Here is a 72,089-nt window from a genome sequence, read left to right as displayed (position 1 = left end):
AAAAATGTTGTGGCATTATATTTTTTTGTCTCTATTTTTGTTTTAATACATAAGAGATACTAAAGCCGTACAATTACTCCATTTAAATGAGGAGATCTTGTTGAAGACTAATACCCCACTAAAATAGATTAATGCATATTAATTTAAAATTTCAACAAAATAATCTCCTTTCTTTTAATAGCCCAAACTTACCATTTAAAAATTATTTCATTTGAATTAATAAGTTCATAGTAGATTGCACAAAATAAGTTAATTAATTATATGTATTTCCATTAAATAAATAATGTAGACATAATTGTAATACGACTACACAATCAACTAATTAATTTCAATTAATAAGAATCAATTTTATAATCATAATATATAGACTCAAGTTCCTTAAATTTAATGTTGTAAATTTCAAAATATCTTTATGGCTAAAGTAGTAGTCAATGTTCGTTGTTTTTTTTTTACCAATATGTATATCAATTACGTAACTTTGCATATATTTTCTGCTAAAATAATTCTCATTATTAACTAATTTTTACATCAATTTAATCTAATTAATTTGATGAAAATAAAATTATTATTAATATTATAAATATCTACTTACCATAAATCTGTCCTAATTTTATATCTTGATTATATTTAATTAGTGTACAATTACATAAAGGATTCAAAAATGGAAACAATTGATATTAACTACCTTTATAATTTCGGAAATTCAATCCCATAAATTTCTCATATTTTTATAGTTTGATTATATTAATTTGATATTAGTTACCTTTATAATTTGGGGAAGAATTTTAAAAAAGGTAACAATTAAGTTTTTTCTCAATTTCTAATTTATTTCTCAAAAATTTCTTATAAAATTATAATTTTACTATAGTCAATTGATTATTTAATTATCTTTATAATTTTCTAATCACTCAAATAAGGTAACAATTATTTTCTTTCCTAATTACGAATTTTCTTATATTCATTCATTTATTGTTTTACAAAAATAGGTCAAACTTATTTGCGATTAAAGTTGAAATATTTTTTTTAAAAATGTCAATTAAACTTTTTCATATGAATTGTTTGATTGCTAATTGATTATTAATTCAGAAATTTTTCTTGTAATACTTTCTTGATTTACTCAGTTGGAATAAAATCATAATTTTTTAATATAACATCATTATTTATATTTTGCATATTTTGAGGGATGACATCTATATGACATAATTAACTACTAATCTTAATATGAAATGATTGAACAATCGTAATGATTTTCATCCTACAGAAATGATTAATTTTTTTTTAACCACAATATGAAATAATATTAAATGAAATAGTATGAAATCATAATAGCTTCCACCCAATAGAAATAAATCTTAGTTATTTTTTATCAAAATATGAAATAAGAAATAATATTAAACATTTAAATACTCAATAATATAGCTTTTTGTTATAAAATGATAGTTTTTTGTTGTAAGAATTCAAGAGGATTGTTCTCAAGATTCCACATTGCTTAAATTTAGGCTAAACTATAAAACTTTATTATGTATATAGATGCGTATATAAATATTTCACCAATATATATATACACACACACAGATGCACACATATTCACAACCTCATTTGAAATCAAATAGGGAAATTCACCTTTTCTCAAAATGACACTCAATAATTTGTAATTCTATTAGATTTTTGTATCTTAATTTATTCCAAAAACTATATAGAAAAATAAATTAGTATCAATTAAGTTTAATGAATAATCGTACCAATAATAAAGATTTCAAAAATATAAACAAAATCTAAGTAATGAAAAGTACACGAAAGAGAATACAACTATTAATTGGAAGATAAGAAAAATAGCAAGACTAAATAAGAAAATAAAATCAGTTGGGTTCATAATCTAGAAATCATCAACTACTCAAAAATAAATTAAAAAACAAAAGACATATCCTCAAGCAATTAGTATCAACTTTTTGTTTTTTTTTAACAAATTGCAGAAGAAACTATATTAGAATAATTAAGTCATTATAGAATATGATAGTGAGTATGTGAGTGAATAGTATTCGGATAAAAATAATTGAAAACTTCAAAACTAATTCTCTATTGAACCGTATGTGTACACATCAATGGTCTTTTCTTTCTTATGTGGAAATAAACTAAGAGTTGAATAAAACCTCCTCCTTAGTCGAGCGAGTTCTTGTTTCTATGTTTTTTTCTTCAGATAATCTCATAGATTGATATTGTGGAGTTAGAATTCACACACACACACACACACACACACACACACACACATATATATATATATATAGTATTTTACATAGAAATTTTTATATAGAAATGACTCTTAATTACAATATTATTTTACCATATATGTTGCTTCACCGCTAATCAATTAATAACTTTCATATAATTAATGTGATAATTAAAATATGAAATAACTTTTCATATTAATATTTACTTAAAAATCTAAACAAAGTAAAAATAAATAAATTGATCAAATAATTTGGTCACGCAAAAGGCTGTGATTTAAATGAATAAGTTTGTTACTTGTGGAAAAAAGTCCCTCCATGGAAGAGAATTAATTGAGATTATAATCTGTAAGCAATTTACCATTTTTGAGCAATAAATTCGTAATAAATTATTTAGGTAGAATTAGCAAAAATATTTCTAGCTAAAAAGGGAAATAATCGATATTGATTGAAATTTACTATAAGTTGTTTGCTTTTATATTTTTTTAAAAATTAATTAATATGGAAAAAAAGAGATTTTATGTCATGTAAATTATTTTTTTATGGTAATACTATACACAATATAGTAAATGTTTTATAGAATAACCTAACATGTTGAAAAAAGTCTATCTATAAAGGAAAATTAATACGCATTAATAATTTTATTAGCAATTTACAATTCTTAACCTACAACTCAAGTATAAATCGTTTACAACAACAACAACAACAAATCCAGTGTATTCCCACGAAGTGGGGTCTGAGAAGGGTAGAATGTACGCAGTCCATACCGCTACCTCCAGAGAAGTAGAGAGGCTCTTTCCGATAGACCCCCGGCTCAAGATAGAGCAAGTATAAATCATTTAAATGTAAATATTATGCTTTAATTCTAATTAATATAGAATTGCTGAAAAGTAAATACTTAAAGTTTTCTATTTTTGTGCACTACATCTCCTAATTTTTTTATATTTAATTGATTACATAATTATCTCTCTTTCCGTGATTGTAGTTTCATTCAGTATTAGTCAAACTTAGTTGATTTATATATACCATAACATGAAAATTTTGAATAAATCTATAATATTAATTTTCCTTAACTCTTAATATTTTTCATCCAATATAAATAAAATTTATTTATTTTTTATCACAATATAAAATAAATATGAAATAATTAATTATTTATAAAATAGTTTTTTATTGTCAAAATGTCAAGTGGCTAGTTTTCAAGATGTCAGTTGGCTTAATTATAGGCTAAACTATTCTTCTTTATTGTGTGTGTGTGTGTATATATATATATATGAAATAATTAACTACTATTCTTAATATGAAATAATTGAACAATCATAATAGTTTTCATCTAATAGAAATGAATGTTAATTGATTTTTACCACAATATGAAATAACATTAAACGAAATAATATTAAATCATAATAGTTTTCGTCTAATAGAAATGAATCTTAATTGTTCTTTACCACAATATGAAATAATATTTAATATTTAAATAATCAACAAAATAACTTTTTGTTATGAAATGATAGTTTTTTGTTATACGAATTCAAATAGCTAGTTCTCAATATGATACTTGTCTTAACTAATAATAATTGTTAAATATGCATTTTCTTTTATAATTATATGATTTTTTTACAAAATTAGTTAGAATCAACTATGATCAGAATATATGATGAAAATATATTACTTTTTCATATAAAATTATTGCCTCATGATTAGTTGTATTACAATTTAATAGCACTTAGCATAGCCATATATGGTAATGATTGGTAGTGTAAAGGTTTGATTTAATATATATACGATTCACTTACAATAGCCATCTACTTTTCATCCATGAGTGTAAGAAAATCTACAATTCACTTACCATATCCATCTACCATTTGTATGATCTTCTTAAATCACTTGATTGATTGGAATATATATTTGAAATTGGAATACAAATTGTGGAATTAGGAGTATCGTTTGATTGCAATATATATTTGAAAATTGAAATACAGATTGTGGAATTACTCCTATAGCTTGATTGAAATATATATTTGGAATACAAATTGTGGAATTACTCCTAATGATGGTGGAATTAGGAGTAATTGACGGATGATCTTCTTAAATCACTTGATTGATTGAAATATATATTTGAAAATTGGAATACAGATTGTGGAATTTCTCCTATAGCTTGATTGAAATATATATTTAGAATACAAATTGTGGAATTACTCCTAATGATAGTGGAATTAGGAGTAATTGACGAAATTTTTATGTCGAATTTTTTTAATTTTTACATATCTATGAAATAATCTATATACTAATTAAATAAAAGTCAAACTTAATTATTTTTTACCACAATGTGAAATATATAAATAATTATAATAGTGTTCATTAATAAAAGTTAATTCTAATTATTTTTTATCACAATATGAAATAAGAGAATAAAAATAAACAAAAGTATTCATAAAATATTTTGCTTTATTATATATATATATATATATATATATATATATAGAGAGAGAGAGAGAGAGAGAGAGAGAGAGAGAGTTGAAATATATAAATAATTATAATACTGTTCATTCATAGGAGTCAATTATAATTATTTATCACACTATGAAAATATGAAATAATAGAATAAAAATAAATAATAGTGTTCATTCAATATTTTTACCACAATATGAAAATAGATATGAAAATTTAAAAATCTCTATATAAAATAAATAATTAATCAGTAAAATAAATTTTGTTGTCAAGAAAATATATTTTTGTTGCCAAAATACCAAGTGGCTAGTTCTCAATATGCCACTTGGCATAATTTTATGCAAACTTCTTTGCTTTATTATATATATATAGATAGGCTAATTCAATAGCCTTTTGTTCATTTTTTTATTTTTTGATTTATTTCATCATCGGAACATCAGAGGATACATGTTACACTACGATTTTGAATTTAAAAAGTGATTTCAAGTGGCAATATATTTTGTCTTGGTTGCATCTCCCTTTGCAGCAGCCTAAGAATTTTTGTCATGCCTTTTTTTTTTTTGCTGGAAATTCCGAGCCAACAAAGCTTGGTGCTTAAGGGCTTCTTTGGTTAAACAAACCTGGCAATACATGGAGATGTCGCTTTTGGAGGAATTTTTTTAGAGATGATCAAGGAGAGTTGCGAGAACACTCACATAAGATGAAATCCACGTCCAGCCTCAGTATAGAATTTTGGAGCATAAGGAAAGAGCTAAAGGCAGCTAAGATAATGGGGCTACCAAGTAGTAGGTGTGGAATCCAGTTGTCTCTTTGCTGTCAAGCTTGTTGAGGACGGGGACGTTCGACGAGTCCGGAGCTAAAAAGAATAGTTTTTCAAGCCTAGGAGTCAAAACAGATAGTTCATTTTTTTTTTGTAACAAAACGAACAGTTTGCCCAAAAATGGGCAAACTACCACTGACATCGTCTAACAAACGTTTGTTGAGAGATTTTTTTTTAAATAGGGTTTGTGGGCGAACCACATTTTAATATATCCCTTTTTAATAATTTGCCCTTTTGTGGGCAAACTATTTTTATTTGGACTATGATTCTTCCTCTGAGAGATTCGACAGATAATTGATAAAACATCGCACTGTTAATATTCCTGAATAGATTCTTATTTATATGAACACTTTAACTTCCTTTTTTTAGAAATTGTATAATTTTTTCACTAATAAATATGTGTTGTTGTTCAAAGTTGTTAGCAGTGATGGTAAACAAGTGTATATTTATTCAATCAAAAACAAAAACAAGTGTATGTTTAAGGAAAATTTACATAAATATACATCCTAAATTTCCATTATTACATAAATCCCAACCACCAAAAGTTATTACAAATATTTCATTCTTTACACTTTCTCTCTCCAAACTCCATATACATATGACAACTTTCTTTTCATTACGGCTAATGCTCCATAATTTGTGCCTAAAATAAAGCACTCATAATCAAACGGTTTCAAAGTTTGAATTTACAAACGTTATCTTATCAAATCGCTCAACATCATCTTCTTCTTCAATTTCTTTTAGAGTTTAGTGTAATTTCTCAAATTTTTCAACTTTACTAAATAAAAAATCGATGAGTTACTTTGTTGAGAAAAGTTGCTTGTACAAAAATAGATTGAAAAATAGAAACGACCCTACCAAGATGAAGATGTTGAGGGAAGTTGCTCATACAATCTCTAAAAAACCCGTTGGTAAATCTTCAAGTAAGAAAAAAAGTGAAGATACATCACGACCGTGTCTTCCAACAGTATTGTCACGATCCAAAATTCAAGGGTCATAATGACACTTGTCGCGGCGAACCTTAATAAGTAAGCCTATCATCCAAATTGATACACAAGGGGGAAAAGATAATAATGACCCCAAGGTAAGGCTTCTAGAACGAAGCCGAACCATACAAGTATAACAAATGCGAAATGAAGCATAATCAATAATACCGAATCCCAAAACCTGGTGTCACAGTGTAAGAACATAACTAGTACAACTCAAAGTCAAATGACATCCAAAAGCGGATATAACTTTGTCTCTGAAATACAATGAAGACATAGTCTAACAATAAAAGATAGAAGTAGACTCCGGGTGCCTGAAATCAACCATTGCCTAGAAAAGCTCCAAATGACGCTTGAAATTAATTAATGCGAGGCGCACTCGAACCTGAATCTGCACTGAAAGGGTACAGTAGGAGTGAGTACGGTCCACTTGTACTTAGTAGGTATCATAGATTGACCGAGCAAAGTAGAAAAATAAAATATATAAAATACACACTAAAGGCACGTCACCTGCAATCAGAAAATGTCCCTCAACGGTAGCCCATATCACTTGCACTAATAGTTCTATAATATCCATATATAACATAGCAAAACACCAGAAAAGAGTACAAGTATACATTTATACCACATATGAGCAAAGAAAGGAGAACAACATATACAAGAGCATCAAGTACAAGTAACGAAAGATAGAACACTGGGTAGGTAACAAGTCAAACAAAATATACAATCAAAACACAAGCATAATAAAGTAAATACAATAAGAATGATGATGATGCACGAGGTTGTCGCACAACCTTCGAGGTCATTGCACAGCCTCTGTATACACCTATGGAGCTAAATTTACAAGACGTAGGACCCTGGGATATTCATCAACTATATACAATCCATATATCCATATCTCCTCCCCGACACATTCGTCGGAGAGGGTTTTATAAAATGTCACATTTTCTGTCATAAAAAGGTGTTGCCAGTATTTCTTAGTATTTTCATGGTGGTACTACTGTTTTATGAATAAGTATAAGGATGAAATGATCCCAACCAACCACAATGAGCATTTTCACAATTAACCACAATGAGTATTTCTACAACCAACTAATATACCATCACATGAGCCAAATATCCACTCATTATTTCCAACCATCCATGAAATCCAATATGATTTATGCCAATAGAGTATGAATACACCACAACACACAATTGGTATCATAACACACTTTTCATCAAACAAGATACAATTATCGTTATGTAGACAAGGCTATCAATATCACATAGAACCCCATATGGTCACACATATCACATAATGTTCAAAAACCACCACAACATCACATATAGGCCCCCACACAGACACAACACAATAAGATAGAAATTTTTCATGATTAGTTTTCATACCCTTAACATGCATTTTGTATCAAAATTAACCACCCAGTTCAGTCTGAAAGAAGTTAAGTCATAACCTACCTTGAAAGCCGAAGGTCTGTCTACAACCCTTCAATCCACAATTTTAATCCTCATGAACGAAACTAAAATCAATTAAAATATTAAAATATAAAATTTACGCTTCAAATGAAAGCCAACGATACTCATATTGCCTAGTTTCAAGTCGATGTCAAAACAAATTCCGAAATAAATTTTTGAAAAAAAGGGCAAAATCATAACTTTATTTTAAAAATATGTTCCCCATATTTTTAGGAGAAAGAAAAAATCATAGCTTTATTTCAAAAATATGTTCTCCATACTTTTAGGAGTTTACAGCTGAAAACCCAAGCAAAAACGAGTTTAAAACGAGGTTCAAATCGAAGAAAAACCATTTTTAAATTTTACCAGGTAAAGTCCCCAAAATTTATTTTAAAATCAAGAATCAAAGTTGTTTTAAAGATGAAATTGAGGAAAAATGGATAATTATAGTATTAGAAACTCATCCAAGTGAAAATGATAGAGATTGAGGTTTAAATTCAAGAATTACAATTTTTAGACCTTACGGGCCGAAATCCCTAAATTTCATACTTTGATCCAAGTTTAAAATAAGAAATAGATGATAACGATTGAAGAAATTAATTAAAATAGGTGTTATGGAGCTTACCCAAGCTTAAAAGTAGAGGAAATAGCTCAAAAACGCGAAATCTTAAGCTCCAAATCTCAAAAATAGTGAAAATAGCAAAAATCTGGTATATATATACTTAGGCATCGCGATCGCGGTTCAAGGTCGCGATCGCGGTAACAAGCCTATCAAGGGTATTGCGATTGCGACACTCCAACTGCAGTCCTATTCGTGATCGCGATGGGAGCATCGTGATCGCAGATGCACCAGCTAGGGACTTGGTTCAATCCGAGTATCTGCAGGCCCCTCAAGATTCATCTGGAATCCCGTGAACGCAAACGAACTATGTTACCCTATCAAATTCGATGCTCTAGACTCAATGGCGATATCAAATTTTTGAAAAAAAATATAATTTTCACAAACTTGATCCCCAAAATTCAAAATTATAACTTTTTGAATCGAGGATCAAAATGAGATTTAAAAGCCATAAAATCACACTAACCATGATACTATCCTAAAATCGACGTTTTGAATTTGCTGGCGCAGTTAATTTTGCCATCTATTGCACAAATCAAAATATATCAACTATAAAGCCCTCAAAGCCATCAAAAACCATAATGTTGCATAAATGACATCAAAATGCATAAAAAAATGTGTCAATCATCCCCATATCCCAGAAATACCAAAATACGACTACGAGGAGGGGTAAAATGGTCAAATCACATAGAAACACATATTTCACATATTTCATAAAAAATTTAGGTCATTACATCATGCACCACTAAAAATCTAGTTTGTCCTCAAACTAAAGGCAAGGGAAATACCTAAATTAGCAAAAAGCTAGGGATACGAATTACGCATATTAGACTCGACCTCCCAAGTATACTCATCCATAGGTCGATGTCTCCACTGGACCTTAACCACAGGAATAACTCTAGAGTGAAACTGTCTAACATTCCTCGCCAATATGGATATCGGCTCCTCAACAAAAGACAATCTCTCATCTAACTGAACCGACTCCCAATGAATGACATGAGACTCATCCAAAATGTAACAGCGAAGCATGAAAACATGAAAAACTGAATGAACAACTGATAAAATATGTGGCAAAGCTAGCTCATAAGCCATATCACCAACAGTCCGAAGAATCTCGAATGGGCCAATAAACCTGGGGCTAAGCTTGACCCTCTTCCCAAACCTCATCACACCCTTTATGGGCAAAGCTGGAAGAAAAATATGATCACCAATATCAAATCTCAAGGCATAAAGTCTACAGTCTGCATAACACTTCTGCCTACTCTAGGCCGCTCGAAATCTATCCTAAATTATCTGAACTCTATCCAAAGACTCACGAAGCAAGTCCGTACCTCGAGGTCTAACCTCAAAAACCTCAAACCAACCCACTGGAGAGCGAAAAAGCCTCAAAAGGTTCCATATCAATACTGGAACAGTAGTTGTTACTATACGCAAACTTTACTAAGGCTAAATACTGTTCCCACTAGCCACTAAAAGTCATCACACAAGCGCGAAGCATATCCTCCAAAACTTAGATATCTGCTCTGACTGACTATCAGTCTGGGGGTGAAATGATGTGCTAAGATTAACCCGAGTACCCAACTCATCCTGAAAAGTCTTTCAAAAGTAAGATGTAAACACAACACCTCGATCTGAAATGATAGACACTGACACACCATGTAGTCGCACAATCTCCCAAATATAGATACGCCAACCTTTCAACACTGAAAGAGACCTGAACTGGGAGGAAATGAGCAAACTTGGTCAATCGATCCACAATGACTTTAACACTATCAAATCTATGAGAAGTACAAGGCTAACCGGTCATGAAGTCTATAATGATCCGTTCCGTTTCCACTCAGGAATAGGTAATCTCTGAAACAATCCACAGGGTTTCAAATACTTGATCTTCACTTGTTGGCAACAAAGGCAACGAGCTATAAAATCCACTACATTCTTCCTCATACCACCCCACTAATAATGCTTCCTCAAATCACAATACATTTTAGTCACCCTCAGATGGATGGAATACTGGGAACAATAGGCATTCACCATAATTAATTTAATTCAATCACCCACTCTCAGCACACAAACTCAACCTTCGATCCTTAAAATACTGTCTGAATCAAGTGAAGCCTCCATAGCCTCATTACTTAACACCTTATCTGAATCAACCGCAATCACGCATCACCAAATTGATGATCTCGAATCTTCTTCATCAAAAAATGACCTAGCCTCCACAAATGCCAAAATACGCCTAGGTGTCAAAATAACAAGCCTAACATCTGGTTAGCAAAAGGCTGAACCTCTAAGGCCAAAGGCCTCTCCTGGGTTAAAAAATACGCCAAGCTACCCATGCTAGTCGACTTCCAACTTAAGGCATCTACAACTATATTAGCCTTGCCCTGATGATAGAGAATAGTCAAGTCCTAATCCTTCAGAAACTCAAGCCAACGATAGTTCCTCATATTAAGATCTTGCTGGGTGAATGTAATGCCCCGAGTCTGGTACCCTGGATGCTACACAGTGCTCGTAATCTCAAAGGACCACAAGCTAACCCTTAACTGACACCTGTAACTGAGCACTGCATAATATACTATAAAAATATGAAAAACAGATGAAAACTTGCCATAAGGTTCAAAACAAAAATACAACTGAATAAAGTTTAACAGTATCAAAACTAAAATATCTGTCTGAACAACTAGTCTAAAAATACTATAGTCTAAAAGCCTCTAAACTGTCTGAATAAGGATTTGATGGGACAATCCCCCAACTAACTCCGTCTACCAAAATATTAAATCTGATGTAATAAAGAAATAAAGGACATCCTCGAATGATGAGGACTCACTACTAAGTTTACTGCTGCTAGCCGAATCTGAACTGCTAAGGGTGCTCTGGATCCCGTACTTCTGAACCTATGGTATAAAACACCATAGTGCAAGAGAAAAGTATGCGTCAGTGCATGAGAATGTACTGGTACGCTAGATGAGGTAAGACTGAATACAAGGGTTTACATGCATGAGCAATACTGGCTAAATAATCTGAGTACACTAAATGAGGATACATGCATGAATGCGTAAACTATAACTGAAATCGTAGTGACACTGAATATTGAGTTTCGAATGCTAATTAATGACGTCTGAGTCTACTAATGCTGGGATACTGAATAATTAAATCTGCTGATATTGATAACTGAGTACTGAGGTTGAGATCATTCTTATCTAGCGGGTGATCTCCGAATGTAATGATAATAAAAGTGATTAACTGAGTCTGAGATTAGTCCTATTTAGCGGGTGATCTCTGAATCTAATGATAGTGAGAATGATTAACTGAATCTGAGATCAGTCCTATCTAGCGGTGATCTCTGAATCTGATGATACTGATACTGTTTGACTAAATTTGAGATCAGTCCTATCTAGCAGGAGATTGCTAAAGCCATTGATAATGCTAATGGTTGACTGTATCTAACAGTATTGAAGCTGTACTACTAAGTTGAATTCTTGAGTTTTTTTACTAAGACTGATTCTGAAACTGAGACTGTAGGAGGTAGTCATCTAACTGACATGCCCCTTTCTAGCTAGTTTGGGGTCCAACCTGTACCCTAGTAGGAAGGGTGTCAGTATCGTGCCACGGGTAAAGACAACTTTTGTGGAGTCAATCTTATTTAACGGGTGACCCCTGAGATCAGTCTTATCTAATGGGTGATCCTTAAGTATGTCAGTCCTATCTAACGAGTGACATCTCGTACCTACGCTGGCTACATAGTTTTGGAACTTAAGGATTGCTTCTAGAGATCTCAGTCCTATCTAACGGGTGAAACCCCATCCGTAGGCTCACTCGGTGCTGAATTCTACTCCTAACTGAAAGACTCTGAACTGATTCTTAGACTGTATTAGGCTGAGTTGAATCTATTACTGATCGTACTGATTGACTAAGCTAAACTGAGTTCACTGAGTTTCATTGACTGACGAAATACTACTGAGTTTTGAATTGATTACTGAACTGAAGATGGAATGCTACTGATACTAAGATTACTGAGATTTTTTAAGTTCTATAACTGTCTGAGTTCTACTGAGTTCTGTAACTGACTGAGAGTACTATTGATCATGGCATAACTGAGGTTATCATGAAACTGACACTGGCTCTACACAATCAGCTAAGTGGTTGGGTATTAAATACCTCCAGGACTTGATAACATAAATAATATAAGACAGGACAACTCATACATAACATGGCAATAGTCCATTATTCACAATACAATCAATGAGGCATCTCTTCAAGCACTTGGAAATCATAACCATGCAATCGTATAGGGAGGTATTCTACTGTCTCATAACCCATTCAATAAGGAATACACATGAATAGGAATGCATGTAACTTATCATAATTCATTCACTAAGGCTTTTCAACAAACACTTGGCATGCATGAACTTATACATAATTGGGGTTTCTTGTCAACATGCTATAGTGACCCTATTTCCTTCACACAAGCATTTTATCAAACATATGGAAAACATACTTTGGTCATACAACATTCAATACACCTAATTAACATGGTTACATCAATCAACACGCATCTTGTAGGGTTTATTATGAATATTATGAAATTCACCTCATACTAGGGCCAAGGTTTGGAACTTTGAAACCAAAGCATGAATTAAAACTCAACAACATCATAAACTTCAATCTCAATTCACATAAATCATGAAAACTCATAAATAACAATCTTTATAATTTAAAAAGGGATTCTTGAACTTCTTGGAAGGAAGGAACCCAAGAATCAACATCTAACATACTTGGAAATCTAGATTCTAGAAGTTCTTGAAAACTCTTGGAGGGATTCTGGAGATTGCTTTTGAAACTTGGGGGCTAGGGTTTTCTATCTTTGAGAGAGAATGCTTTTGGTCTTGAGGAATAGTGAAAATAAATGAGCAATTTTGGCTATTAAGGGTTTAAATCCCGTGTATAGACTGATTGGGGCTTTAGGTAAATTACTAAATGGTCCCTGAAATTTAAATAATGAAACCTGAACAAAAATCCTGATTTTTCATGCTGGCACGACGAGGTGAAATCGCGCCAGCTCACTAAAAATTAGACGACTGAGAAATGGAGTCTTCGCGCGACGCACCATAATTGCGGAGGCTCACTGGATTTTGACGATTGCCATTTTGGCTGGCAAAGTACCAGGTGGTACACTGTCTTACTAAAATGGCTCTAACTCTTCGTCCGAGTGTCAGATTTGGGCGAATTTGGTATCGATGGAAAGCTTATTCAATTTCCCACATGATAAAAAGTCAAAATCTTGAAAATACCACAAGGAAAAAAGTATTCATCTATGAAGTAAGATCTTTGATGTTCTAGGAACGAATTGAAGCTAGATAGAAATACGGGGTACTACAGTGAAAAAGTACTGAAGGCTACAATGATCCTAGAAAATCTCGCAACAGACTCCATACAAGTAGTGCCTCCACAATTTCAAAGCAAAAACAACCACACACAACTCCAAATCATGGGTAGGGCATTTTTTCTCATAGGGCTTCAACTGACGAGAAGCATACGCGACCACCTTACCCTCTTGCATCAACACAACACCTAACCTAACACTTAAAATATCACAAAAGACTGTAAAACCCATGCCCTTCTTGGGAAAAGTCAAAATAGGAGATGAAGTCAATAAATCCTTGATCTTTTGGATGCTCACCTCATAAGCATCAGACCACTGAAAGAAAATCTTTTTCTGAGTCACCTTGGTCAACGGAGCTGCGATTGATAAAAAACCCTCAACAAGACGTCGATAATAACCTACCAAGCCAACAAAACTCTAAATCTAGATGGTAAAGTAGGCCTAGAACAATCACGAACCATTGTAATCTTGGTTGGATCGACCATAATACCCTCTTTAGTCACTACATGACCTAAGAAAGAAACAGACTCCAATCAAAACTCACACTTGGAGAATTAGATGTACAATTTTTCATCTATCAATCTCTGAAGTACAATTAGTAAATGCTTCTCATGATCAATCTCACTCTTGGAATAAACTAAGATATTATCTATAAATTCAATAACAAAGGAGTCGAGATACGATTGAAACACCGGTTCATCAACTCCATAAACGTGGATGGGGCATTGGTCAACCCAAAGCACATGACCAAGAACTCATAATGACTATATTGAGTCTGAAAAGCCATCTTTGGGATATCTGAAGCTCTAATCCTCAACTGGTGATAGCCAAACCTTAAATCAATCTTCAAAAACACCACATCTCCCTGAAGCTGATAGAATAAATCATCAATATGAGAAAGAGAATGGGCTTCACTGGACTCCCCAAGAAAGATCAGAAGGTTAAAAGTGGATTCATCCTGTGTGTTTCTTGCGATGCCCCTATGGAAATTCCTTCTAAAGAAGGCACTATTGAATAGTATCATTTTGAATGAGATATCTTAGTTCGTATCTCGGATTCCATTCTCGTGAAAAGGTCTTTTCCTTATTTGAGAGAAATTCATTCTTTAGCAAAAAGCAAAGCACGTTTCCTCCTCTGCAAGACCCAAGGTTCCTTACAAACTACTGCAAAGGACGGGCATCTCGTGCAGGTGTACGCTATCGATCTCCTTAAGTAAGGACTAGACTCTATCCGAGTGTTAGAGATCCCATAGATGGGGAAATGAGGAATATTATCACGCTGCACCAAAAGATATCACTATCTCCATTGCTATATCCGAACGAATCCCAAGAAATGTAAGCAAAAATCCTAGTGGTTGAAAATTCTAAATCATCACCTTGTTCATCTGTCGATAATTAATACACATTTGCATAGACCCATCCTTCTTCTTCACAAATAAGACAGGCATACCCCAAGGCGATACACTAGGTAGGATAAATCCCATACCAACAACTCCTGCAACTGATCTTTTAATTCCTTCAACTTGGCTAGGACCATCCTATAAAGAGGAATAAAAATGGGCTTGGTGCCCGGCTCAACATCAATGGTAAAACCATTATCAAGATCTGGAGGCATACTAGGTAAATCCATAGGAAACACATCCATTAACTCACGTACAACACGAACAGAATCCAAAAAAGAGGTGAAACAACACTAGTATCACGAATATAAGCCAAGTAAGACAAACATCCCCCCTCAATCAATCGACGAACCTGAACATAAGATATTATCCTCTTAGGACCTGAATGAAGCGCACCCTTCCAAGCTATCCTCGACACACCCGACGAAGCTAAAGTCACGGTCTTTGTATAAGAATCTAGAACGACATGTATTGAGCCAACTTATCTATACCCAAGATGACGTCGAAACGACCATATCTTACACAAGAAAATCTAACCAAGACTCACACCCAGAAAAAGTCATAATACAAGACCGATACACCCAATCCACCACTAAAAAATCTTCTATTAGGGTAGATACACGAATAGGTATAGCAAGAGGCAAACTAATAGAATCAAAATCCAAAGCAAAATATGTAGACACAGAGGATAAAGTCCATCCCAGATCAAATAACACAGATGCAGATCTAAAATAAATGGGGATAATACCTATAATCACAGCATCTAACACTCTCTAAGACCACCAACTGGCTGAGTAGACCCGCGACTTTCATCACAAGCTCTACTACCTCTACCTCTCGCACTTCTAGTAGAACCCTTACTTCTTACAGTTGAAATAGGAGTAGCTCTAATAATACGACAGTCAGTCCTTGGCCAAATGGCCAATATCATCACATAAAAAACATCTATGGCCTGACTCAACAGGAGAAGGTATGACTGGGCCCGGATGACCACCCTAAACTGTTGGATCAGAAGGCCCACTACTCAAACTCTGCAAGACTTCTTGCACTGGCCTACGATGATACCCACGAGAACCTCTAAAATCTCTACCTCGAGAAGCCTGACCTCTGAAATTACCGAAATAGTATACCTTCTTGGAGCCTCCCTGAGATGCTCATAGAATATCCTCAATCATCTTAGCATGATCCACTATACTCTGAAAGAACGCTCTAAATACAACCATTTGAGATGTAGCCAATTGAAGAGAGACATCCAAACCCTTTACGAACTTTTGAATCTTCTCAGACTTGATAGAAATATTGGCATAAGAATATCTGGACAAGGCATGAAAGTGTGCCCCATACTCTGTGACAGTCATAGAGCCCTGCTTTAGGCAGTCAAACTTATCTTTCATTCGATTTCTTAGACTGTAAGGCATAAATTTCTCCAAAAAGGCATCGACAAACTGATCCTAAGTCATCTTGGGAGAATCAAGAGATCTGCAACTGACCAGCGATCTCCATCAATCTCTAGTGATATCTCTCAACTGATAAATAGTGTAAGCAACCCCATGTGACTCAAGCAACCCCAAATTATGCAATTTCTCTCAATAATCAATCAAGAACTCGTAGGCATCCTCTCCCACAACACTACTAAATCTAAGAGGACCCAAATGAGTAAATCTCTTGAGTCTCTTCCGATCCTCAGAAGACATAATTGTACCGTAGCAAGAGAAGACATGGTGAATCTGGAAAGCTGAGATTCCATCTAGGGATGTAAATGTAACGCTCTAATTTTTCTGAACCGGAATGCTACACGGTGCTTATGACCCCGAAGGACCATAAGCTAACCCATAATTGATATCTGTACCTGTACACTGCATAATATACTTGTAAAATGCGGAAAACATAAATAATAGGCCATAAGGTTCAATTGAATAAAGAAACTGTCAAAATATAACATCCATATGGGTAGCAAATACCCAAAACAACTGAATCTGAAAACCTCTAAGTACTGTCTGAATAAGGATTTGAAGGAACATATTTCCAACTAACTCTGTAAACTAAAAACTAACTGAATTAATAAATGAATAAATTAAGTAATATCATCCTCGAATGAAGAGGACTCACTGCAACTCCGTGTGCTGAATGCAACTGCTACTGCTGGTCTAAAACTCGTGTCTCTGAATCTATGGTGTAACATGAAAAGAAAGCACCATAGCGCAAATGCATCAGTACAACTGGAGTACTGAGTATACTAGTGAGGTAGGCTAATGCGAAGGGTTTACATGTATGAATAATGTTAACTGACTGACTGATGTGAACGTAAGAGTGCAAACATACATACATAGTAACTGAGATCGTGAGTACGTGATAGCTAAATCTGTACGCTAATACATGGCTAAAAAAATATAGTTCTGATAGCATGAGGGACTATATCTGACAGTCCTGAATCTGATGGAACTGTTTGAGTTCCGTACTATAACTGAGATTTGACTGTTGATTTGATTGTATCTAACAGTCCTGGTATACGGATATCTGAAGAACTGTCTGAGTTATTTTACTGAGACTGAGTCTAAAACTATATGAGGTAGTTGTTTAACCGACATGCCCTATGTATGCTAAAGTAGCTCAACTGGGGCCTAATCGCTTCCCTGATTGGAAGGGTGTCAATACCGTGCCACGGGTAAAGACATATTGTGAGTGACCTTCAAATCTGGCAGTGTCCCCAAAAGAGAACGGTGGATGTCCTCCCCATCAACCCTCAAGATGGCAGTGTTGATGTCTCAACCTATGCTGGTTACATAGTTCTGGAACGCAAGGATTGCTTCTAAGAATCACACCTTTATCTGAAGTAGGTGAGTTCCCATCCTTGGGTTAGCTCGGTGCTAACTCCTACACCCATCTGAAGAGACTGAACATGACTTAACTGACTATACATGAACTAGGTTTACTGAATTTTCGTTGACTAATGGAATAATACTGATAACTGACTGAGATCATGAGGTTTCTGAGGTTTCCTGAGTCACATGACTGACTGAATTCTATGGAACGTGGCTTGACTGAAGATATCATGACAACATGACATGGCTCTAGGCACACAACTATAGTTTCGGGTACGAATACCCCCAGTACTCGATAGAAGGAAACTGACACACATGACATGACTTGATCATAAGATTTGAGTCCACAATTCATAATATCATAAGTAAGGGATAGTGTACTTCATGAGTCTATTCAACATCTCAAACATGGTAGGGAAAGCATGGACATGTTTCGTGTACATGTTCTATAATTCTATTATCACACATGCTTCACTCCACAACAATAGCAACACATAAATAGCATGGAATTCATATTGAGTGTATAGCTAATATGGACTTGTCATTTAGGTATCATAAAATCATGTAAATATGGATTTCTAGCATCCTAGCATTTTAACAAACACCTTGCATGCACACCTTGGGCATAGGTTTTCTCAACAAATGTTAATCATCTTGAACCACCCAATTTCATGGGTTTTAACCACAAACATGCATACTTCATGGAAATCATCTTAAAATAATATTCTGAAGTTTAAACAATGGTCATTGACATGAACAACATCACATAGCAACAAGGAAATCAAAGTTTCTCATTTAAAATCATGGTCCTTGAACTCTATGAACGAAAGGGGTCCATAGATGAACACTACGCATACCTGACTCACGGTTCTTGATGTTTTTGAACTGGAAGGATTTGAAATCCTTTGATTCTTGAAGAAGATTGAGTCTTGGTCTTGAAGATTTAATTTAGGGAAAAACCCTAGTTATTTGTAGTGAAAGAATGATGAAAAATGGCTGAAATCAGGTGTAATTAGGTTTATATAGATGAGTGGTAAGTTACCAAAATACCCCTGTTAAAACGACCTGGAAATAAACTGAACGTGGCGTGTGACGGTCCGGCTGACGGTCCGTCAGACTCTTGGTGGACCGTCATTTAGTTCGTCAGACGTGGACCAGAAATGGGCTCCACTGGATAAGGGTTGACGGTATGAGTGATGGTCCGTCAAATATCTGGTGGTCCGTCAACTCGTCCGTCACACCTTATCCAGAATGTGGCTCAACTGGCATAGCTTTGACGGTCCAAGTGGTAGTCCGTCACTAAGTTGACGGTCCGTCAACTTTGCCGTCAAGCCTTAACCAGAATGGGGCCCTTCTGCCTTGGAAGTGATGGTCCAAGTAGTGGTTCCGTCACTATTTTGATGGTCCGCCAACTGGGCCATCGCACCTGGGCGATTCTGACAGTTTCGAGTAAAACGTCCATAACTCCTTCGTCTGATGTCGGATTTGGACAAGATTGGTATCGTTGGAAAGCCAACTCAATTTTCCACGTAATAGAAAGTGAAAATCTCAAAAATACTACATGTACAAAAATAGATTTGCATTTCAAAGTAAGTCCTAGCATTCTTGAGATGATTTCTAGCTAGGAAAAGGCATGGGTATTACAGTAACATAGATTAAGGTTGAACTCCCGACCTCGAAATGCTATACTCAGATGTCGGCGCTGCAATAAGAATAGTACTCGGAGTTTGAGGAGTACCAAGAGTAGAAGCAGGTGCAACTGGAGGATCCACACTCAAGATTGAAGGAACACCAAGCGCACTCAAAGGAGCACCCTCCAAACAGGTCAAAAAGTGAACCAACAACCCCTCCAACATTGGGGTAGAAGAACTCAATGGGACTAAAGTAGGACCCACATCTCCAACGTGCTCAACACAAGACTCAAGGGAAAATCCCCTAGAACTACTCCTAGATGGGGCAGATCCACGTGCCATGTCCACTACTCGAGTCGTCTTTGACTCGTAGATCACCCTCTAGACTGGACTTTTTCCCCGGATGAAGGATCCACATCTCTAACCTTATGAGGTCTAGTCATCACCATCTATGCAAAAAAGAGTAAAATATGATTTAAAACATAAGATATGAGAGAAATTCGCATGATAATGGAAAAATGAGGAAAATTTCCTAAAGAGATCCTATACCTCTTAAAGATAGATATGGATGTCTACGCACCAATATGCGAGACTCTATTAGACATCCTATTCTTACACTATTGAGACCAATAAACTTGGCTGCTTTGATACAAATTCGTTACGATAAAAAATTCAATGGTCATGATGACACTTATCGTGGCAAACCTTGACAAGTAAGTCGATCATCCAAACTGATACACAAAGGAAAAAATACAATAATGACCCCAAGGTAAGGCTTCTAGAACGAAGCCAAACCATATAAGTATAACAAATGCAGAACAAAACATAATCAATAATACCAAATCCCAAAATCTAGTGTCAATGTAGGAACATAAATAGTACAACTTGAAGTCAAATACAAATGACATCCAAAAGCGGATATAACTCTGTCTCTGAAACACAATAAAGGCATAGTCTAACAAGGAAAGATAAAAGTAGACTCCGGATGCATGAAATCAGCCACTACCTTGAAAATCTCTAAATGATGTCCGAAATCAATCAACGTGAGGCACACCCAGACCTAAATTTGCATCGAAAGGTACAGTAGGAGTGAGTACAATCCACGTGTACTTAGTAGGTATCATAGGTCGATCGAGCAAAGTAGAAAATAAAATATACAAAATAACACTAAGGGCACATCATATACAATCAGAAAATATCCCACAACGATAGCCCACACCACTTGTACTAACAGTTCTATAATATCCACATATAACACAGCAAAACATCAGAAAGGAATACAAGTATACGTTTATGCCATATATGAGAAAAGAAAAGAGAACAACATATAGGGGAGAATCAAGTACAAGTAATGAAAGATAGAACAATGGGTAGGTAATAAGTCAAACAGAATATTCAATCACACCACAAGCATAATGAATAAATACAATAAGAATGATGATGATGTATGAGGCTGTCGTACAATCTTCGAGACCATCGCACAGCTTCCGAGACTGTTGCACAGTATCTGTATACACCTACAAAGCTAAACCTATAAGATGTAGAGGCCATGAGAGATTCGTTAACCCATATATAATCCATATATTCATATCTCCTCCCTAGCACATCCCTCGGGGAGGATTTTATAAGATGTCATATTTTCTATCATAAAAAGATATTGCCAGTGTTTCCCAGTATTTCCACAGTGGTACCATTGTTTCATGAATGGGAATGAGGATGCAATGCTCACAACCAACCACAATAAGTATTTTCACAACTAACTATAATAAGCATTTCCACAACCAACCAATATACCATCACGTGAGCCAAATATCCACTAATTATTTCCAACTATCTATGAAATCCAACATGATTCATATGACAATAGAGAATCCATACATCACAACACACAATTAGTACCACAATATGCTTTTTCACCAAACAAGATACAATTATCATCATGTATACAAGGCTATCAAATCGCATAGGACCCCACATGATCACACATAGCACATAATGTTTTTAAACCACCACATAACATCACATATAGGCCCCTACACAGGCACACCATAATAAAATAGTCATTTTTATGATTAGTTCCCACACTCTTAACAAGCATTTGTATCAAAATTAACTATCCAACCCAGTCTGAAAGAAGTTAAGTCATAATCTACCTCGAAAGTTGAAAGTCAGTTCACAACCCTTCAATCCACAACCTTACTTCTCACGAATGGACCCGGAATCAATTAAACATCAAAATATAAAATTTACGCATCAAAAAAGCCAATGATACCCATATTGTGGAGTTTCAAGTCGGGGTCAAAATAGATCTTCAAAATAAGTTTTCAAAAAAGAAAGGCAAAATCATAACTTTATTTGCAAAAACACGTTCTTCATATTTTTAGGAGTCTACAACTGAAAACCCAAGCGAAAATGAGTTTAAAATAAGGTTCAAATCGAAGAAAAATTATTTTTAAACTTTATTGGATAAAATCCTCGAAACCCATTTTTAAATCAATAATCGAATTGTTTTAAAGATAAAATTGAGGGAAAATGGGTAATTATAGGATTGGAAATGCATCCAAGTGAAAAAGGTAGAGATTGGGGTTTAAATTTGAGAATTATAATTTTTAGGCCTTACGGACCAAAATTCTCAAATTTTATACTTTAATCCAAGTTTAAAACAAGAAATAATTGGTAAAGATTAAAGAAATTAATTGAAATAGGTGTTATGGATCTTACCCAAGCTTAGAAGTGGAGGAAATAGCTCAAAATCACAAAATCCTAAGCTCTAAGTCTCAAAAGTGGAGAAAAATGGCGAAAACCAGGTATATATATACCTAGGCATCACGATCATGGCTCAAGATCACGATCGCGGTACCTAGCCTATCAAGGGTATTGTGATAGCTGCACTCTAACTGTGGGACCAATCGCGATCGCGACAGGAGCATCGCGATCACGGTGCTTCGGCTGGGGACTTGTTCAATTCGAGTCTCTACGGACCTCAAGATTCATCTGAAATCCCGTGAATGCAAACAAACTATGCTACCCTATCAAATTTGATGCTTCAGACTCAATTGAGATATCAGATTTATGAGAAAAATATTATTTTCATAAATTCGATCCCCGAAATCCAAAATCACAACTTTTCAAATCAAGGGTCGAAATGAAATTTAAAAGCCATAAAATCACACCAACCATGATACCATCTTAAAATCAACATTCTGGATCTACTGGCGCGGTCCATTTTGCCATCCTTCGCACGGATCAAAAGATATTAACTGAAATCAACTATAAGGCTCTCAAAGCCGCCAAAAATCACAACATCGCATAAATGGCACCAAAATACATCGATAAATGTGTCAATCATTCCAACACTTCAAAAATACCATAATGCAATCGTCGGGGGGGGGGGGGGGGGATAAAGTAGTCAAATCACACAGAAACATATATTTCACATATTTCATCAAAAATTCAAATCGTTACAGGTACAGTGCTTTTATTGCTGAATTTGTATTTTTTTTGGTCAATTTACGTATTCTTATACATTGTTCTATAAATGTGAGTTGTTGTTATTTCAACCTTTTACATAGCTTAGTTATTTATATGGTTGGAGACACCTTTTTGAGAACTGTTGTTATTTCATATCATTATATATTACTATGTAATGTATAATAATGTATATAGATAAGATACAATCTTGGTTAATTATTAGACTTGATTTATTTCCTTAAATATCGTTAAGAAAGTTAGTTATGGTAAATAAAATACTTATGTATATTAACATTTTGTTATGTATCTGAACAATTAAATCTGAGAGAGAGAAAATTTATCAAAAAAATCGAAAAAGGGTATAATTAAGAAGCAAACTAGTGAGATTTAAAAATTTCTCTAAATTTAATTCCAAAATATAATAATTTAATCAATTTTTCGAAATTGAGAGGTAAATTTAATCTTTTTTCCAATTTTCTATTGATTAAGAAAGGAAAAGATCTACATCAAAATTCTGCGAAAGAACTTCTTTTGTCAAACTATATCGATGCAATAGTAAAAAAAAAAATTCTACCATCCTCCTCAGTTTTTTGGTCCAATTGATTATATTTGTTTTAGCTTGGGATTAGACATTTACATAAATAGTATAAATATATAACATTATTTACCAATTATAATATATTTTTATTTTTACAGTTGATAGCCTAACTTTTTTTTACCACAAATAGTTAAATTCATATATAATACATTTTCAAACATTGTTTTAACAACATTAGTAATAAAAATATAAACAATAATCTTAATACATTTCGAATTTAATATAAGTATTATATGCGAATTTCAAATATTTCATCAATTTAAATTTGCTCACGATGTTAGAAATATATTATTTTTGTTATGAAATAACAACTTTCGAATTCATAAAAATGTATAAATTGAATTTGAACTATATTACAATAATTGTTTATATGCAATACAATTTTTAAAAAATTCACCATCTTGACTGAAAATACTATCCAATAACAATGTCGTCACCTTCCCCGAAAAATTCAACTCCGGCGAAGCACATCATCGGAACACCAAACAACCATCCAAAATAACCTTTAGTACTAACCTTCAATCCTCCATTAATGGCTTTCCCTTACCACTAACTTCCCTCTCCTATTCACCATTTTACTACACTCAACAAAAAAACTATTACGAGCTCTACCACCAACGGATCTAGCCAAAATTAGAAGCAACAATGTTCACATCACATCGCCGGAGATGAATGCTAAGAGCTGGTCGGAATCGAAATAGGGAGGAGAGTTGGATTGAGGGAAGACTATGGTGGTTTTTTGGCCGGAGAAATAAAGAAATGGAGATGAAATAGTTGTTGGTCGGAGCGAAAGGACACTACCAGAGTCTCTTCGGCCAAATGGAGCTCCACCGGAGCTCGAAGCATCATCGACGATCCAAGCTTCGCCAAAGATTCAACAGCGAAGAGAGGAAGATAAGACAATGAATAAGACAATTAGTTATAAATAATAAAAGTAGGGTATAATTGTAATAAAATTAACGGAAAAGGCTCAAAAATATTCCTGAACTATTCGAATTAGCTCAAAAATGTCCTTCGTTAGATTTTTGGCTCAAAAATATTCCTCCGTTAAATATTTGGCTCAAAAATACGCCTTCCTCTAATGAAATTCGGAAAAAGATAAAAAATACCCCTGAACTATCTGAAATGGGTAAAAAATACCCCTCTGTTAATTATTTGGGTCAAGAAAATCCCTCCCTTAACGAAATTAAATTATTTCGGTTATTTCGTTAATTTATATAAAGTTCATCATTTAATTTATATTTCGTTAATTTCTTTAATTGAAAATTTATATTTCGTTAATTTCTTTAAAGATTAAAAAGATGTAAAGTGAAATTACCTTTTTAGAATAAGGGTGTGTTTGGTATGAAGGAAAACATTTTCTGAAAAATGTTTTCCAGTTTTCTCCTGTTTGGTTGGCTTACAGGTTTTGGAAAATATTTTCCAAATCAACTCATTTTCCTTAAAACTAACGAAAACGACTTCCCTTCAAAAAATAAGGAAAACATTTTCCAAAACTTTCTTTCAACATCACTATTAAATTGAAATATTCATACAACTCTCAAAATCACCCATCCCTACTCCGACCCTCAATCTCCCACCCCACCCCACCCCCACCCCTACCCCCATCCCCTACCATTCAAAACGTTTTTCTTATCCCACCCCTTTTATCATATTCATTCTCAGTCTTTTTGTTAAATATATACAAATACTTTTAGAAAACATATACTTATCCAATTTGCATAACGAACACACAAATATAAGTAGGGTTGGGCATATTTTGGTTTAAATAAAAAAAATTAAAAAATCGAATCGAAATTTAATTTTGGTTTGGTTTTTCAATTTCCGAATTGGTTTTGATTTCAAATTTTAGAAATTTGGTTAAACGGTTTGGTTTTCGAAATTTCAAAAAAAAAAATCAGATAAACCGAAAAATCAAAATTATGTAAATAATATATTATAATTTATATATATATATATATATATATATATATATATTTCATATTACATGTAAATATATAAATTATAATCATTTAGTAAACCTAAATCCTAATATGTTGTTTTGCTTTTGACCGTAATAGTAACATGAAGGCTGCAACAACGCTCATCCATCCTTAGTTCATTTGAAATTTCAACATCGCCAACGACAGTTGCAGTCGTTTGCTTAGTTCGTCACTGCCGTCGACAGTCGCTGCCGCGTGCGGCCATTGTCATCACGCCAACGGTGATGACTCGGCGAAGTCGATATTTATGATTATTTCATTCGTGTTGAATTAATTATATTTGAGAATGAAAATAAGTTTGAAAAAAGATTATTTTTCTAGAAAAATCACCAATTTTAAATGGTCACTACTTTAATCTTCAAAATCGAAATAAAAATACGAATAACCGAACCGGATCTGTAAAAAACGAACCAAACCGAAATAATTTTGCTTTGGTTATGATTGTTATTTTCGTCAATCCAAAAACCAAAAAATCGTACCGATATTCAACAATCAAATCGAACAAACTAAATGCTCACCCCTAAATATAAGTAAGAAACAACTTATTTTTTTAGAAAATATTTCTCCTCCTTCATATCGAACACACCCCAAAAAATATTTTTTGAGATCAAAAAATATTTTTCTAAAATGTATTTTTATGCTTTAGCTAAAGATTAAAATGTATTTTTTGAAAATTATTTTTTCATTTTCCAACCAAACATTACAAAATATTTTCCGGAAAATATTTTCTATCCACCAACCAAACATAGGAAAACAAGTAAGAAAATCAACTTGTTTTCCAAGAAAACATTTTCTAGGAAAACATTTTCCTTCATACCAAACACACCCTAAATGTATGTTTATTTTCCAAATTAAATTCAACCAATTTATGTTATAATTCAAATACTTTTTTTCATTATATTATTTTTAAAATTTAAAAAATACTTTTATGTAAAAAAAATTAAAGTATTAAGATTAAAAAGTTAAAGTTAGGGCTTAATTCAATCGAAATAATTTAATTTCGTTATGGGAAGGGGTATTTTTGAGCCAAATATTTAATAGAGGGGTATTTAACGAAATTAAATTATTTTGTTTATTTCGTTAATTTATATAAAGTTCATCATTTAATTTATATTTCGGTAATTTCTTTAAGTGAAAATTTATATTTTGTTAATTTCTTTAAAGATTAAAAAGATGTAAAGTGAAAATACCTTTTTAGAATAAATGTATGTTTATTTTCCAAATCAAATTCAACCAATTTATGTTATAATTCAAATACTTTTTTTCATTATCTTATTTTTAAAATTAAAAAATACTTTTATGTAAAAAAATTAAAGTATTAAGGTTAAAAGGTTAAAGTTAGGGTTTAATTCAATCGAAATAATTTAATTTCGTTAAGGGAAGGGGTATTTTTGAGCCAAATATTTAACAGAGGAGTATTTAATGGAATTAAATTATTTCGATTATTTCATTAATTTATATAAAGTTCATCATTTAATTTATATTTCGGTAATTTCTTTAAGTGAAAATTTATATTTCGTTAATTTTTTTAAAGATTAAAAAGATGTAAAATGAAAATACCTTTTTAGAATAAATGTATGTTTATTTTCCAAATCAAATTCAACCAATTTATGTTATAATTCAAATTTTTTTTTAATTATCTTAGTTTTAAAATTAAAAAAATACTTTTATGTAAAAAAATTAAAGTATTAGGATTAAAAAGTTAAAGTTAGGGTTTAATTCAATTGAAATAATTTAATTTCATTAAGGGAAGGGGTATTTTTGAGCCAAATATTTAACAGAGGGGTATTTAACGAAATTAAATTATTTCGATTATTTCGTTAGTTTATATTAAGTTCATCATTTAATTTATATTTTGGGAATTTCTTTAAGTGAAAATTTATATTTTGTTAATTTCTTTAAAGATTAAAAAGATGTAAAGTGAAAATACCTTTTTAGAATAAATGTATGTTTATTTTCCAAATCAAATTCAACCAAGTTATGTTATAATTCAAATACTTTTTTTCATTATCTTATTTTTAAAATTAAAAAAATACTTTTATCTAAAAACATTAAAGTATTAGGGTTAAAAAGTTAAAGTTAGGGTTTAATTCAATCGAAATAATTTAATTTCGTTAAGGGAAAGACTATTTTTGAGCCAAATATTTAACAGAGGGGTATTTAACAAAATTAAATTATTTTGATTATTTCGTTAATTTATATAAAGTTCATCATTTTTATATTACAGTAATTTCTTTAAGTGAAAATTTATATTTCGTTAATTTCTTTAAAGATTAAAAAGATGTAAAGTGAAAATAACTTTTTAGAACAAATGTATGTTTATTTTCCAAATCAATTTCAACCAATTTATATTATAATTCAAATACTTTTTTTTCTTTATGTTATTTTAAAATTTAAAAAATACTTTTATGTAAAAAAATTAAAGTATTAGGATTAAAAAGTTAAAGTTAGGGTTTAATTCAATCCAAATAATTTAATTTCATTAAGGGGAGGGGTATTTTTGAGTCAAATATTTAACAGAGGGGCATTTAACGAAATTAAATTATTTTGATTATTTCGTTAATTTATATAAAGTTCATCATTTAATTTTTATTTCTTTAAGTGAAAATTTATATTTTATTAATTTTGTTAATTTATATTTCGTTAATTTCTTTAAAGATTAAAAAGATGTAAAGTGAAAATACCTTTTTAGAATAAATGTATGTTTATTTTCCAAATCAAATTCAACCAAGTTATGTTATAATTCTAATACTTTTTTTCATTATTTTATTTTTAAAATTAAAAAAAAAATACTTTTATGTAAAAAAATTAAAGTATTAGGGTTAAAAAGTTAAAGTTAGGGTTTAATTCAATCAAAATAATTTAATTTCGTTAAGGGAAGGGGTATTTTTGAGCCAAATATTTAATAGAGGGGTATTTAATGAAATTAAATTATTTTGGTTATTTAGTTAATTTATATAAAGTTCATCATTTAATTTATATTTCGGTAATTTCTTTAAGTGAAAATTTATATTTCGTTAATTTCTTTGAAGATTAAAAAGATGTAAAGTGGAAATACCTTTTTAGAATAAATGTATGTTTATTTTCTAAATCAAATTCAACCAATTTATATTATAATTCAAATACTTTTTTTTTCATTATCTTTTTTTAAAATTAAAAAAATATTTTTATTTTAAAAAATTAAAGTATTAGGATTAAAAAGTTAAAGTTAGGGTTTAATTCAATCGAAATAATTTAATTTCGTCAAGGGGAGGGATATTTTTTAGCCAAATATTTAACAGAGGGGTATTTTTGATCCATTTCCGATAGTTCAGGGGTATTTTTGATCCTTTTCCGAAATCCGTTAGAGGGAGGGCTATTTTTGAGCCAAATATTTAACGGAGGGGTATTTTTGAGCCAAAAATCTAACGAGGGACATTTTTGAGCTATTTCATATAGTTCAGGGGTATTTTTGAGTCTTTTTCGTAAAATAAAAGTTATACTCCCTCCGTTTAAAAAAGAATGACCTACTTTGACTTGACACAAAGTTTAAGAAAATAAAGAAGACTTTTGAATTTTATGGCCTTAAATCAAAGTTATGTCAAATGTACCAAAATGTCCATTAATCTTTAGGTCCTAAACATGTGTTGAAATTAAAGTATTACCAAAAAAGGAAAAGAGTCATTATTTTTTAAACGAACTAAAAAGGAAAGTAACCCATTCTGTTTTAAACTAAGAAAGTACTGTTTAGGATAATAATTGATTTTGAAATTCTTTATGTAATTGTCCCTTAAATTATTGGTCTAATGGATTGATAAACTTTTAAAACTAATTAAATCACTTTTTCTGTATAAATACTTTTTTTTTTTAAGAGGCACCATTTTTGAATAGTCACAACATCTTTTCGAATATGTAATTTTGTTGACATTTGAGGTACATCTACGTGCTCCAACAACATGCATATTTGTTCTATCCTGAAAGGATATTAAACATTTAAAAAATAGAGTGAACAACAATACATATTTACTAGTGAAAAAATTATACTATTTCATAAAAATTGAAAGGACAAAATGTTCATATGACTAAGAATCCTTTCAAAAGTATTAACAGTGTGATGTTTAATCAATTATCAATCTAACCTCTTAGTGGAAAAATAATAGTTTGCCCATAGATTTATAAAAATGTAGTTTGCCTATTTTTGGGGCAAATCCTATTAATATTTGTTTTTCCTCAACAAACATTTGTCAGACGGTGTTAGTAGTAGTTTGTCTATTTTTGGGCGAACTCTTCATTTTGTTACATAAAAAAAAACTGTTCATTTTGACTCCTAAATTTAAAAAATTATCCTTTTAGCTCCGGACTCGACATTCAACATCATACTCTTAAGGCTATTATTGAGGCTGTAGTTACTTTTTGAATGTCAACAAGACTACAATCAAACACATCTAGAGAGACAAAGATTCTGACAAATGAAGGATGCAAGCAGAATTAAGATTTGATAAACTTGGGCAAATCCACGGAAGAATATGGAGTTTCTTCTCTTTAGACCTCAACTGTTCAACAACTTTACTTCAGAAACTCTGTGAACCATTTTAGTTTTTTCTTTGCATCGAAAAAAAAAATATACATGATTAAATAGCAAAAGACAAAATGACCCTTTATTTTTCCTAGAATCCACCATAAAAAAATCCTTTCAAATTTATTAAGTTTAAAAATAAACACATATTAAAATGTAACCTATATATCCGTTTTTGGTATAAAACATTGAACTTAATTGAAAAATATATCCACATTAAAGTGTCTTTATTACTTTTCATTTCGATTTATTCATCTTATTTCCCTTTTAGTATATGTTAGAAAAAGTCATTTTCTTTATTTGATAACTCTTTCCATCCTAAATTAAGAGCCACAAGATTTAAAAGATATTTTAGTACATTAATACACATCTTTAAGAGAAAAATACAGGCAATATTTTGGGTCATCTAGTCTACAAAATAGATAGTTAGCGTATATAGTAAGTGTATACTTTATACTAATATACATGTCTATTCATACGTGTACACATTGTATACCATATACAACCGAGTATATACACCGACCATATTTGGTAAACTAGGGAATAATATATATATTAGTAACTAGACGGCCAAATTATATATATATTATTGGTAACTATCTTTAGGATCAATACTTTTTTTGGTAAACTAAACAGCCAAATGGTATATATTGTTGGTAGTTATCTGTAGGATCACACTGTTGTTTTTTAAACTCTTGTGGTGAGTCAAACTAAGACAAACAAATTGAACGCAGGGAGTACAATCTATTTCTTATCCAAACGACCCCTTAAAATCTAAAAAAGTTTTTCGTTTACCGCTAGCTGAAGTGCCAATGCTAATCCATTTGCATGCGGCCGAGAAAATTGACAGGAAACACTAAGCACATCCAAATGTAGTAGTACTCTTTGGTGTTCACCCTCTCACCCAAAACTTGCCCTTTTTTCATAGAAAAAAGAAGACCTTTATTGAGTGGGAAAAGAAGAGCAAGAAATAATTTTATCCAAAAAAATGTGCAAGCTATGGCAATCAATAGTCTGGAAAGCGTGTATATGACAGAAAACACACTGTATAAAATATGATATCCCAAATGTGATGTTAGAAATAAGACGAGGATCTGTACAGGCGCAAGAGAAAAATACAATAAATCTGCGAGAAAGTGACCAAGAACTGTCTATGTTACATGACGTTAGAGATCCTTTAATTTCAAAAGGACTTTATTAGTGTCTCCAAGCTTGACGCTATGAACCAAGACGCAATGAGATCATGCAGGTAATGGTTCCTCCATAACTGCGAAAAATTGGACAGAACAAAATTATCAGTAGACTTCATAGCCCGTGCTTGTATTAGAAGATACAAGCAAGAGAAAAGAAAAACCTTTCTTTCGTTCAGTAATCCCAGCTGAAGTTTCTTGAGCATCCTCATTAACAGCATCTGCAATGACTGGAGGTTTTGTAGGTACATCAGGAAGATCCAATTCCTCTTCCACATTTTCAACAGATGGCGCTGCAGAAGGAACTTCTGGCAGATCTTGCAACTACAAAAGATTTTAGCCACAAGGCAATGTCAATAATCCAGGTAGAGATGGAATGATGTTCCAGCTGGAAAGTGGAAATAGAAAATGATCAACCGAGAATTATTGGAAGAAAATTGGGAACAAAAGAAAAAAAAAGGAATTTTCAACTTACAACAACATACTCAGTGTAGTCCCACAAGTGGGGTCAGGAGGGTAGTGTGTACGGCTGTATGCAGACCCACCCCTACCTTGTGAAGGTAGAGAGGTTGTTTCAACATAAATACCTTATTCCTAGTAGCGCTTCAGTATAATGAAAAAAGGGCAGCCCGGTACACTAAAGCTCCCGCTATGTGTAGGGTCCGGAGAAGGGCCCGACCACAAGGGTCTACTGTGTGCAGCCTACCTTGCATTTCTACAAGAGGCTGTATGTTCTACTTGTATACTGAAGCGGTTAACAATTCTACAGAGTACAAACCTAGAATTTCTACTTGTATGTTTTCTCACTTGGGACCTTTTCTTTACTAGGCCTTTTTGGGAGGAAAACAATCCACAACCTACAATGATTCACACCAAATGTGCATAAAGGCTTTGCAAGCAACTTCTAACGCTCGACTCTTGAAACAAGAAAAAGAAAAACCTTAGATCATGTTATCATATGAAACTTGTTATGCAAAATTACTTCTTGTGAAATCCTTTGGGCGTTATGAGGGTGTATTTCAATACTATAAGCTTTCCATACGAAAGGATGAGATGGAGGATGGTGACTTGGGCAATAGAGGATTTCTCGGAGTCCAAGCATATTTATCTTCTTGTTGATCCTCCCATTAACACGGGAAAGATTCAAATCGATCAAGGCTGAGGAACCAAGCTCAAGACTTGACAGATTCTTCGAGTCCCGTGAGCATATTAAATGTGCTACAAATTCTGACTAGCTGACCTCGAATCACTTACTATCCTTCTAGGCGGAACCAGAGATACAAGCATGAGAGTCTTCCAAATTCGAAAGAATGTAACTAAAGCTGGAAAATATAAGAAACAATATTAAGGATGATGAAATACTCACGAGGTAATAGAAAAACTGACATTTCGACTCATTAAGAAGATGAAGATACTAAAAGGGGACACAAGGGTGAAGAGCATGGATGTTTTCAGGAGTAGAGGTGTAAGAGGCGATTATGAATATTTTAGGAGGGAGGGGGACACAGAGAACCCAGTTGGAGTCCAATTTTTAGGGTAAGGTGGCTGGAGAAAAAGGGCACTATAGTACAAAATTCTTTCCAGAGGATAGCTTCGCGAAAGACGAGAAATTTCATAAACACGGGGGTACTGTACAGGGTGAATTTTTTAGGAAGAGGAGGTACAGAGATACAACGTTGGAGTGCTACAACTGATTATTTCAAGAGAAAGTAGCTTGGAGGCTTATGTTAAGAAGTCTAAAGTTCAACCAAATAGGGAAAGAAAAGAGAGTGACTGGGGAGGACAATAGGGAAACAAGAGGTACGGAAGGCGGTTCAAAATCTTGTAAATGATAAGGCCTCTAGGACTAGATTGCTTTGTCTATGCCTTATTTCAACAGTGATGGAGAATGATCAAAGGAGAGGTGAAGGAGACCATTGTTATGTTTCAGGAGATCAAAGAACTTTTTTAAAAAAAGGCTTAATGCACCATTCATAATCATCACGCAAAAAGAGAGGGAGCTACAAGCATTAAGGACTACAGATCTATTAGTCCAGTGAGAAGCATCTATAAGATGAACTCCAAGGTGCTTTCGAATAGTCTAAACTCTAAAGGAGGTGCTGGACGAAATAACATCTACTTCACAGTAAGCATTCTGAAAGGAAGACAAATCTAAGATGAGACATTGGTGGCTAATGTTAAGGTCTACTCCAGACAAGCAAGGGAGAGTTGGAACTTTGTGCAAGCTTAATCCACATAAGGCTCACAGTTGCGTTGACCGGGAGTTCCTGGACTTCATAATGTGGAAGGTAAGTTTTGGGGACAGCGGGAGAAAGTGGATCAGATTCTTTGTAGTACAGTTAGATACTCAGTCCTAGTGAATTGCATCCCATGTGATACTCAGATGACCTCCTTTTGCATAAACAGCTAGCCAGTGCCACAAATACATACAACGGGATTCAAAAAAAGAAAGGAAACTAGAATACTACACCTCGGATTAGAACCTATGACCTAGGAAATTTACGAGTCCCTTTTTGACACCATATTAGAATCTTCCCTTATGTCAAAAGAGATTCACACTTAATATACCACACAAAAATTGTTTTTTCCCCTATATCTGTAGCATCATTTATTGACGAAGGGGATTCAACTGAACTCCCTTGCTTGAACCTAACTTCGCCCATGCAGCTAGCTATGCACTTGTGGTGAGAGGTTTTGAGATGGTTTGGGACACAAAGGACAATGCCAGACAGGCAGACACTATGAACTAGGAACTATTCATTCTGCTTTTACAGAACACCTGCTTGCACAAGTAGGTTAGATGAAAAGAAAGAGATATATTTGGATAGAGAATAACTTTGTACATTTGAAGATTTGAGGAAGAACCTCCAATTTTTAATGTCTTTTTGGTGCATCCATGAGGTTCCTATTGGTATTGAAGATTGAAGTCTTTTGTAGATAGTCATATCTTTTTGTAGGTTCTCTACTGTGTGATATACTACTAGTTTACAGGAGTTGGGAAACAAATATTTTATAATATTAAAGAAGTGCTGGGGAAAAAAAATAAACAAGAGCTTTTTAACAGAAATTGCTTGCACTAAAAGCCAACAGACCTGAGATTCCAGATTCTCAAATTCTGCTAAAACTTCCTCTTCATCTTCTGCAGGTAGCTTCTCTCCAAGAATTGCATTGATTTCCTGCAAAATGGAAATAGCAGTAAAGCAGCCAAAAGAAGAAAGTTTGGAAAAGGAGTTCTTTGCAGTAAGCTGATATCTTTGAAGATAGCACTGGTTATTGACTATAAGGAAATAAGCATCACTAGCAACATATGAAATAGAATTTTTCTGTCACTCATACTGAGTATTGTAAATTTAGAAAAGAAAGAAGAACACACAATATTCAGGTGGAAAAAGCAAAATGAAACTTAAGTGTAGGAACGAAAATGTCCACCTTCAATAACCAACCCATTAACAATAAAAGCGCCATATGATTTTCTTTTTCTTTTTATCAGTAAAAAGCGTCACAGAAAATTATGAACTTCATCCATTGCACCTAGTGAGACCAAAGTGCATGAATCGTGAGCCTTCACCTATCAAAATTATGAATTTTATGCAGATACAGCATCAAACTAGTTATGTATCAAAGAAAGAAAAAGAAAAAGGTCATCCACATGGTTAGGTTGTAAGTGTGTGAATGACTCTGATTGAGAACTCGGTACCTTACCAGTAACAATGAGATCATGCAAAAGTTATGCACAAGGTTAGGTAGTAAATGCAAATGACTCAGATTGAGAACAACTCCTTGGACCTAACCAGAATTAAGAGAACATGCAATAAAAAGTTCGTTTCAGATTCTAGAAAATATGTAAATAAAAGGTCTGCTCCTTAATCAAGTTCCCAATGTAGACAACGAGGGCATTAGTGTATTGCTGATTCTCAATGATGCCATGGGAATCGCTAGATACGTTTGAAGTGTATGATTAACCCGCTAAGAGAAGTATCGTAAGGGGACTGGAGTATGCTAACATGAGATAAAAGATATTCTTCCTAAAGAATTCTGATTCAGACAATCGCATATGTCCAAGGTTCAAGATTGAAACAATTCCAGAGGTTTTACCACAGATGTTCATGTCAACAAACAATTTGAAGTACCTAGACCTTTTGTGGAACAGGTGCATTGGTATGAGCATAATGAAGGCAACAATACAGTTTGGAAAAGAAAGTTCAATGGGAATAGGGAAGATACGATAGAGGAATGGGATTTACATCAGAAAATGGAAATTTGCTTCACATATATTGCACCGAAGGAGCAAATTATCCAAGTTATCTTCCCAGTGTCCTTTCCCTTATGTAACATTCACAAAAAATAAATCTATTATGAACATAAAACGCAAAGAACAGGGCAATAGTTGATTGGCTACTATATATGGCAAGTAACATCTTTTAAAAAGTTATAGAGCAAGTAAGATCATTTCCTCATACTACCATTATGCCATTTCAATCAAGACAAGACATTTCTGATGTTCGAAATGAAACAGAATTTCATGATATGCAGATATGACATCAGATGGACAATTTCCTTGACATTTCAAGTTTCGTACTTAAAGTGTACTGAACTTTCCTGGAGTGCAACATTTCCCCAAAGTAGAGCCTGAATATTTCAAGCAGAAGTTTCTTATTTCTTGTTTTATCTTTTACCATGAGCATGAGCATATACTATAACCTACGCGTATGAATGAATTTCCTAGATCCCACAAGACTAAAAAGAACCATATATTGTGAAAGAGCTTATGTCTTGATAAGCTTTTGCCTCTGCTGTATCATCCATTAACTTTTGAACATCCTCTAGGTTGATCTCACTTTGTATTGCTTTAATTGCATTATTTCCAGACTTCAAACTCTCGAACACAGCCTTTTGCTTGCTTGTTAGATCTATATTTGCCAACTAAACAAATTTGTAAGATGAATCAGAAAGCAAATGAATTTTTTAAAAGAAAGAGTACCAAGTTGTGACAGAGTAAGGAACAGTATTTAACAGGAATTGCTTACTTGCTGCTCAACATTTATGAGCCAGACATCAACTTGCTTTAATAATTCTTCTTGCACTTTTTTCCTTTTTAATCCTAAAAGGGCTCTATCTTTCTTCTTTTCACGTAGCAAGTCCTTTGCAGCTTGCTTTTCAGCTTAAACAACAGCCTCCAACTGTAAGCAATAGCAGAAAGTCGTAGATGGTTATGAAACCAGAAAGCAATTTTCAGTAAATATTGTTTTATTTAAGCCTAAGATTCTAGAAATGCACTTCAAAAAATGATTCTTGAAAAAAAATGGAGTCATTTAAGCTCTCATGGATAACCACCTTATCTCTATTTTATGGAACTTCCAAATGTAGTTCTACCTCAATTGAAATCAACATTTCTTTTTTTTTTTTAATGGATACATACATCCTGACCCACTGCTTCACCACCAAGCTTAGGGGGAGATAGTAAAGTATTGTTAGCATGTCTAAGATATTGATATTAAAATAAGTGTTCTCATCCTCCTTATGTAACAACATGTTATAAGGGACGTTAAGGTTTGTTCCAAAGTAAAAGTTTTAACATGTTCCCTGATGATGGAGATAATATCCCGCTGAGCTGTTGCAGTTGTTGAGGCCAAAATCAATGATTAATTGTACTACAGGTGCAACGAAAACAGTAAACCTTCGTCAACTTATTCTATCATTATGCCTTTTCAAGGATCTAGGTTATCTTTTACCATGGGTAAACCAGGAACCAAAATATAAGGTTGAGCAACTCTTTGTTTTTAATCACCAGACATAAAATTTTGGATTTGAAAGGAAAGGGTAACAAACTATCCCGTTTTCTTAATAATAAGAGAGAACAGAAAATCACAGATCAACTTCAAGGTACCTGCCTACTAAGTTAAACTTGAAATGATAAACGGTGAAGTAAAGTGAGAGGAGCATTCTTAACAATGCAAGCAGTAAATTGATAAGAAATAGCTCAGCATGTAAACGAAAGGGTAACTTACAACTTTTGATCATCACTTTACAACTTGCACAAACATATATACATCCATATGTGTGTGTAGATATCTATACAAACATACATGTATATATATGTCTGAATATCTCTGTTTGTCGGTGCTCGTATGAAGAAAACTGAGAAGTAAACTCCATCTCCCCAATCGAAAAAAAAAAAGAATCAGAAAGAACAATGATTTAATACAACTTGAGCTGAAGATCATCTACGTAGTGTCAACAGCATAACAGAGTTTTAATTATCAAGAACTTCATAATTCCAATGACCCGATGTTTCTGAGTTCATAAAATTAGGCAGCTTAAATAAATAGCACAATAAAGCATTGCATTTAAATACAAATAATAACAACAACAATAACTTACCCAGTGAAATCACACAAGTGGGGTTTGGGGAAGGTAGAGTGTACGCAGACCTTACCCCTACCCCATGCAGGTACAGAGACTGTTCCCGAAAGACCCTCGGGTAAAGTGTAAATAGTAAGAAAAGCAATGTAGAGCCTTACAATAAAGGACTAGTAACAACATCGAAATAATGTGATAATCGACACACATTTATGCTCTCATGCTAAGTTGCTAGGACTCTCCAAAAATGTTGCCGCACCCGTGTCGGATCCTTCACAGATACACTATTTTTGGAGGATCCGACACGCACCCGTAGACATTTTTGAAGAGTCCGAGCAACTTAGCTCTCATGGATATCCTCCTTATCTCTATTTTTCGGAAGGACTAGTAACTACATCGAAATAATGTGATAATCGACACATTTACGCTCTCATGGATATCCTTCTTATCTCTATTTTCCGGAACTTCAAATGTTCTACCTCACTTAAAATCAACATTTCTGTACTTTTTGTGGATATGTATCCTAACCCACTGCCTTACCACCAAACTTAGGGCGAGATATTTAAGTATTGCTATAACGTCTAAGATAGTTGATATTAAAGTAAGGGGTCGTTTGGTGTGAGGTATAAGGAATATATACTCTCGGGATAAAATAAAGGATTATTTTATCCCATGTTTGGTGTGAGGTATTAGTTAGTACCGGGACTCTTTATCTCACCATTTATACCATAGTGATGGGATAAGTTATCCCATATACATGGTGGGATAACTAGTCCCGGAATAACTAACCCGGGATTAATTATCCTGGGATAACCCTTTCCCAACCAAACGACCCCTAAGTGTTCTCATCCTCCTTGTGGGTAGCAACACTGTTATAAGGGAAGTTAAGATTCGTTCCAGAGTAAAAGTTTTAACATGTTCCCTGATGGTGGACACAATATACTGCTGAGCTGTTGCAGTTGTTGAGGCCCAAAACAATGATTAATTGTACTACAGGTGCAACGAAAACAGTAAACCTTCTTCAATTTATTCCGTCATTATGCCTTTTCAAGGATCTATGTGGAGGTTGTCTTTTACCATGGGTAAACCAGGAACCAAAATAGAAGGTTGAGCAACTCTTTGCTTTTAATCACCAGACATAAAATTTCAGATTTGAATAGAAAGAGTGACAAACTACCGTTTCTTAATAATAAGAGAGAACAGAAAATCACAGATCAACTGCAAGGTACTCTAGTGAAACTTGAAAATATAAACTTTGAAGAGATCAAGGTGAGAGGAGCACGCTTAGCAATGCAAGCAGTAACATTGATAAGAAATCGCTCAGCATCAGTGTTTTGGACGGCGAGAGGCGGCAAAAGGCGACAAGGCTCTGCCTTGCCACACGGTGAGGCAAGTGGCGAAGCGTTCCTTTTTGAGGTAAGCGACAATTAATACCAAAAAATTAAAATATTTAATTGCATAAATAAATAATCAAAAATCTCAATAGCAATAATATATTAGCAAATATTTCAATTCAAAAACTTAAAATATATTGTAGCTACTAAAAGTCTAGAACTTGAATGACTCAACGATCCATAAAACAAGCAATACTAAAACTATAAAAGTTTATTCTTCTTCAATATTTTCATAATCTTCAAGTCAAACATGCATTTCATTATATAGCCTCTCATCTTTGAAACCCCAATGTACCTTTTATCCTTTAAACCCCTAATTTTTTTTTTTTATAAAGGCATCGCCTTTCTTGCCATAGTCGCCTGGTCACCTTTCGAAGGTGGCATCGCCACAAAGGCAGATGGTGACATAGGCTCACCTCGCCTCGCCTCTCGCCATTGGCGACGTGGAAACCGACATTCACAACACTGCTCAGCATGTAAAACCAAAGAGTAACAACTTTTGATCATCACTTAACAACTTACAAAAACATATATACATAAATGTGTGTATGCATATCTATATATAAACATAATACATTCATACCACAAAGTGGGGTTTGGGGAATGTAGAGCGCGTATGGAAACCTTACTCGTACCTTGGAGGAAGAGAGGTTGTTTCTGATAGACCTTTAGCTCAATGAAAAATGTTCAAAGCAGTGTAGAAAAAGAATTAACCAAGTAAAGAAGCCATGGAAAAAAGAAAAAAAAAAAGATACTGCAGACAACATGACAAATCATCAAAGTACAAGATTCCATGAACGATTGTCGGATGCTCCGTTCACTTTTACTTGTCACGTCTCGCTTTACAAAATCGAATTTGACTAATCTTCAGAGCTAAATTGAATAAAATTCATTCATTATTTTGAATTTTAAATTAAAAACTCTACTATCTTAAAATATTGTTGATAGTCCATGCAAATTGACTCTCGAGAAACGAAACATAACAAGTAAAAGGGAGTACAAAAAACATACAACAAAAGGGTATATACCTGTTGCTGATACTGTGCAAGTTTACGCCTTTGTGTCTTCAAAGACAGAATTGCTTTATCTACTTCTGTGATCTTCGGTTTCTTCACAAATATATTTCCCATCTTCCACGAGTAAAAAGAATGGATTTTTTAAATTTCAGATTGAAGAATCGGCAATAATTGGGAGGTTTTGCATCTCTAGAGCAAAACCCTTTGCTCAAATGTAACGCCACCCCTACTTTGTAACGCCACCTCTACTTTGAAAATTTGTAACTGATCTCTCTTGGAGAAGGTTGGGGGTACCAATTTTGACAAACTAAGAAATTTAAACTATTTTTATATTCCTAACCATGATTTGCCCATTAAGAGTAAAATAGGCTTAAAGTTACCACCAGAGCCGGACCGACGTGGTTAGCCGAGGGTGCACGTGCACTCCGTAACTTTTTAAAAAAAATCATATGTATATATGTATGGATATCCTACTAAAGAGTTAATATATATAATTGTGCACCCACAATAACAAAAAGTATTTGGGTACATTGGTTTTGAATTCATATGCTAGCATCCTTTGAACCTCAACATTGCGGGTTTGATTCTTGATGAATACCTCTTTTTTTCATTTATCTAACATAGTTACAGGTATATATGTCTTCCATTTGGTGGAAACTAGAATTACAATTTCAATACAGGTATATATGTCTTCCATTTGTTTTTTTATTTTTTTATTTAACTTTGGATAATGTTAAATCATAAATGCTTTTAATATTTATTTGTTGCTTGAAAGTTAGTGTGTAAAATTTATTTGTATTTTTCTTTGCTTCTATTTAAGTTTATGGACTTTGATTAAAAATAAATAATTAATTGTATTTATATTCTCTATGAATTTTTTCTTTTGTAGGAATTTGTTATTAATTCTTGTGAATTGAAAATTTGAAATTGATAGATATTATTATCCTCAATCAAGTTCAAGTTTTAAAGACAATTCTCATTGCCTTAGCAAAAGCAAAAAAAGGGCAAAAAAAAGCTTCAAGGTCCATTATATTCAAGAACAAATTACAAATAAAGCGTGAGATTTAACAAAAATAAGCATAAAGGAGAAAAAATATAAATATATGTCTAGTTCAAGACTAATAATATAAGCATGAATGATAAATATATGAACGCAGAATTTTTTTTTTATTAAGTGAAATATCAATTGTTTAGTGTTCGTATCTCCAGAAAAGTCTCATTGAAAGTATATCTTATAAATTAGAACCTAAACTGCACATTAAACGAGGCGAGCGATCAATATAAATTTAAGTCTTTATTCCGAACTTATGCGTGCCTTTGACAATACTGGTGCACCCCCAGACTTCAAATCCTGAGTTCGCCTCTGACTTATTTAAGTTGTCTCAAAAATTCACTTAAACTCCTCAATTAAGATCTGTACCTATGGAACACCTATACCCCCTCCGAATTTGTACCACTTAAGAATTTTTTTGACAATAAGCTAAAAATATAAAATGAATGTGTTACACTCGCGATGATGTGATAACTTGACAAATTAAATTATGACACATGTTAAGTGAGTCAAAAAAGATTATTTTAAATTATAATACATAACAAAAAAATTTTAAAAATGATTTTTAATATTTTTCTTTTAGAAAAAAAGAGAAAAACTGATAAGCCATGGCTTCTTCACTCTCCCTCTCTGTCCTTCTTTATTTTCTTCTCCTTTCTATTCTTTTTGAATTTATTTCATTTTCTATAGGTGTTTTTTATATCTATTGAAAGCGCAAAGGCTTTCTTTTTATATTGTTGATAAGATTAAATTTGATTTGAATTTACCTCATGATAATTTGTTAAGTTTTTTACCTGAATTTCCTATGTGATTTGTTGATAAGTTTTGTGTTTTTATTATTTGATGCCTCATGATTTGGGCGTGGCATAATTCGATTTGTTGCTAAGTTTATTTGTTGATAACTATGTTGCAAAGGCATACTTCGATTTGTTGCGATTTGTTTATATTATTTGTTGCCTCGTGATTTGTTTTTGTGTTGTTGATAAGTTTCTGTTGAGCTTTCTTTTCTACAATGGAGAAAAGAATGAAAAGTGAGGATTTTGGGAGTGAAAAAAGAGTGCATGTAAGGTGTTCGATGAAATTTCCAAGGTGGTTTGATTTGCAGAAAAAGGTCAAAAAATGAGTTGAGGAGCGGTAGAATTTACCTTACATTTCACCTTATGAATATGAATTTCATTTGGCTCTCGAATAGTGAATAGTGATCAAGCGGAGAATTGGACAGTAAGAGTGACTATCGAAGAAGACGGAGAGGAAAAATATTTATTGAGTTATAAAAATTGTTCTCTTTATAGGTTTTAAAATGCTTTAAAATCAAGAAATGGGTGTAAAGAAGATGACATTAACAATAGGGTGAAGAAGACGACAACAATGGGGTGAAGAAGATGACAGAATGGGGATGGTTGGGGTGGGGTTGATTTTTTTATTTTTTAATTAATAAATTATTATTTATTAAGTAAAGTTTTCAGAAAAAATAAATTAAAATGTCATTTGGATCCATTCACGCACCCACAAAGAGTGTATATCACGCGATCTGCCATGTAGGTAAAAAAAGCCTAGGTGTATCAAAATTCGGGTGGATTAGGAGCCTGATAGATACAGGCCTAAGTTGAGGGGTTTAAGTAAAATTTTGGGACAACTTTAAGAGGCTGTCGGTGACTTAAGCCGAGTAAAATAATACGGAGGAAATGAAATAGTTCCTAATTCTTCCTAATATATAGAAGTGTCGTGGGAAACTGGTGAAGGTTGTCTTGCCAGCTTCCTCACAGGGATAATTTTTGTTACTTTTTTAATTGCACGTGCCTCACACGTATAATGTTTGATTATTTAAATTTAATTAATTTTATCTATTGCAGAGATTTTAAATGAAGTGTAAAAGTTTAACTCATTTTTCAAATATTATTCATACTTTAATATAATAATGTAAACATAAATATATATTTTAGTGCAAACACATATATATTTTATCATTAGAAGTTTCAAGTGATTGATGGATCTTTTTTTGCGTTTGTCATGTAATATCTCTTTCCCTTGTTGTCAGAGACTAAGAGAGACACATCAATTTGAAGCATATTTGTGGTATAATTTTTTTTTTATATATTTAAAATATTTTCTAGCTTTTAAAATCAGATCTTTACAAAATCATCTATTACATTCTTATTTCGTACTTAAAAGATTTAAAATTTTGATACTTCTTAATTTTTTCTTATTCTAATACTTTTATATTTATTTCTAGATTTTAAAATCAAATTTAGTTGATTTAAAAATTTTAAACTAATGAAAAAAATATTAGTTGTCATTAATTCTGGTGATTTCTAATAAGTAAAAGTTTTACCATAAATATATTTTATTAATTTTCAACTCTTAAATATTAAAAAAAATAATGAAAAGATTATTTTATCTAAAATAAAGACTTTAGTGAAGGGAAAAATATTTAAACAACATTTTTAAATCTTTCACACTTTTAATATATTATGAATATAGATTATAGATTATAGATTTGGTAAGGGTAATATAGTTTTTTCATTGTTTGTCTGACTAATCAGGTGCGTGTCTATCAAATTTTTGGTCCAAGTTACACGTGTCAATTGCTTAGGAGAGTGTTTCTGTATTTTAACATGCCTACTCTATCTCAAAACTTTTGGTAAAAAAATTCCCTACACTGAAGCTTGCGATTCCATAGTGTCCGTGAGTTCTCCTCGGAGATCACTTTTGTTATTTCGTTGATCTGGATATTTTTGTTTTTGGTTTCTTACTTCTGCAATTTGCTTACTTTATTATCCGTTATTTCAAGTCTTTTGTTGATCTGCTACCTATGTGTTCTATCTGATGGTATGTGGTTTCATATCTGATAATTTCAGCAAAAAGTTGGAAAGGTTGGGACGTTTGGGTTAAACATTTTCACCAACAAATTGAATCTTCGAGCTTGTATTCCGTTGCTTCTCTCTGTAATGGTGTAGCTTCGAAGTTAAACTTTATTTTTTTATAATAAGCTTATCGCTATGCAATGTTCGGGTTTGTTTTAGAATTTTTTTTTTCAAGCATATGCATGTCAAAAGTCAGTAAAATGGATCATATTAGTCAAATAAATAGTTATGAGGATGGAAATATATAGAGATAAGGGAAAAAAGGTGACGGAGATTGGAGAACTGAAAGGAAATATTTAGAAAAATGTTGAAGCAGCTAAAAAACATTGAAAGATTCTACTTGAATAATAAAACACTAGAACCACATCAATTAATGTTACATCTTTTAAATTTTGAAATTTAAATAAATTTATTTTTCAGGGTAATTTTTGCGTATATTCTTAAAATATTTTAAATTATTAATTATTGTGATTTATTATTCAAATATATAATTTCATTTAAGAAATTTAATTCATGATCAAAATTAAACTCTACAAATATATAAATTAATAAAGAGTGTAAAAAGCAAAATTTGATGGGCCTACATTACTGTTTTTCAGATAACACCTTTATATGATCACACCAATGTTAGCTTAAGTGGTAAGGTCTACGTTTGTTTGTTGTTGAGTATTTAGAGCTCCATTAGAAAGTTCTTCTGTTGTGTTTGAAATGGTTAATCGTATAGAAATGTTAGCAGCTTACTTTTGGGACAACATTGGGTTAAACAATCACACTTATCGTTCCATCCTTGTATAAGTTTTGAACCTTTCTCCAAATGAGAGATCAGTAGAGAACACGCTTAAGTAGCTAAGCTGGGAAAATATTGGGTTGAACAATCACATTTATTCTTTCATGCTTGTATAAGTTTTCGACAGAATTTAATTTCTAAAGATTACAAGAATATTAACAGTAATTAACACTTACCGGAGCTTAACCACCAAACAAATTCATAAATGACCAGAAAATCAAAGGAGAATAGAATTTATTTAACAATATATTATTTATGTTCTCATAACTTGAAGATGATCATAATGAAACAGGGACCAACATAATGGATCAGAGGTTTCTTGTGAACGTCATCACAAAAGAAACTATAGACTGAAACTGTAAGGTTCAGGTAGTAGACAAGTTTCTACCTCGCCAGAGCAAAGACTCATTTTCAAACAATACTTGTGCAAGATGAAAGCGTAACGCTTTCCTCCCATGGGTTATTTCTGTTATTTTATGCTCAGTCAGGGGACATTATATTGTTTCCGCTTGCTTATTCTTGGTGGCGTTTTGGAAGCAACTCACGTTCCTTTGTTATATACACCGCTTGCTATACCTTCATCTTCTCACATCTTCTCTTCCCTTACCAAGTATATTTGCATTTTCTCAAGTATTTTTTTTCATTTTTAGGTTCATTTCTTCTCTTTTTGTGTTTAATTATGATTGCTTTAACTTGAATTTCAGCTTATTCAGTGAAACGTTTGTTTCTTCGTGGAAATTGAATGTGAAAATTATGGCTCATTCTTTATTTTCGTTTTTTTCGTTTCAAATCATGGGGTTTATTTTTATTAATAAATAAGGGGTCAGATGATCTTGTTCGTTCAGTAAGATGCTGTATGATTGATAGTAGTACAACAAGGCCTTTCTTCTCATCATCCTTTGTGATATTTTGTCTTTAATATGTTCCTACTTCCTACACATTGATAATTTTTGTTTGTTGCTTTGAAGAATGCTACTGTGGTTCTGACTTCTGTGTGAGTATTGTTGATAAATGCCTAATGAAGAGCAGCTTAGAAAATATTCGTAAACATCATGATAATCTCCTGATAAATACCCAATAGCTTCACAGTGCTTGAAAAGGTTGATTCATTGTCAAAAATCAGGGTAACCTAAATTACAAAAAGATGGTACTCCCTTCATTCCATTTTATGTGTTGGGAGTTTGACTCTAAATGAAGTACAAGAAAGAAAGAAAGAGTTTTGAGTTTTGAAACTTATGGTTTTAAGCTTATCATGACATTTCTGGGAGCTATAGAACCATGGAAATGGAAAACTAAAATTACAATTATTTTTCAATAAAGAAAGGTCTCTTTTTTTTTAACAAGTTAATAAGGAAGTAGTGCCACTTAAAATAAAACAAAATACATTTGTTTTGGGATTAGTACACTACTATTTCAATCATGTATATTCACTTGTATCTATGATGGTTAAATATAGTGGGGTTGCATTGGTATAATTTTATCTCTCTTGTAGGTACATTATAGTGTTGAACTCAAAAATATTTTTGCTGAGGTAGGTATGTCTTTCCATTTTTTACTGACTTTACAGCGTATATGCAGGCTTAGATAGGTGAAAAAATATCTGAGATCGAAGTAATGAGATGTCATGTGAAAATTAATACTTTAAACAATGATCGACGAGAAATTTTACATTACGCTGTTTGATGAGGTGATGCAACTGAAGAGTTGAAAACTTGGATATGTGGATGTAATTTGAATCAGCATGGTTTGAAATTTGTGTTGTTAAACATGACTAGATCCAACACTACAATTAAGATATCATACAGCTAGAAATATTTGGCTTTTGAAGCCTATGTTGCCTTAGTGACACTTACATTTAGGTGCTTCCCTTCTTCATGCTGTTGTGTTTTGTTAAAATGTTAATCGTGTGGGATGAAGATTGTCGAGGAATTCGTACACAGGCAAATGTAAGAAAATAAAAACTCAGCTTTATTTCAACGTGAAAGATTATACATATAGTAGAATGTACAAGAAATATCTAATCATCTAACTACTGACTTTAGGTACTTAGATGTAAGGGCCCTGACATCTAACTAACTAATCTTAACTGACTTACTAACCGACTACACTAATAGTTTATTACAGATGATTAATTGAGTTAGCTAATCTTAACAACCCCTCTTAAAATGGAGGTGTTGAAAACCCAACCGACTTGCCAAGAGAGGCAAAGTGCTTCACCCAATTAAGACATTTGTCGCCTGCAAAAGAAATAACTGCGAGGGCTTATTGAATTAAGAACAACTGAATTCACAGCTAAAAAAACAACAACTGAAAATTCTAACAACTTTCTCTATAAATTATTCTCGCATATCTAAAACTTTTCTTTCTTTACTCGATTACAGGAACTACAGGTTTCCATAGTACTATACGGTGATGACATTCCTAAATACGAAAAGTTATTTGTCCTTTTCAAGACATATTTGCTTTCTTCTACGAAAGTTAGAGATCTCCGTGGTTACTCAATATGTGCCGGTACGTATGAATGAGTGGTTGACAGATACACAATTGTTGAGCCCATTACCAACAACGATGGATTGGAAGCACCTCTTCCTGCTCCAAGAAAGTTGGATGCACTTTCTTTCTCAAATATTAAACTCCAACATCCAGGTGTTGACTTTGGTAAGCTCTCACTTTACATCTTCACCTTTTTCCCCATCAAGTAAGTAGGCCTTATTAACCGACCTACCACCTAACATTTTACTTTCCATTTACTAGACTTACTTGCAATGGTGGCTAACTGCAGCGTTATACAGTATACGGCTGACCAAAGTAAGCATTTTTGGTAAGCGATTGTGATTGACCAGAGGTAAGTTACTCGCCCCCTTACATAAAGTTCACCAAACCTCCTGGTTACTTGCCGAAAAATGCTTGCATTGCAATAATTTATGTGTCTGTTATATCGAACAACAAGAAACCTTTCCTATTTACTATATGGGATGACACAATGAAGGAGCTACGTTATTACATCACCTGCATAAATATCCTGTTATTCTTACCAAACGTATAGGCGTTACTGAATTTTGCGGTGGTATGTTGTTTACAATATTCTCCGCAACTCTTCTTTCTTATTTATTTCTTTTGTCTATTCAATTAAAGTGTTCTCCATCTTTTACATACACAACTCTTAAGATTAGCAACAGGATATCAAACAACAATCTTAACAAATTCTCAGAACGTGCAAGTTACTGCACAATTACTACACTGATGAACCTATATTCATTAGCTTACTCCTCCTTAATAGCGCTATATAAAAATATCTTCACTTATTTAACTTAACATTTTTCAGGATGAATCACAACAAACAAATATTGCTATATTACATTTTAAGAATCTCATCGTCATCACTTTTCTCACTGAATCTTGCACTTGTTGAAGATCAAGTACTACCTATATCAACTATTTCAGAGTTATTATCTACGATTAGTTTATTCCACAATGTACATGTAAGTATTAATTATTGCCATGGTCGGAAAAAAATGACTAACCTTAGTTACATAACACAATCAGAAGCAAAAGTCTACCTTTGTAGTAGTGTACATATAAATCTAATAGCAAAAGCATCAGGCAGCCAACTGAATTTACGTGTTGTTATTGCTTCCCAAAAAAATCATAAACCAAACATAGAAAGATAAGCATTTCAAAATTGTAGTCCATTGTCTAATCACATATACCTAACTTGGTAATGCTAGTGTACACTAATACTGCAGGTGCAAACCTTCCCCGTGGAAGGCAGAATATCACTTTCAGACCATCCTCAGTCATTTTACTTGCTCGCGTTCTCAAACTGCAATCATTATGTACATCACAAAACAAAAAAATATGGTTCAGTGCTTCAACTATAAGCTATATCGAGTATTGGTCCCCAGGTAACTGCTACTTTTACCGCATCATGTAAGCTCTCTATCACGCACTTTTTTGTTCCTCCCTTCTGTACGAAAAAATATAAAATTGTTACTTAAATTGGGAGTGACATGTGCATACTTTCATACTTCATACCCCTTTTAAGATTATTCCCTCATCATGTTTAAACAATTGATTGAGAAAATTTTTTCGCAGGAATAGAAAAAAAAGAATCACAAGATAAGCGTTTCTCTAGGGTTTACTAATATTGACTACTAGTTAACTAATTGCGGAAAAATCGATATTTCTTAAATAGTAACATAAAATCAAATACGTGATAGAAACTTCTATATTGGTGAGGATAGAGTAATGTTTACAATGCTGGGGGTGAATGGCATTGATTATACCACGAGAATCTTCAATTCAGACGAAAGTAAGCCAGAGGTAACAATGCATGTACTTGAATCTACAATTGATTGCATTTCTGTCTCGGAAAAGATTTGAGCTCTAAAAATTGTGTCTTTGTATATGAATGAGAACAAGACAGAACATGCTGAAACGTATCTTGCCTTTCCTTTGTTTAATGCTGATTCCTTACTTTCTTTTCTTTTTTTGTGATTTTCTTTTAGTGATGCCCTTGCTTTCCTTTGTTTAATGGCAAGAAAAAATAAATTAGTAATTATTAATTCAAAAGAATAGAATTTTGTGTTGACAACAAAATATGATAATGACATGGTGCAGACTATGCAACATCTGCTATGAGAAAGTGGCCATGGGAGTTAATAATAGATCTAACAATATCACGAAAAAAATAAATCAGTGCAGGAGAAAGCATCGCAAGAGATTTAAAAAATAAATGATGAAATGTACAACAAAAGTAAGATGAAGAGTGGGTAGAGAATGGATTTTGGGACAGTTGCAGTAGAAATAAAAAGGGCAAACTGGCACACTTAAGCATGTTTACGTGTTATCATTGTGTTCTCTAGATGTTGAGGTGCTTCTAATTTGGTCTGTCGGTGTGCCCCCGTGGCTGAAAGTTGTGTACTGCTACTTCTTACCTTTCTAAAAATAAACTTTGTTGTGTATTTTAGCATGATTTTATTTTAATCACAGGTGCCACTTCGAGCTTAACATCACGTATGCTAGTGGTACAATTACGGCAACCATCTCCGAAGCGTTGGGAGAAAGATTGTTGTCCTTAACTCCCAAACAAATATATGAGTGTGTTGCGGTCCAGGTACAGAAATACATACCACTACGAAAGGGGAAAACTCCTCCTCTTAGAATTTTCTTCTATCGATAGATAAAAATACCATATTACACCTATTCCTATTTAATGTGGTATGTTTTGCTTTTTGCATTTAGCAACAACCGTTGTCTGTTGTCCATACAAATCACCAGCTCGCTCATAAACTGTTTAAGCTTCAGTTACAAAAGCCAGAAATTTACAGATCAAAAATCTGATATACTGGCTCTTGCGTCCTTCACTGAAGCAGAAAGCCCAGTTCGCGCAATAGCACAGTTACCCACGACTTTAAGAGAGGCAGGTAAGAAACAGAAAATTGAACCACCCACACCAGCGAAAAAAAGAATTAAAGGTAAATATACTTTCAACATTTTGGTTGCTACCACACACTACTTCCCCTTTACCTGAACTCGAACCATTATTCAAACATTTACATAGGTAACCAATATTGTGCTTGCAACTTACCTGCACTGATTTTCAAAACTCATTCATTGAACAACTCTGATCCAATTAAAGAATTATAGTTCTTTAATATGTTAATCTTCATACACTCAGGAAAAAGTTAGTACCTACTTTGAAATGTAATTGGTTGTCCAGATTGTAGGTCTGAATAAATGAGATTATGTGCATATGTCTGAGCAACATCATATTTGGTCCTTTTAAATAAGGTCAATTTTAGCCAAACAAGGATTACCTATGGTTTATGTTTTTCTTATATTTAAGTAAAATGAAATGAAAGGAAAGGAAAGTTTAAGATAGTGTACGTTTGTGACATCGACCATGGTATGTTTAATGATAATCATCAACTTATTTAATAGTTTATACAAAAAAGTTTTCTCCTTTTTATGTGTTTATAAATATATTTTTACTAGAAATAGACGTATGTTTATTCATCACCCTGAATTCATTTAATCATTTAGACCATAACTCATAAGGTTTAATTTATTTTATTGAATTTATTGTTTAAAGAGTAACTTAGAATTTCAATTACTTTCGCAGTTTTCACAATTGAAATCTTTAGTATTACTGGTATCAAATAAGCATGTCTAAACCTCTTAGATCTCTGCCACAGGTGGTTAAGCCCAAAATTAAATGTGGCCGACTTCAGTCAGATGGTGTGCCATATACAACTAAATTTTGGTTGCCTCCACTAGCTTCATCGCATGTTATAGCATGTATGGGTGAATTTTTCTTGCCTATACCAACATCATATCACCGGCTGCATGAATACATTTTTTGCGTTTTGATGTAACTGACATTAGACATCTCAATGTACAACCACAGTCTACCATGCCAGACCCACATGTTGATAGTTGATGTATGAAAATAGATCATAAAAACAATGAAGTTTTGTGTAAATAGTTTTTGTACAAAATATTTACATATAAATACTTATGATCTTTCTTCCAACGACAAAAACAATGCAATCCAGTTTAACATTGAGCATGTGCTTGCACGGGCTTCTACGTCTAGTTTTTATATAATTGTGCTATTCGGTACGTACACTTTAATTAATGGTATTTATATTTCTCTGTGTTATGAACTAACATGTCAGCTTGTAAGTAGGCTATCGTAGAATATATCATTATTGATGTTACTAAATTTATACTAATTTCAATGATCATATAAATTTTTTCCAGAACTGATTTATATTATTAATCAAATATGATATACACTTAGTACAAACTTAGTGATGGGACATATCATCTTATCCCATCCAATGTAAAACTATTTTATACCAACTCTCATATGGTATAAATTAATTTAGGAAGTATAATCTCGTGATAATGTATTCTATGTATCAAATTTCTAATAACGAAAAGACCAGAATAATGAAGGAAAGAAAGAGAGTAATTTTCAACTCTCTTGAGGGTTGAATTACAAAGAAGATGACCCTCTATTTATAGGGGGAGGTTGACTTGGTCCTTTTCTGCCAACGAAAAGACATCACTCTAAATCAAATTACGTTATTCTTTTCTCCTAATAAAAATATATGTAATCCATTGTAATATGAAATATATTTATAACACAACTTCTTAAATATCTATTTGATATATAATGTGCCTCATTAAAATCGTACTAGAAAAAAAAATTGGCAAAAAAATCTAGTGAAGTAAAAGAGTACACATCACTAATGATACACAATTGACTGCCTCATTAAAAATCTTATAAAAAAATTTAGTGTGACAAAACCTTAAAAGAAAAAAAAAGTACTACGCATATTGACTCTCCTTGATGAGAACATCACTTCAAAAATCTTGAATCTTTGCATTTCAATCTTGTGCATCATCTTCTCAAAAGTTGTAGTTTGTAGAGATTTGTGAATAAATTTTTTACATGTTATATCATCATTCTTTTGGAAATCACGTGTGTAGAAAAGTTTTGGCGAAATGTACTTCATTCTATCTCCTTTTATAAATCCTCCCATTAGTTATATTTTATATGCGATATCTTTATATAAGTAGGTATTTTAAATCATATTTTTGTCGAATGAGATATATCATTGACCTCAGCCACATACATTTTCGGCTTGCTTTATAAACAACTATCATCTTAGCATAACACGAATGCCATGTAAATATAGTATAACAGTAACTCTTCATGACAATAGATAATATATCTGTATCGAATACTTATTTATATCAATCATATTAATATTTTGTATATTCAAAAACTCAACAATATTTTTTAGGATAAATACATTTATACAAGAGCTTTCATTTGCATTATGCAAGTGATCTTATTTTACTATCTCCATGTAGGAGTAAAATTGTATTATGCTCTGAGTTATAGCAAAATGTATAAATATAGCAATTGCACAAAATATAATACTTTAGGATATAATCAAATTTTGCATGTTTCTCATTTCAGCAAATAATATATTATTTTTGAAAATATTTCGAGTGGTTGCAATAATATTCACTCATGTGTTTCTAGTACTTCAACCTTGATTGATTTAGTCCATATGAGGATAATAAATAAGTTTTTAAAAAATTTGTATATACTTCAGGCATTTTAAATTCTTCGGGGATTTCATATAAATCCTATCAAGTGGCGATTTTTCGTATTAAATTCGTGCATTTTCTAGTGTCTGGGCTGTAGGTCCGATAAGCTTTACGTGTATCAAGATATATCATTTTACTTGATAAATATTTATACGTTAGCATCCATAAATTGATAAAGAATTCATATCCTCATAGTTTCTTATAATATTGCACCATATTGTATCAAAGATACCGTCAACGATATATCATTTTGTATCAATTCACAATGTGCCATAACATTTTAAGATGCATCTCTCATATGATTTCATGAAGTGTTATGTTGTAGTCTCTCCCAAGAGCACATTGTCTCCTTATTATGATCATTTGCTTTTTTTTTTTTCAAGGATTATTTTATTTGAAATCGACTGGTTTACCTTGCTTCATGCATTCGTAGACTTGTCCTTTAGGAACATACAATAGGAGCATCCACAATTAAATATGAAGTTAACGTTTGGGCTAACAAATGCTCTTAGCATTTGACTTGAATTATCTTCTCAATGAGAGTCGTACTAATGATAATTCACAACATATTTTTAGTTGTTTATTGTCTTCCCCTTATGTTAGAAAAATTAACACATATATTCTCTATTTTTCTGAGTCAATCTTTGTGCATCATGGTATATATCCATTAATCATATACCTCAAATCAAAAGTTCATTAGATGAAAGATATTTTGTTCCCAACCTTGAACCAATTAAGGAAGGAGAAATCAATGATGGTTTATTGGTTTAATGCATACAACTATACAAGTGTTATTGTATGAAGTATTCATATTTTAGACCAACACATGAAGCTTTGTCCTTATAAGTAATAGTTTAGCTATTTATCATAGACATTCAACATCAAACCAGCATTATCCAGATAAATTATCGTGACTACACCATCTGAAAATTATGCTCTTAACTCAATTTGTCACGATTCAAAAATTAGGGTCATGATGGCACTTGTCGCGGCGTACCTTGACAAGTAAGCCTATCACCCAAACTGATATGAAATGAGAAAAAGACAGAGATATCCCAAGGTAAGGCTTTTAGAACAAATCCGAACCATATAAATAATCATAACACTACGAAAAAAACTTATTCAAAATATCAGTCATGCCCAAAACCTAATGTCAATAATGTAAGAACTACTAATATAATCCAAGAGTCAAATACATCAGAAAAATAACCACAAATGAATAATATAAGTCTCCGAATACTAATAAAGACATAACTACTGTAGAAAGATAGAGGTGAATTTCGGACGCATGAATGTCCAACCACTACCTTGAAAGCTCCAATAATCGCCCGAGTCAAGCAAGCCGAGGCGCACTCGAGCTAGGACCTATACCGAAAGGGCGCAGTAGGCATAAGTACGGTCCAATTGTACTCAATAGGTATCATAGGCCGATCAAGCAAAGTGGTAAATAAAGCATACAAAATATACACTAAGGGAACGTCACCTGCAATCAGAAAATATCCCACAATGGTAGCCCACACCGCTTGCACTAACAGTTTTAATATATATCACATATATTGCAATATCACATCACGATAGAACAAAAGTATGTATTATATCATATATAAAAAGAACAAGGGGATCATGCATATATAAGATCATCAAATACAAGTAAAAAAAGATACGATAAATACATAGATAACAAGTCAATATGTCAATACAACACAGCATAACACAATAAAGTAAGTGCAATGTATATGATGATGATAATAATGCACGAGGTCGTCGCACAACCTCCGAGATCGTCTTACAATCCCCGTATACACCTACAGAGGCAAGCCTTCCAATGCAGGACCCATGTGGGGTTCGTCAACCAGTATACAATCCACAAATCTCATATCTCTTTTCCAGCATATTTTTTGGAAAGAGTTTTATAAGGTGTTACAATATCTTTTAAAAAGGTGTTGCCAGTGTTTCTCAAATGTTGCTACGGTGATACCAATATTTCATGAATGAGTATGATATGAAGATGTAATACTCACAACCAATCACAATGAGTATTTCCACAAACAACCATATGATATATTTTCATAACTAACCACAATGATACATTTCCGCAACCACATGCGTCAATATTCGCTCGTTATTTTTGTATCATCCATGAATTTACACGTCTCATTTGCTAATAAAGTATGAATATAATCACAATACATCAATGGTACCACATTAGAATTTTAACAATATAATATAATTATTCATATGTATTCAAGGCTATCAATATCACATAGGATCCCACACGGTCACACATATCACATAATATCTCAATTTCGACAAATACATCACGCATAAGCCCTCACATGGACACAACACATAAATAGTCATTTTTCATAATTAGTTCCCACCCTTAACATGCATTTTGTACCATCATTTACTATCCAACCCAATCTGAAAGAGTTAAGCCATAACCTACCTCAAAAGTCGAAACCAGTCCGCTACACTTGAACCCGCGATCTTACTTTTGACAAACAATCCTGAACTCTACTAAAAACATCAAATATGAAATATACGCGTCAAGACAAAACCAACGACATCCATATTGACTACTTTTGGTTCGAGGTCAAAATGGATCCCCAAAATGGGTTTCCAAAAAAGAAGCGCAAAATCGTAACTTTACTTCAAAAATATGTTTCTCATATTTTTAGAAACCTACAGCTGAAAACTCAAGTTAAATCGAATAAAAACGGGGTTCAAATCGAAGAAAAATCATTTTTGAGCTTTATCGGGTAAAATTTTTAAAATCCGGGTTGAAATCAAGAATCGGAGTTGTTTTGAAGGTTAAATTGATGAAAAATTAGTAATTATAAGATAAAAATATTTTTCAAGTGAAAGGACTGAAATTTGAGTTTAAAATCATGCTCTAAGATTTTTGGAGTTTTGAGAAATTAATCAAGAAATTACTAAGAAAAGGTGAATTCTTACCTTTAATCCGTAATAAAACCAAGAAAAATGTGTTAATCTAGCTTCCCAAGTTCTCACAAATTTTACTTTTAATCTCCCACACTATTTTAGGGTTTAACTCCCAAGAACCAAGATGAAAATGATCAAAATGGGCCAAAAAGAGTGAAAAATCTGCTATTTATTGCAAATTTTCTGCAATAGCTGTGCAGATTTTTTTCCCAAGTCGAAATGGATTTCGACAGGGTGCCCGGGATTCGTTCGGAGTTCGATTTATACAAACAAACTATGCAACCATACTAAATTCAACATTTCGGACGCGATGGCGATATCAAAATTTTAAAAATACGTCGTTTTCACAAAGTTGACCCTTGAAACCCGAAATTACAATTTTCCAAACCGAGGGTCTAAATGAGATTTAAAAGCCGTAAAATCATACCAAACATACTAAAACCCTAAAATCGACATTTCGGATCTACTGACAAAGTTAGATTTTCCATCCGAGGTCTTTTCGATCAAATGTGGGTCTCACACCCATATTTTCAAATTTTCAACTTTTCGATCAATAGGTCGAAATGAGCTCGGGTGCACCGGGACCCGAATCAAAGGTCTATCTAGCCTAAAATTGATATTCGGAGCTGTTGGCACAGTTCGTTCGGCCATCCGTCGCACGGATCAAACGATATCCATATAAGTCCAAAACAAGGCTCTCGAAGCCATAAAAAACCACAATATTGCATAAATGATATCAAAATGCATCGAAAATTATGCCAATCATTCTCACACCCCAGAAATATCATAATGAAACTACGGGGAGGGGTAAAACAGTTAAATCACATAAAATCATAAATTTTACATATTTCATCAAATTTTTAGGTCGTTACACAATTATATTGAGCAAGTAACTTTATGAATGCTAAACTGAAGGTTAAATAAAAGCACATGTAATCATCTTATATCGATCCATCTTAATAAATCACATGGTCGGTGAACAGAACTATATTTACCTTCATACTTTCCAAAACTTAGGGATTCAATCCCAACATTAGCTGGTTCAACCAACTTATTATAAAAACGAGCACCATAAAACAATTACGGAAGAATCTTCTAGTTCTTCATTGCATATCCAATACTCAATATGCATATCTTTGAGATGTCATAATCGTTCATGCTAACTTATGAACTTGTTTGTACTAGTAAACTCCAAATTTATCATAACTTATGATTTTTGCTTTAGTAAATTTCACATTTTGAAATTTACTATTGCATGAATAAATTTTCAAATTTACTACTTCAAAAGTAAACTTCAAAATATTTTTTTCCAATTATTCTACCTCTTTTGGAGGTGTTACTCATATCACACTCACCCTAAGGAATGAATCTACACTTATATTCGAAATTCTTATTCCTCAGGAATGGAATATAATCATGCCTTAAGCGTATATCTTACGATGCAATTTATGAGTCATGATGACACCTACTTTATCCCGCTAGTAGATAAGTCAAATTATAGATCGGAGTTGTTAGCAATGGGCTAATTTGACAAAAAATGACATAAATATCGAAATGTTGCAAGTGAAAGGCTCGCAAGCAATAAATCAATAATAATAGTAATAAGACGGAAGATAAAATAAGAGAAATAACAATCTCATGACCTAGTAATATTGGTACAGAGCCTCTATATACATCAGTCTCGAAATAAGAAAAAACTAAACATAAATAAAAGAAGGAGAAAAGGACAACTCCGGCTCTAAGAACTAACTCTATCTCTAAACTCAAATCAACACAATCGTAGCGTCAACAGTGGCCACTAGTACTCGAATCAACACCAAAAAGATACAAAAGTGTAGTATGAGTACCAACACAATGGGTACTCAGTAAGCATTATCGACTGACTGAGCTAAATCATAATATAATTATAATAAAAATGCAAGATAAATTAGCTAAGTGAAGGTGGAAGGGCAAACCTGGAATAACGCTCCAAATGATGTAACTAAATAACTAGAACAACAGTAATATGAAAGAAAGTATAACTAACACTACAAAACTGGCTCTCATAAGTCAGTGAGTGTGGAAAAGTAAATAATCAAATGCGGACTCTCATAAGCCCGGAGGGTGTAATCAAGAAAAGAATTAATCGAAAATTATACCAAATAATCATATCTTGGAAACATAACCGAGAATCCTCCCATACTGTAAACATTTAATAAATAACCTCTCAACGTCGACAAAAATCAGAACTCATAACATCATCATTTGCCGGACTTGAACCGAAATTCATATCAGCAATTGCCGAACTTGATTCAAAGCTCAATATCATAAATCACAGGACTAGAATCGGAACTCAATATTAACTCTTAAGCATCAATCTAGCATAAATTTCATGTAACCAACCTCTTCAAGCTCCGCACGCCTATAAAGTCTACAAGAAGTTAATGAAAGTCTTGGCTTAAGGTGGGTCGGAGGGCCCACTTTTAGTCCCCAAAATTTGTTCTAAGGCAAATTTTATTCCTGGACTAGGCTAAGGTATCTAATTTTACTACTAGATATTAAATGAGCCACATTTTAGTCCTAAGATAGCATTTCTACCTAAAGCATGAGTACTAAGTCAATTACGCCTAATTTATGGTTCCTTAATAGGTTAAATAATCCAAATTACACTAAATATGTCTCCAAGGCCTAATTTTCAATCCATATCTAGCACATCTATAATATATTAAAAGTGTGAAAACCCTTGAAAAAGTGATTTGAACTTTTTGTGCCTCATTAAAGGACTCCCCTTTAGACAAAATTATTTTTTCACTATTTTCTTCAATTTATTATTTAATTATTTTTATTATATTAACTAGACTCCTAAAATATATGGGACTCCTAAAATATATGAAAGAAAAATTAATTAATATTTTTCTTTGTACTGATCAATTAGAAAAATATTCCTAAATTTAAAATAGAATAGAAAAATACTCTTAAAATAGGACTTTATTAAGAAAATACTTCTATAAATATTGAGATGCACGTTAAACTAGAGAAGAAATTGGTTTACTTATTGAAAAAATATGATTGATGTTCATCTAACTTGCTTCAATTGCATGACGCTTAATTTTCTAACCCTTAACTTCTTCACTATTTTTGTCAAAATAATAGAATTCAACGTGTGTGTGTGTGTGTATATATATATATATATATATCTTTATTTTCATTCAAGTCATTATTTCGTGTCAAAATTTTTGCTCAGACAAGAATTATTTTCATCAAAACTGAAGCTTTGTGATCACTATTGTATTATTTTGTTGTAGTTTACAGGTCGTAGATAAATTTACAAGTGATATATGAATGTCGGTCGACTTTGAGAATTTTTTTAGGTAAATATTAGGTTTAATTGTATTATTTTTATATCTCTGTTTTGAGAATTTCTTTTGTGTTAAGGTAAAGTTTAGTTGTATTATTTTAATATATCTATTGTCGTATTATTTTTTTATAGTTTACAAGTGGTAGATGAGTGTCAGGCGACTTTGAAAATTTTTTTGTGTAAAAGTTAGATTTAACTATATTGTTTTGATGTCTCTATCATCGTATTATTTTGTTATAATTTATAGGTGACAGATGAATGTCGATCGGCTTTAAGAATTCTTTTTGGTAAAGGTTATGTTTAATTAAATAAATTCTCCAAAAGATGTTGAATTTAATTATTGTATTCATCTTTATTATTTAAACAAATGTCTTATTTAGTGTAACCTTTGCACTCAATAAAGTGAGGTACATGTGCGAGACGCGTACACCTAAACTATTTATCATAAACATACTGTAAATTAACTCAATCTATGAGAAAGATAAACCTAGCCTACCTGAAAGCCGAGAAAATCGGTGAAATCCGCTAAATTGTTGATTTTTTATTTTGAGAAGACTCCGCATGGTGTCACGCTATCAAAATGATAATCACTCATCAATACGAGAACAACGATACCCATATTGCATTTTTATGTTTCAGGTCCAAAATTATGCAAAAATTCTATGTGGGTCCGCTTGCGAAATTGCACTTTTGAAACCATCAATGCGTCCTTCTATGCTCAAGGAACATTTACTCTCAATAATAGATAAATTCTAAGCTCAAGTGGTGCTAAAATCAACCCACCAATAATCTAGAGATTTTGGAAAATAATAGAGAAATTAACTATGTAATTAATAAAAATTTACAAAGAATTCGGAGAAGAAATGAGAAACCTAAACTCACAAACACCCCAAAATCACCTATTAATGTTTCTCCCAAGTTTTCATACTTTCTAGGCTTTTTCTCTCTTGAACTTGTATGAAAAATGAGAGAAAATCAAGCTAATTGGGGCATTTAATGGCTCCCAGGTGCCGCTAAAGTGAGCACCGAGCCGGTTTGATGGTCACTGCTAAAGTGCTCAGGTGTCGCTAAAGAGGTACCCTCCTATGTCTGGCATGTCGCTTAAGCGGACAAGCTGGAGCTAAAACGGTATGCGCTTTAGCTGTCAGCTTGCCACTAAAGCGGCTCGTTAGGCTGGCTATGCTGCTAAAGCTCTTGGAATGCTACTTAAGCTGCCTCCTCTAAAGCGTCCAAAGGGCCACTTTAGCAGACGCACTAGCTGAGTGCACCAACAGAAGACTTTGAATTTTTTCAAGTCTCCGCTGATCCCTCGAGACTCATTCGGAATCTCGTATACGAAAACAAACTATGCTACCCTATCAAATTCAATCTCAATAGCACGATTAAAATTTTCATCCGAGGTCGTTTTTATGAAAAGTGGATCCCACACCCAAGTGTCATTTTTCTTAATTTCTGATCAATAACCCAAAATAGGTCTGAAAGTCTTGAGATCGAACCAAAGGTCCACCTAGCCTAAAATCGGTGTTTGAAGATGTTGGAACAATCGAAATTGGTATATGAGGTTGTTTAATTGAAGCTTTTGCCCGGTAACTAATTCTTACCGATGAAGACTTCAAAACAGGAAATTAACTCTAAAAATCAAACGAACTGATGCTCAGTTATCAAACTGTCAGCTCTATCAAGTCATGACTTGTGGCAGTTATAGAAAAACTCTAAATGGCGGAAAGGAGTGAAAATGCAGAAAATAACCTGGAGGGTCATTCTAGTATCAAATTATGATAATTTAAAATATCTTTCAAGATATTACTACTTCAGGAGCAAATCGAGACATACATAAGATTGTAAAGAATTTTTCTCCAACATATCTTTTAAACTATACCACGTGTCAAAGCAATTATTGCTTTAGGCATTATTATTATTGTTATTGTTTTTTCATGCTCAATATTCATTCAACCACTCATCTTCTTTCAGACATATTATACACTGCTATAACATTCACTTCAGAAAATGGAGCAGTGAAATGGATGACTTCATGATTTTTCATTAAAAGATATTATTTTGCCTTAGTGCATGGAGATTTGAACCCATCTTACCTTTATAATGATATCTTAGGTCATAATCAATGGAACTTGAATCCAATACCTTATCATTCTGACGCATCATGAGATTTAACCACTTTTGATGATTACAAATATAAAAGATTTAATCTCCATGAAATTTATGAATAGAAGGAATGTGAATCCATACATGAATTTTGCTAAAGTTACGCAACGTGCAATCTTTAGATTACCAATCACAGAATGTATGAAACTTATATTTGAACAAAAATAATATGGTATAGTTGTAGGGCAAAAGCTTCTACCTTATAATAATATAATATATAATATATAAAATTGTGTAAATTATAAACACAAATAGAGAAGCAAATTTTCTCTCAACCTCCCGTTTCATCACATGTTGTAGAAGCAATTAATGCTTTCTTCGTAAAAAAGAGGGCAGTCCGGTGCACTAAAGCTGTCGCTATGCATGGTGTTCGAGTAAGGGCCCCACCACAAGGGTGTATCGTACGCAGCCTTATCTTGCATTTCTGCTAGAATCTATTTTCAAGGCTTGAACCCATAACCTCCTGGTCACATGAAAACAAATTTACCAGTTACTCCAAGGCTTCCATTTGAATTAATGCATTCTCCATAAGTTTATAATATTTTGATTTATTCAGAGTGCTCAAAGGAACCACTTAACACACTAAGTTGGTATTATTTACTTGATAGAAAATCCTCAAAAATCTATCTGTGGCCAATAGAGCCTTCCAGTAATAAAAATATTTCACCAAATTATTTTTAGTGGTTCCACAAATTTGTGTTAACTATACTTTATGGAACTTCCTTCGGTTAAAGTGAGAATTCTTCTTGCACTCGTGTAACTCCAAGAATTGAACATGAAACAAAAAATCAAATTTATAATAGAGTCTCCGCTGATAACGTGTTATAACCTAATAAAGAAAAGACAAAACCTAATAAAGAAAAAATAATAATAATAACAGAGACAAGAGACAATAATTCTTATTTCTCTTGAATGATTGTATTAAGGATTGAATTATAAAGAAGAGGATCCCCAGTGCACTAAAGCGCAGGGTTTGAGTATGGGCCCCACCACAAGATATATTGTACGCAGTCTTACCTTGCATTTCTATTAGTGACTGTTTCCAAGGCTTAAATGTGTGATCTCTTGGTCATATGACAACAACTTTACCAATTACTCCAAGACTCCCCTCGAGACTTCACTCCAAATCAAATTAGATTTTCCTTTTATCACAATAAATACAAACACAAGACTCAAGGTCGCAATCACAAAAAAAAGAAATGTAATAAACTAAGAACCATTATAAAATTTAAATAACATTTTAAAAAGAAATTGAATTTTTTCTTTGGAACAAGAGGCTTTCAATTTCGGATCACAAAGAGGTAGAGTTTCACCTCCATATTTGAGGTACTGATTCTTTGCAGTGGACTTATGATTATACGTAATTTTCATGGAATTTGAACCATATAAAAATGTGATTAAAGAAATTAAATTGAGAATTTTAGACCTAAACTTAAAATTAGAAAATTAATGATTTGACCTAAAAAAACGATATCAATGGAATTTTGATTATTGCAATATCAAAGTCCCAAGCTTATGGGTAACGTGTTCAAGTAATTAATTTTGAATTATTGATCTGAGGGGTAGGTTTGAGTTGATCGACATTTGATTTTGACTCCGAGGAGTTCCAAAGTTTTGGATAAATAGTTATGATAGCAAAATTTGGAATTGTCGTTCATGGTTTGATTAAATTAAATGCAATTGAGATTGTCTGAGGAGACTTTAGGCATTCTAAGTAAATGAAAGTAAGGGCCTGTTTGGACTGAGTTTTAATAAGTAGCTTATAAGTTAAAAGTCAAAAATCATAAATTGGTATTATCCTAATTTTGATTTTTGGCTTTTAAACACTTATTTTGATTTAAAAATAAGTGCTTAAAGTCACTTTTTTACTTTGTCAAACACCGTCAAACACCACTAAAACTGAAAAAATGGTTAAAAGCTAAAAACAACTAAAAATAAGCTAATTCAAACACCCACTTGTTATTTTCAAGGAAAGTGAGACTTAAACTCTTGATTTGCTTGTTTTTTCTTAAAAATATGTTATCTGTGGTGTGGTGGTTCAGCACCTCACCCTTTAAGCAAGAGGTTGGGGGCTCGATCTCCACTCTGGTGAATAGAGAATACTCTGTGGCCAGTTCCTTACCGCTTAGTGTGCTGACAGTGGAACAGAGGATTAATCTCACGGTTGCCGGCAGTGAAAATACCTTGAGAAACCAAAAAAAAAAAAACCATCTGGTTCATACGTGTGGGTGTGCATGAGCTAGGCTAGCTAGTTTTGAAATATCCAGAGTTGACCATGATCAGGTCCTAGCATGTATTTTCACATGAATAATATTTCAAGCAAATTTCTTGATATGATCAGAAATTGTGTAACTGTTTAGCATGCTCTACCATTCATTTAGCTTTTAGAAGTTATTTGTACCTTCTTGTGATTCTTGTTTAGTTGTTTCACTTTATCACTATGTTCACTTGTAAAGTCAACATGTTGAACTTGAGAGAGCATCCCAAGCCACCCCAGTTGGTTGAACTTAAGTGAGCATACTTATGTCACCGTTATTGGGTTTAACAGTTCAGTTTAGCTAAGCGTATCCTCAACCCCATCATGGATTAGAACTTGAGTGATGACTCATGACACAGTAACGGATTGGTGTTTGTATCTCATGTCTAATTTTATGATCTTTATATACATATATTGGATGAGATTTGGCTTGACCAAGTGGCAAAATATTAGATAGACACCTGGCATATATGGTAACCAAGCATATATCTGGAAACCTTTCGATGGAGTTCTCGATTTAGACCCCGTTTGGATTAAAAAAAATACTAACATTTTAGCTTAAGTGGTTAAAAACTTAAAATAAGTGCTTATAAATTAAATAGATAAGTGTGTGGATAGAAGTACTGAAAATGAAAAAAAAATTATTGATTGTTTGTTAAACAATGATGTTAAGCACTTTTTTATTGTCAAAATGACTTAAATGTCCTTAATGTTGTTAACACTATAAATAAGGTGAATTATTATAATTTTTAATTCTAATAATTTAAAAATAATTTCTATTTAAATGCATTTTCAACGTAAAGTGATTAGGTAAGGTTGATTTATAAATAGAAGTTATTTTTTATTTTTAAATGTTAAAAATAAAATGTTTTGGACATTTTTATATAAAAATATATTGAAATCTTGTAACAATTTGACTATGTTAAAAAATATGTAAACCTTTTATATAATGATGGATTTGCTGAAAAACAAAGCAGAGCGATGAAGAGAAAATTGGAGGGAAGAGACGAAGAGAAGCAACAAGAGAAAAAAAATATTTATTGAAAGGCTATAAGTTCAGGATATTGTTGGAGGAAAACATAAGGGATAAAAAGGCAAAATATTTTGGTCAAACCTAAAAAAAAAAAATTAATCTAAAAAGTAAAAAGCTGGAAGTATCCAACTTCTCACTTTTTGCTTTTTTTTTTTTAATTAATTTTTAATTTTTGTAAAGTACTTTATAATTTTACTAAATACCTAAAAAAGCTAAAAAAAAAATTAAAACTAATTTGATCAAATTTTAATCCTATTCAAACGAACTCATTATTACTATTTAGAAACGCAAAGAAGCAGACACCTCTTCGTCAACGTGCCTGCTTCTTCCGTGATTTTACTATATTACCCTTAAATAATTATTATATGTTATTTACGTATTTAAAAATTAATAATATTTAATAAAAAAATAAAATAGATAATTATGACAGCTCTGCTTTAGCTGTTTCAATTGTAATTTTACTATATCACCCCTGATTAATTATTATAAGTCATCTAGATATTAAAAAATTAATAATATTTAATAAACAATAAAATAGAAATAAAATGATAAATTAAATCTTGATGTTTTAAATTACTTGGAATTTTATAGAGACCCACTTAAATTTTTTTCACAAATATTTTTTATTGCAATTTTGTTATATTACTTTTAATTAGTTATTATGACTTATTTAATACATGTCTGATTCACCACATCGTGATATTTGGTCGGATCTTATGTATTAAAAATTAATCATGTTTAATAGAAAAAGTAAATTAGACATTTATGATATGTATGGTTGTAACGCCCCGAATCTGGTACCTATAACGCTACACGGTGCTCATGACCCCGAAGGACCACAAGTCAACCCATGACAGATATCTGTAACTAGGAACTGCATAATATACTGTATAAATGCGAAAAAAGGCTGAAAGGCCATAAGGTTCACATATCTGTTAAAACATAACATTTGGAAATACGGTATATCAATACAAAAACAAAACTGAAATAACTGTCTGAACATGCTATAGTCTGGAAGCCTCTAAACTATCTAAAAACTGTGGAGTTGATGGGACATATCCCCAACTAACTCCGGACTACTGAAATAATAAAGTAATAAAATAATCATGCTATCCTCGAATGATGAGGACTCACTGCTAGTTTGGCTACTGAACGTTTGATCTACTAAGGATGCTCTGGAGCTTGTACTTCTGAACCAATGATACAAAAACACCATAGCGCAAATGCGTCAGTAAGATTGAATGTACTGGTATACAAGTGAGGTAGACTGAATGCAAAAGATTTATATGCATGAACGATACTAATTGACTGAATAACATAAACGTGAGAATACATGCATGAATACGTGAATTGTAACTGAGATCATGACATCACTGAATCTGAATACTAATAACATAAGTTTCGTATAACTGATATACTATTATCTAAATAATTGTGTCTGACAGTCCTGTTTCTGATGGAACTAGCTGAGTTTCGTACTGAATTGGTGACTGTATTTGACAGTTCTAAATTCTGTAGAACTATCTGAGTTCTATTACTGAGACTGGGACTGTAACTGCGAGAAGTAGTCATCTAACCGACATGCCCCAAATAAGATGATATAATTGAGTTGGGGTCTAATCTGTAACCCCATTTGGAAGGGTGTCAATACCGCGCCACTGGTAAGAACTAGCTGTGAGTAATCCCTCATCTAACAGGTACTCTAAGGAGAACGGTGGGACCCTCATCTTAAAGGTTAAGTTACCTCATCACCCCTCATCTAACATATTAGATGTCTCAACCTACGCTGGCTACGTAGTTCTGGAGCGCAAGGATTGCTTCTAAGAATCACACCCTCTACTCGCAGGTGAGTTCCCATCCTTGGACTCACTCGGTGCTGAATCCTACTCCTATCCGATTAGACACTGAATTAATTATACTGAACTGAATAGACTGAGTTTTGTTGACTGATAGAATATTGCTGAGATCTGATAACTGACTGAGATTACTGAGATTACTGAATTTTCCTGAGTCATGAGACTGACTGAATTCTACTGAACATGGCTTGACTGAGGGTATCTTGAAAACTGAAACTGGCTCTAGGCACACAGCTAAATTATCAGGTATAAGCACTCCCAGGACTCGATAGCATAAAACTGACAAGACATGACATTTTTTGGATTCACGACCATAATCAACAATCCATAATACAATCATTGGGGAATTTCATGAGGCACTTGATTATCATGGTTTGGTACATGAATAAGAATGCATATAAACATGTCATAATTTCATGGGGCTAATCTCATGAACAATCCATCAAACAATTTCAATGCATAACAATAACAGGGAAGTCATTTTGAACATAAAGGTAAAGCATGGGTTCATCAATTTGATTATAATTGAGTCCTAAAGCATGATTGTTATTCTCTTGGGCATTTTATCAAACATATTGCATGCACAACCTTAGGCTTAGGCATATACACTAGTCCATACATCATGGTTACTTTAATCAACTCAATTTAAAAGTTTCCAACCCACACACTAGCATAATTTCATGAAAAGTACATGAAGACTCCATCTTGAGATTCATACCACCACATCAACATAATTAAAATCAACTTACCACATGGAAAACACAATTCATGAGTTTAAAATAGGATTCTTGAGCTTCGTGGGTGAAAGAAACCCATAAATCAACACTTTACATACCTGGGTGAATGATTTCTTGAAGATTGGTGGAGGAAAGCTTGAATTCTTGACTTGGGATTAAACACCTAGGGTTTCTTGTTCTTAGGGATTGATCTTTGAGAGAAACCCTAATTGGGTGTTGTGGATAAATAATGAAGTTATGAGCTCTGCGCTGGTATAATTAGGGGTTAAAACGGGTGGAAAAAAACTCAAATACCCTTTTAAAAATGGCTTAAAATCGCTGATCGGAAGTGGCGACGGTTTGGGCGACGGTCCGTTACTGGCTCACGGTCTGTCGGTCCATCCCGTCGTACTTGGCCAGAACCTGAACTTTCTGCCTCGTCTGTGACGGTTTGGGCGATGGTTCGTCGCCAGCTCGACGGTTCGTCGATCCTGACTGTCGTACTTGGCCAAAAGACGGGTTCACTGCCTTAGTCGCGATAGATTGGGCGATGGTCTGTTGCTAGCTCGACGGCCTGTTGGCCTGACCGTCGCTTCTGGGTAGTTCCGACAGTTTTCTGTAAAACGTCCATACCTTTTTACTCTGATACCGGATTTGAACGAAATTAGTATCATTGGAAATCTAATTCAATTTTCCATATGATGAGAAGTCAAAATTGGGAAATTCTATCTGATTTAAACATTAATCATTTAGGAAGTCATCACTAACTCTTCTGGAGACTAGATTTGACTTAAAGAAAGTTCGGGGTATTACAATGCTTCAGCTGCTTCAATCGTAATTTTATTATATCATACCTATTTAATTATTATAACACATCTAAGTATTAAAGATTTGATAATATTAAATAAAAAAGGAAAAATAGACACAAATTAACACTTGTTTTTTTAAATTAACTTAACATTTTATATGAGATTCACTAAGATTTTTTCACAAGTATTTTTTGTCGCAATTTTGCTATATCACTTCTAATTAGTTATTATGAGTCATTTAAGACATGTCTGCTTTGCTACTTCAATCGTGGTATATGATTGACTATTAATGACATAAATTTTTTTGACTAGTAGAGTATTATAGATTACAATAGCTAACAGCTTAAAATAGTAAATTACAATGCCAAAAAAATTATAAATTATAATAATTAACAACTTAAATTATCTAAAAGCAAATTAAATATATAGTAATTGATTATCTAAATTTTATTTATATCATGTAAATTGAGATAAAAAGATAATACATATTGGGCTCGTGCTAACACGGGCCGGTGAATATCTAGTAGTAATATAATAGGGAAAATAGACTTCGACTTATTATCGGGACTGCAGAGGAATCATCATTAAGAAAAGGGTGGAGTTCATGGCTCAAAGACAAAAAAAGGACTCGAGTCCCAATGACATAATGAAAGGACAAGTACGACAGATATTATTACTATTAATAAGTGTGAAGAAGCATGCAGGTCTTCGTCAACATGCCTGCTTCTTTAACTGCTTCAGCTGCTCCGTGATTTTATTATATTATCCCTAACTAATTATTTTAAGTCATTTACATATAGGAAAAATAATAATATTTGATAAAAAAAAAAGATAAAATAGATATTTATGACATGTCTGTTTCACCTGTTTCAATCGTAGTTTTAGTATATCACCTCTAATTCATTATTATAAGTCATTTAGGTATTAAAAAATTAATAATATTTAATAAATAATAAAATAGACATAAATAATAAATTAATTCTCGATATTTTAAATTAATGGGACATCTTATATGAGACTCATTTAAATTTTTTTCACAAGTATGTTTGCTCCATGATTTACTATAGTACCTCTAATTAATTATTGTAAGTCATTTACATATAAGAAAATTAATAATATTTATTTTGAAAAGGTAAAATAGACATTTATAACATGTCTGCTTCAACTTCTTCAGCCATAATTTTACTATATTACCCTTAATTAATTATTATAAGTCATTTAGGTATACAAAATTAATAATATTTAATAAAAAATAAAATCGACATAAAATGATAAATTATTTTTTGATGTTTTAAATTAATATGACATCTTATATGAGACTCATTTAGTTTTTTTTCACAAATATTTTCTTATAATAATTTTGTTATATCACTTTTAATTATGTATTATAAGTCATTGAGGACATATCCGCTTCGCTGCTTCAATCATAAAATTTGATTGACTCTCGAATTTATTTCAGTGCCACTTAAATTAAAATAGAGAAAAATTATGATAAATCATAATAATTAAAAACTTAAATTATTTTAAGAATATAATTGACTATATCTTCTACAAAAATTTGGATAAGGAGAGTAACATGTATTATTTGAAAATTACATAAAAAAATATTATAAATTACAATGGCTAACAATTTAAAATATTTAAAACATATTAAAATGATTGATTATTTAAATTATATTTGTGTCACATAAATTTGGGGGTAGTTTTGGCATTTTATATTTACATGTTTTAATGTTTTAATTTAGTAATTTATTGATCCAAAGATGTTTTGAATTTAACATGTTTTGAAAATTTAGTATTTTTTTAATTTTAATTTATTTATTTTATTTTGGTCAAATATTATATATTTAAAAATTATGAAAAAAATAATTATAAGTCATAACTATTAACATCTTATAATATTTTTAAAATATAAAGTAAAAAATATGATTGACTTTTGAAATTCTAATAGTATCATATAAGTTGTGATAAAGCAAGTAACATAAATTATTTGAAATTACATTAAAAGATATTAAAGTCACAACGACTAACAACTTAAAACATTTTAAAAAATATATTAATAAAAATTTGACTGGCTGATCTCTAAATTCTAAAATTGGGAAAAAGCGAGTAGCATAAATTACTAAATAATATAAAAGTTACTATAAATCACAATGATTAACAAATTAAGTTATTTAAAAATTTATATTAATAAAAATTTGATTGACACTCTAAATGCAATTTGTGCTATATAAATTGAGATAACGTAAATAACATTCATTGGGCTCGTGCTGGCACATGCTAAAGTATATAGTATTAATACAATCATACTACCAGTAGTAGAGGAATTTTAGCTAGCACAACTAATAGTATTGCAACGTGGAGTATCACTATTGACTCAACTTTAGGGCTTGAGTGGAGCTTTGTTATCGGTTAGGGCTAGTTTAATTTGGTTGAATGTATTGAAAAATATAATTCATGCATTAATTAATATGTACTACTAGTATTCTGTTTGATACATCTTTTGTCTATGTATAACTAAGGAATGGGCTATTGTGTATTGAGATATGTCTTCATTGACGGAGTCTGGATATTTACTAAGGGGTTCATAAGTGAACAAACGAACCAACCGAAGGGGATCAATATCTAATATATTTATATAAAAAAATAATTTTAACCATATATATATAGTATAATTTTTCGCCAAAAGGGGTTCGGATGAACCCCCTCGGCGAAGGGTAGCTCCGCCCCTATGTGTATTAGTAATACACATTATTTCCTATGTATGGAGGTTTATCGAAAATAACCTCTCTATACATTTGAGATAGTGGTATGGACTGCGTACACTTACCCTCCCCAGACCCTGCTTGGTGAAAATATACTGGATATATAGTTGTTGTACTATTTTCTATGTGTTAGTATATTACAAAGACTTTGAACACATGCATTGACTTATTAAATAACCTTAATACCTTTTAATTTCCTCTCAAAATATTTCACAATCCCTTTTTTCACCATTTTAATTTACAGAAGTGATTTTTTTCTCAATACATTTCACAATGCTTTTCCCACCATTTTAATTTACAACAATGAATAGTTGGTTTACAAAGATAAATTTTTGAGACTATTCCTTAATTTTACATCTTGTGTTTTATTTTATTTCGACTATATTAATCCGTCAGCGTAACATTTCATGCGCAAAGATGAAGGTCTTGCAATTAATCATAAACCTCTATATACTAGTTCAACAATACTAATTATGTTTAAGATGAAAAAATAACTTTGTTGTAAAAAAAGTGTACAAAGTCAAAGAAGGATATTTTTGTAAACAAACATTTCTTTTATAAAAATTATGTAAGGTATATTATTTCTAATACATCAAACCAAATAATGTATAAGAAACAATATCAGCATAACTAATACAAATATAACTAATACAAGTATTACTAATACACTATATTCTGCATTGTTCTTATACATTCTACCAAACAATACCTTAATGTAATACATTTGTTGCCTATAAAGTAGTCAATACAATCGTAAAACATTGGATTCTAAACAATACTTAAGCAATACACCGACATTTTTGTGATCCAACTTTTCATATTTTTATTAAGTCTTAATATCTCATAGATTACTATAAACGTCACCTAATCTAGTATGAATTCACATCATCGAAGCTTTACTGCTTCATTCGACTTTTTCTATTTTTTTTACCATCTCATTTCAATACTTTAATTCTTTCACAAACATATTCAAATCTTAATAACCAACATTAACGAGTTAAATTCAGATGCATGTCCT

General features: G+C 32.5%; 2 protein-coding genes across 7 annotated transcripts; both read right to left on the bottom strand.

The window, feature by feature from the left end:
* Positions 1 to 31,425: 31,425 nt before the first annotated feature.
* Positions 31,426 to 40,943, bottom strand: LOC107847277 (vacuolar protein sorting-associated protein 20 homolog 1). 6 transcript variants are annotated; one of them, XM_047409305.1, is made up of 7 exons: positions 40,370 to 40,943; positions 37,596 to 37,743; positions 36,615 to 36,767; positions 35,017 to 36,497; positions 34,680 to 34,763; positions 31,752 to 31,911; positions 31,426 to 31,664 (listed from the first exon to the last, which is right to left on the bottom strand). In XM_047409305.1, exons 4-7 carry the CDS (start codon positions 35,050 to 35,052, stop codon positions 31,639 to 31,641), a joined length of 306 nt encoding a protein of 101 aa, XP_047265261.1. In that variant the 5' UTR covers positions 35,053 to 36,497; positions 36,615 to 36,767; positions 37,596 to 37,743; positions 40,370 to 40,943; the 3' UTR covers positions 31,426 to 31,638. The 6 variants fall into 6 exon arrangements, with proteins under 6 accessions (XP_047265261.1, XP_047265263.1, XP_016546971.1 ...); XM_047409307.1 differs by having other exon boundaries at positions 35,017 to 35,910; XM_016691485.2 differs by lacking the exon at positions 37,596 to 37,743 and having other exon boundaries at positions 35,017 to 36,510.
* LOC107861253 (vacuolar protein sorting-associated protein 20 homolog 2) lies at positions 36,325 to 40,471 on the bottom strand. The gene is made up of 4 exons (XM_016706603.1): positions 40,370 to 40,471; positions 39,710 to 39,806; positions 36,615 to 36,748; positions 36,325 to 36,510 (listed from the first exon to the last, which is right to left on the bottom strand). The coding sequence occupies exons 1-4, from the start codon at positions 40,469 to 40,471 to the stop codon at positions 36,325 to 36,327; spliced, it is 519 nt and encodes a 172-aa protein (XP_016562089.1).
* Positions 40,944 to 72,089: the final 31,146 nt, after the last annotated feature.

This window comes from Capsicum annuum, chromosome 1, assembly GCF_002878395.1.
Source record: "Capsicum annuum cultivar UCD-10X-F1 chromosome 1, UCD10Xv1.1, whole genome shotgun sequence".
Taxonomy (NCBI): Eukaryota; Viridiplantae; Streptophyta; class Magnoliopsida; order Solanales; family Solanaceae; genus Capsicum; species Capsicum annuum.
This window is presented reverse-complemented; position numbering and strand designations above follow the sequence as displayed.

Bases quoted from the DNA above. Each gene is read 5' to 3' on its own strand.
- LOC107861253 (XM_016706603.1), bottom strand. From the start codon at position 40,471: ATGGGAAATATATTTGTGAAGAAACCGAAGATCACAGAAGTAGATAAA. The intron at 36,749-39,709 runs GTGACCAGGCGA...CTGTTGTTTAAG, and splicing joins GGCGATGCCACCTTCGAAAG to CTGAAAAGCAAGCTGCAAAG. The intron at 36,511-36,614 runs GTAAGCAATTCC...AAATTTGTTTAG, and splicing joins TCATAAATGTTGAGCAGCAA to TTGGCAAATATAGATCTAAC.
- LOC107847277 (XM_047409305.1), bottom strand. From the start codon at position 35,052: ATGGCGCTTTTATTGTTAATGGGTTGGTTATTGAAG. The intron at 34,764-35,016 runs GTGGACATTTTC...TCCATTTTGCAG, and splicing joins TAATGGGTTGGTTATTGAAG to GAAATCAATGCAATTCTTGG. The intron at 31,912-34,679 runs GTCTGTTGGCTT...AATCTTTTGTAG, and splicing joins TTGAGAATCTGGAATCTCAG to TTGCAAGATCTGCCAGAAGT.